Below are 63,954 nucleotides of genomic sequence, written 5' to 3' on the forward strand. Positions count from 1 at the left end.
TTCCACTTCGAGAGCCAAGAACCATTCCCCACAGAGGGCGGCGGAGATGTGGGCCAGTCCACACCAAGTCCCTTCCATCGTTTCTACTGCCTAATGTCAACGTGCTTTCTCATAATTTGCCTCTTTTTCTGAAAGATAGAATATTTTTAATTCTCTTTTTTGAAGTTTTAGTTCATTAGAAATTTTCAGAACAATATTCTCTCCTACTTTAAGTAATTTGGACTCTGAAGTTGAATAAATCATTTTTGACTTTGTCTTGTTTCATTCTGAGAGTTTGAATAGAAATTCACCTGATCTCAAAAGCTAGGGACCTATTTTGCAAATAACTTCTTCTGTGTAAGCTCCTATTGTTGCTGTCAGTGGCCGGTTAGCCTGCTTTTAATCGTGACTTTGAAATCAACTTTAAAGCCGAAAGCTTTACAAGCATTTGATTCTCCCAACAATTCCAAGGTGGTGGTTATGACTCCCGTGTGAGAAGAGCCCAAAGATAAGAGCTGAGGCCGAGACTGTGTCTTGCAAACCCTCCCTGGCTGCATGCGCATCGCACACCCAGGCGACCGAGCTGACATCATTAACCCTTTCCAGCACAGCCTGCTCATGTTGGTTCCAAAGCCCTGGGTTTTGACAGCAACGTGCCTTTTTTGTAGTGGCTTCAAACCTCTCGCTCTGCAGAGCAGTGGTTCTCTTCTGTGTGACCCACTTTTTAATATTCAAATCTTGCACAGCTCACTGGAAAACATGAAAGGACTCAACACCATAGTCAATGAGATTGCAACAATGCAACCAGACTCCAGAGCCCAGCAGGTCCCTGGGGGCCATGAGTGGCCTGAAGCTGTCACCATGGCCACGTGCGGCCCTGATTGTGGCCTCCTGTTTGCCTTGTGTCCTTGGGCACAACAGGATTTTGTTGGCTTCAAGAGACACCTTTGAAACTTCCCTAAGGACCTTCGGTTATGACTTCCATGGGGCAGAGGGTAATTTCCCCCCAAGCGCCGTGAGAGTGACCTGCAGCCCAGCCCATCAGGTTTCCAGACCAACAGGAACAGTCTTTCCAACTCCACGTTCACTGACGCCATGTTGGTAGCTTGCCATTGGCCATGGTGGGAGCATTTACACCATGGTAATAGGTGAGCACTAGGACATCAGGGCTTTCCCCCAGCCAGCTTGTGGCTGACATCTACCAGTGGCCCACCAGAAAAAAGGAGCCCAGAACAAGCACTGGGCCGTGTTCCTCTCCTTGGTCAAATGAGAGGTTAGATTAGATGAGCTCCGAAAACCTTTCTGGCTTCTGACCCAATTTCGTTATAGCGTGGCAAAAGGGTGCTCAGAGGCAGGCCCAGAAGCCCAGAGCTGCTGCCCTGCCCTCTCTCTTCTCCCTGCCACGTCACCACCCCCACGCGTGCAGGAGCTAAGAGCTGCTTAATGTCTGCAGGGCTGTTTGACAGGCGCGATGAGACAGAGGAACTCAGCCTGCCGTGGCTTTCCTGGCTGAGTACTTATCTTCTCTTCATTATTTATAAGCGGCATCCTACCTTCCAGAAAGGTTGGAGGGGTGCTGGCATCCTGATACCCCGACAAGCAGCACCTGCCACTGCAGAGGAGAATCTGGAATGTGGACCAGTGGGGGTGGAGTGCTGGAGACCAGGTGGCCCTCTCCAGAAGGCCTCGAGGGGTGACCTTCGTTCCCTTGTCCCATTAATCCTGCTTCTCCCGGACCTGCCATTCTCAAAGATGTAGAACAATTGCAGACCCCCACCCGCTAGACTAGCCCAGGAAACCAGGACGCTGCCATATTGAGCGGCACTGAAAAGTCTGCCCGTCAGGGGACCGGAATACGCTTGTCAGCGTTACCTGCGTAGTCTCTCCCTCCAGAGTCTAGATGGATCTGCAAGGGAAGCCGAGTCATAAACAGGCAGTGTCTTGGCAGGCTCCGGGCCAGACAGCAGGGCTGCATGAAGCAGATGCTCAACAGCCCCGGCTAAGAGGTCTGGGTCATCCATCCCGCAATGGACGGGCGTCCTGGTGGAACACTGTGGGGCAGAGCTGACACCTCTGCCCCGGGCACTGCCTGGAGGGACAGTGGCCTCTGGGACCCTCCCTTCCCCAAGTGTCCACAGCCTCCCTCCACTGTGGAAGCCGATCTTTCTTCTGCTATGCCAACACGCTTCGTGGGGCCCCGTCGGTCCGTGCGGGTGTGGAAACCACACCTGACTTTCTGCCGACATATCTCTGCTTCGGTCCAATATGCCAGATGGCCATGCCAGTCCAGGTCAAGGCTGCCCGGCTTCCAATCCTGGCTCTTCCACTTGCCAGCTGTGGCTGTGGGCTGGGTCACAGACCACCACCGCCCACCTCTGTTTGCTCAGCTGCGGCGTGCAGAGGCGTGGAGGATTGCTGGAGATGCTACCTAGAGGGCTCTTCGGGCAGCGCCTGCCTGGCGCAGTGATCGCCCAACGGAAAGGTTAATGATTACCATGTGTGGGGTTCGGGGCTTGACTCTGAGGTCAAATTTATTTTTCCTCTCTCTTCCAAGCTTTTGGGGAATTCCTCATTGGACCAGCAAATTCTCAGCTCTCTGTTCTTGGAAGTACACTGGAGTGCAAAAGCTGCCCCCCCCCCCCCCCATTCCAAGTGACCGAGGGAAACGCATTGTGTTGTGTTGCTTAACTGAAAGCTTTCATTGTAAAAGTGCTTTATCACTTTGAGCCGAAATCTGCTCCCGGACCTTTCACCCACAGCCAGTCTAATTCCGAATTCCTTTTCCCCGTGACAGGCTCACATGTTTCCCCACATGTTTCCCCAAAGAGCTGCCCTTCTCAGGGCAAACATCTCCCGTTCTCCTTACCTCATACAGCTCCTCATTCCTGGACTCCGGCTGCACCCTTGCTAATCCATCACCTGATAAATGTGTGGAGTTTATCATCAGACAAAAATCAGAGCACCACCTACTCCCAGTCCCTAAAGGTGCATGCCATTAAGAGCTGGCATGTATCCTGCAGAGATATCTCTGAGGAGAGAAGCTTTTTTTTTGTTTTGTTTTAACAAATGAGATGTAAGCTGAAGTGTGGTATGTTCCTTTCGAGCCTTCCACTCAAAGCAGAAGAAGTGGTTCTGTCTCCCTTTTCTCTTTCTTGTTGATTGGAATGCAGACACGATGGCTGGAACTTGAGCAGCCATTTTAGACCATGAGGCACTGTGCTAGGAATGACAGCACAGCACATAGGAGAAGCTCAAGGTGCCAATGACTGTGCAGAAGCCATACCAGCCAGGAGCAGCTTCCTTTGGAGTTTTCTTGTTTTAATATATGGAAATGAGCCCGGCCAGTGTGGCTCAGTGGTTGAGCATCGATCCGTGCACCACCAAGAGGTCACCAGTTCAATTCCTGGTCAAGGCACCTGTCCAGGTTGCAAGGTCGATCCCCAGTGGGGGCATGCAGGAGGCAGCCGATCCATGTTGATGTTTCTCTCTCATCGATGTTTTTCCCTCTCCCTTTCTCTCTCTCAAAATTAAAAATCAATTTAAAAAAACATTTAATATGTGGGAGAGAAATTATCTGTCTAGTGAAAAAACTGTTTTCCTCTCTCATTCCTTCCCTCCTTCCTTCTCTCCTTCCTTAATCTTTCTATTTCCCCTCCCCTCCCTCGATTCCTCCCTCCTACCTTCCTCTCGTCTTCCTTTCTTCCTTTTTGCACCCAAACTTAATTCTATCTGATACTCAGCCTGGCGCTGTTCCATTTCACCAATAGAGCAGATCAAACAGAAGAATAAATTGAGTGGAGCCGTCCCACCACCTGCTCTGCAGGAAAACACCATCCGTCAGAAGAGTCAGCTCTTTCCAGACAAGCCAGTGCTGAGGAGGAGCAGAGACCAGCCCCGGGGGAGACGCTCCCCAGGCGGGTCTGGAGGACAGTCCGGGGCCATGGGCTTCGTGCCTGCCTCTCTGGCACCCGCTCACTCGGGGGAGGGGGCGGCGAGGGAGATGGAGTGAAGGGAATTAGCCTGCCATGCATAGAGCTGTGTGTCTATGATTTAAAAAGAGCAAGTGCTTGGGAAAGAGGGGAACGAGAGAGGGAAAACCCGCTGAGACCCCTTGTCTCAGGCCCCTTGTTAGACAGCCCCCAGCCCCCATTCCATCTCAGTCTTTGGATAATTCACTAAACCTCAGTGCCAGAATCTTCCATCTGCGCGCGCGCGCACACACACACACACACACACACACACATCCACCTTCCCTCCTCTCCTTCCTACCCCGGGGCTGGCCTGTGCGGCCCATCAGAGGGCTCCCCTGGCTCACACATTGGGCTAATGGGGAGTCCTGTGAGAGACTAGAGGGAAGGAGGAGAGGGCTATGGGGCATCTAGCCCTGCCCCTCTCTCTCTGGCTGTGTCCCCTGATGGAAAATCACTATTCCCCTTAGGGCAACCTGCTCAAAATAACCCTCTCCTCCTGGTTCCAGAAATTTCTTCCATGCCCCAGCTGGTTTGGCTCAGTGAATAAAGCGTCGGCCTGCGGACTGAAGCGTCCCGGGTTCGATTCCAGTCAAGGGCACATGCCCAGGTTTCGGGCTAGATCCCCAGTAAGGGGCGTGCAGGAGGCAGCCTATCAACGATTCTCTCTCATCATTGATGTTTCTATCTCTTTCTCCCTCTCCCTTCCTCTCTGAAATCAATTTTTTAAAATGTATTTTTTAAAAGACATTTCTTCCTTCCCTCATCCCTTCCAGCCTGTGGTAGGGACAGCTCCCTGCCACCCATCCAGGGTTCTAAACTCTTCGTTCGGGCTCTGCGCACCTGCCACGTCCTCTGAAATGGTCTCTTGGGAACAAAGCACCCTGAACTGTCCTAATTCGAGAGTGCCATCTTTGCATGGGGGCCTCTGGCGCAGCCGCACAGAGCTCAGGTCCTCGTATGTAAATATGGTGGTAACACCTATTTCCACGGTTTTAATGAGAATTAAGTTGATGATAAATATGAAAAAGCTTCAACTGGTCTGTCCACTGCAGACACAGACTAACCAAAACAGCTGGGAGAAAAGGCATTTTGCTGACTGTAAATTCAGCTGAGTCAGCAGTGGGCGGGGCTGCCAAGTGCAACTAGCATCTGGCAGTAGGGCCTGGGGTCCTAAAGAAGGGGGAAGAGAGGCCTGCTGGTCCCCTCTGGTCAGGCCACAGGGAGGCCTGTGTTCACTTCAGGCATCTCCCCTGCAGACCAGCCTGAGATCCGAGCGAGGGGCTGGCAAGCGAGGGGCTGGCGAGGGGCCCGAGGCAGGCAGGGGAGGTGGAAGAACCGCGGCCCTGGAAAAGGGAAGCTGTGCAGGGCCCTGCCAGCCACCTTCACTGTTCCATGACCTGGTGAGCCCTTGAGTTGAGAGCTCCGTGGCTCCTTTGCACAGAACCTGGACCCCTGGGTGGGTGGAGGCTGCAAGGAGCTGGATTTGGGTTCTAAAGGAGGATGAAATTTCTAGGGACTTGAACCCCACAAGGGAGGGGGGTTCCTGCGCACATATTCATCGCAGTATTGTTGGGGGAAATCGGAGACTAAGGGACCATCAATAGAACTGTCATAGCACAGAACAGCGGGCTGCATTTAGAAAGAGCACGCTGTCCCTGGGTCCTGCAGGTGGACAAGCTCTGTCATAGGTGGTTGAGTGACAAGAGCAACACACAGGCATGCATGTGTAGTTGAGGATGAAAAGAAGTATTAGCAGAGTTGGCTTGGCATAAAATAGGGATCCATTATGTATATTAATGTAAGTGAATAAATATATGAGGAGGAATAGAAAGCTCTTAGAGCAGAATGCCACCTCCTGTAAGGAACACTGGGATTTGAAAAATTACCATATGGCCATCCTAATAGCCATCATTAATTAAAAGCACAAATATTCGTGGATACTAAAATTAGTGAAAGAGGAATAAGAAACAGGATTTTACATAGTCTCAAAGTTTCTCTCAAAAAAACAGACAAAAGAAAAAGAAAAAAAAAGGACAAATATAACCGGTTTGGCTCAGTGGATAGATTCCGGTCAAGGGCATGTACCTTGGTTGCGGGCACATCCCCAGTAGAGGGTGTTCAGGAGGCAGCTGATCGATGTTTCTCTCCCATCGATGTTTCTAACTCTCTATCCCTCTCCCTTCCTCTCTGTAAAAAATTCAATAAAATATATTTTTTTAAAAAAACAAATATATTAAATACAAAAGGGGAAAGTAACTTTACAGTGAAGAAACCGAGCAGCAACATCTTAATCAAGTGATCAAAGTCAATGCCACCGGGTTGGACAAATCTCCATCATGCACTCCCACCCCGCCCTCACCCCAGAGGATGCACTGAGAACTAAGCATCATTTCTGTGATTTTCCAGCCAAAATGCACAACTTGGAAGCATCAGACAAATCCAGATGGAAAGGCGTTGGACAAAAGATGAGTCTGTGATGTTCAAACAGGTCAGGGCTGGGACTGCCGAGGGAAGACCGCAGAACTGACCCAGACCGAAGACTGTTCCACGCATTATGAGTCGGGCCCTAGAACAATGGGTCCCGTCTACTGGGCAACTTAAATGGGATCCCTGGGTGAAGGGTACACAGGAATTCTTTGTGATGTTCGCATGTTTCTGTACATTTGAAATGGTTTAAAATTAACAGTAACAATAAACGTGAAGGAGAAAAATCACAAATAAGCAAAACCAAAAGCTATGGAGCTGACTCCCGTGCCTTCTGATAAGAGGCAATAGGAAGGGCATGGGACCCTCTGAAATGTTCCTGCTGAAAACTGACCCTAAGCCTGGCCAGCATGGCTCAATGGTTGAGCATTGACCCATGAACCAGGAGATCACGGTTCAATTCCTGGTCGGGGCAAATGCCCGGTTGTGGGCTTGTTCTCCAATAGGGGCATGCAGGAGGCAGCCAATGAATGATTCTCTCTCATCATTGATGTTTCTATCTCTCTCTATCCCTCTCCCTTCCTCTCTGAAATCAATAAAAACATTAAAACACACACACACACACGGAGACACATCATCCAAGTCAGCATGTGAAACACTCTACAGGACCACTATCAGTTTCTTCAACAAATAAATGTCAAGAGAGAAAGTAGAAGGTAAAGGAGACCTAAGAGACAGGTTGACCTTTTAAAAAAATGTTTTTATTGACTTTTAGAGAGAGATGAAGGGAGAGGGGGAGAAAGAAACACTGATGTGATCAATTGGTTGTCTCACACACTCACCCTGACCAGGGATGGAACCCAAAACCCGGGTATGTGCCCTGACTGGGGATTGAACCGAAACCTTTCAGTGCAGGAGATAATGCTCAACTAACTGAGCCACACCAGCCACGACCTTTTTTGGATCCTGATTCAAGCAAACCAACTTAAGGAACAGTTCACAGAAAAATCAGAGAAATCTGAATACTGACGGGACATTAGATGACATAAAGGAATTACTGTTAAGTTGTCTGCATGGAATCATGGTATTGCTATGATATATTTTTCTAAGTCCTCACCTCTAAGAGCATTTATAAATGAAACAAGATGATCTCTGGAATTTGCTTAAATATACCAGGGTCAAACAACCTAAAAGTCCGTCAAAAAATGAATGGGTAAACAAAATTCAGTTTATACATACAATGGAATATTATTCAGACATAGAAAAGAAATTCTAACACATGCTATGCCATGGATGAATCTGGAGAAACATCATGATAAGTGAAAGAAGCCAGACTCAAAAGGTCAAATATTATCTCACTTACATGAGGCGCCTAAATAGTCAAATTCATGGAGGCAAAAAGTAGAAAAGAGGTTACCAGGGGCTGGGGAGGGAGGAAGGGGAGTTTGTGTTTAATGGGTACGGAGTTTCAGTTTGGGATGATGAAAATGTTTTGGAGATGATGGTGACGATGACTGCAGAACAATGTTAATGGGCTTAATGCCACTGAACTGAACACTTAAAAATAGCTACAATGATAACTTGTATGTTATGCATATTCTACCACAATGTTCTTTAAAGTTCAGCGCAGGTGAAGCACATGCCTATAGTTGTTGAAACTGAATGATGAGAACACGGAAATTCCTTTTATTAGTCTCTCTACTTTTATATATGTTTGATTTTTTTCAACACTGAAGTGCTTTCTTTTTTTAATAATTTTTAATTTATTTCAGAGAGGGAGGAACAGAGAGGGAGAAAGAGAGAGAAACATGGATCGGCTGCCTCCTAAACATATCAGACTGGAGATTAAACCCAAAACCTAGGTATGTGCCCTGACCAGCAATCAAACCCACCACTTTCCAGTGCACAGGATGCCATTCCAAACAACTGAGCCACACCAGCCAGGGTTAGCGTGCTTCTCAAAAACTTACAACTCAAATAACAGTCCAAACACCCAAGGCTGATGAGGATTAAATATGAAAACAAAAGCAGCATGGAAAATGCTCATGAAATTATGTTGGGTAAGAGCTGGCTCCCCAATTATGTCTACACTCTATTCATATGATATGCAAATATATGCATTAGGGGGGAAAGTCTGGAAGGAAATATACCAAAATTACAATAACTATAGTGTTTGGACTGTGAGAGACTGGGTAAAGTTTGTTGTTGTTTTTTAAACTTTCTCTAATAGAGTTACTTAGTTTTTAGAAATAAAATACATATACTCCAGGGTAGTCATAGGAGTGGATGTTAAGAAGCAAGATATGTGAAGGATGCTGAGTGATAAGAAAATATCCTTCTAGATAGTTCTAGGGACTTCCTGGGAGAGGATTTACCAGAGAGCTGCAAGCCCAGGCCAGGGAGTCCGCACCCTCTGCCCACCTATCTGACCCTTGGGTTTAACGGTGGGCACCCACCCTGCGGGCTCCTCCGTGGTATGGTATGTGTGAAGGATGGGCCACAGCCCCTGGCCCAGTGCAGGACGATGGCAGATGCCAGACCCCAAGGCGCCCACCCTGCACAAAGGGGCCCATGAGTCCAGGCCGGGGGCATTTCCTGGGCCAACGCCTGTGGTTGTCCGGCCCCAATCTGGGCTAGGAGTTGTGCAACCCGCCATGCCTTTCCTGTTCCCCTTTTCCCGAGCGTGGCAGCCTCTGCAGCATCGGCGGGGGCTCTGTGGGCTCACCACAGGGAAGAGCCAGCTCCTTGCACAGCCAACCCCCTCCCCCCCACCCAGAGCTGTTTCCACGTCTCTGATTGTTTTTCCCTCCCCAGGTTGCTAAACAGCGTATGAAGAAACCCCTTTCTTTTGCTTTTCTATTTTAGGGAAGGAGACTAGTGCTGTTTTCGAAGATGCTATGACGGGCCAGCCAAGGCAGTGGGACAAGCCCCGGTGCACCCCAAGAATAAGGTGGAAGCAGCTCCCCCTCCTCCATCTCCATGAGCAATGGTGCCCGAATGTGTCTGGAGGTTGCACGCTAATAATCACCACGAATGTTTACCACCAGAGCAGGGAGCGAGCCCATCCATCCCATGCTCCCCACAGCCCTACCCCCTCTCTATTCTCCTCCCCGTCCCGTGACCCTGGGGTTTAGATGAGGAAACTGCAGAGGCACCAGGAGCTGACCCGGCTGACCTGGGTCAGGCAGGGGACTGGGCGTGGGGGTGGGGAATGGGGCGGTGAGCAGAACCAGGATTGGACCGCTCGTTGTCCCAGGTGCCCAAGGGGCCTCAAAGGCCACTCTGAGCCCTGCTGGGACCGGGGTCCTTGGGAAAAGTGAAGACTCACTCCCACAGCCACACCTTTTGGAAGGAAACTGGGGGCGGGGGGGGGCCAGGGAAAATACCTATGTGGAGAAAAATGTCACTTCTTTGGGGGGTTGAGAGTTGAGGGGGTGATAGAGAAGGGGTCCCAGTTAATGTTTTGTTTCTCAAGCCAGATGACGACAGGTCCATGGGGTTCATTGTATCATCCTACACACAACTTTGTGTCTGAAATACTTCATAATCTTAATTAAAGCAAAAACAACAACCCAACTGCACAGACCTCTTCCCCAACAGTGGGTAAACACTCTGAAAAATACTGGCCAATGTTCTGGCGGTTGGTCTTTGCATCAAAGACACTGGGCTCCATTGTGTATCCCAAGACACGACCTCAGGATTCCAGCTCCCAGCAGACAACACAAAAGCAAAGCCAGGCCCTCCCTGACAAAGGCCCCGCCACAACCCGCTGGCTCCGAGGGCCACCTGACCTCCGTTATAAGAACCGTGAGACTATCTACAGCAACCCGGGCTCAGAGCAGTCGGCTGTGTTTTTCAAGCCCAAGGGAAGAAAAATTCAGGCTGCTCCGACATCTGAAACAAACATTGGCTTCTCTGATTCTGAGACCTGCGGGGATCTTTATTATGTAAACATCTGAGAGATCTGTTCTCTGCAAATGGACAAAAATACATAATTCACTTGCAACGTAAATAGCTCGGCATTCAACTGCTCCAGACCCTGGTTATATATTATTATTTGAAAAATCTCCTGAAGGTTTCATGGCCAGTGACCAGCGCTCTGTCTCCATGAGTGTACGTCTGGCCACAGCAGGCTCCGTGTGGAGTAAGGGCAGGGAGAGCCTGGACTCAGGGCAGGGACACGGTCCCTGCGAAACCGCATCCCAACACCACCCCTGCTTCCTCTCTGCCAGTGGCGTGGGACAGGGGCTGGACTTCGAGGGTTTGTTTTCTGGGATTGCTTCAAGGTGAAAACACTTTTACGTGGTAGCAGGCTATTGTTGACACCGGTACAGCTCACCTCTCTGAACCTGAGCTTTTCACCTGTGTCTTAGGGGGAGGGTGGACTAGATCTGTGGTTAAAAGGTTCCCCAGGAGTCCAAGGTCCCCAAGTTGATCCCTTGAAGTGTTTTTTTAATATATTTTTAAATTCATTTCAGAGAGGGAGAGAGAGAGATAGAAACATCAATAATGAGAGAGAATTATCGATCAGCTGCCTCCTGCACACCCCCTACTGGGGACTGAGCCCACAACCTGAGCATGTGCCCTGATCAGGAATCAAACTCTGACTTCCTGGTTCATAGTTCGACACTCAACCACTGAGCCACACCAGCTGGGCAACCCCATGAAGTGTTTTGAAGTCAGGGGTCTTCAGCCACCAGCAACAGGAACACACGTATCCTAAGCAAAGGGAAAAGGAATTTATGGACCCACATAACGGGGCAGTCCTAGGGTAGATCCAGCATGTGGGGGTCTGGAGCCTCAAATAAAACTGCCAGGATTCAGTGCGTGTGTGCATGTATGTGTGCATGTCCATGCATGTGTGTACATAGGTATGTGTACATATACGTATGTGCATGTATTCACATGTGCACATGGTCCTGTATGCATGTGCACATGCATCGTGTTGTGTGTGCGTGCATGCATGTGTGTTTGAGCATGTGTGCATATTGTGTGTGTGTGTGCAGGTGTATCTCTGAGACCAGGCTTCACAGAAAACTCAGGGTGACACCTGGAGCAGACCCTGGAGCCGGGGTTTTCTGTGTCTGCTTCAGAGTCTGGTTAAAAACTAAAACACCACCGAAAGAGATCCTCCAGATTCCCCGCCCAACCCAGGGCAGCCGCTGCCCTGAAGTCACATGATCCCACATCAGCCGTCTCCTCTTCCACAGAGGAAGGTGTCCGTGAGGACTGCACATCACTGCCTGGTCTAACATTTCTCCATCATGGTTTCATGTGGCCCACGTCCTCAGCACCTCCCTTCTCCCTCCACCGAATGGCTCCAAGATCTTCCTGGTTGATACAGGTAGATCTACTGTGTCCTGGTTAACTGCTGGATGTGATTCCATGGTGTGGCCACACCACAGTCCATTTCTCCATTTCTCTCTCTCTCTTTTTTTATTTTTACTAGAGGCCCGATGCATGAAAATTCGTGCAAGAGTAGGCCTTCCGCCCTAACCGGTTTTGCTCAGTGGATAGAATGTCGGCCTGCGGACTGAAAGGTCCCAGGTTCGATTCCAGTCAAGGGCATGTACCTTGATTGCGGGCACATCCCCAGTAGGGAGCATGCAGGAGGCAGCTGATAGATGTTTCTCTCTCATCGATGTTTCTAACTCTCTATCCCTCTCCCTTCCTCTCTGTAAAAAATCTATAAAATATATATATTTTTAAAAAGAGTAGGCCTTCCTTCTCCCATCTGCCGGCACCGGCTTCCCTCTGGCACCCGGGACCCGAGCTGCTTCCCTCCTCGGCTGCAGGCAGGCACCTGGGCCCAGGCTTCCCTCCTCCAGCTGCCATGAGGCACCCAGGACCCGGACTGGCTTCCCAGGGGCCGCCAGCAGGCACCCTCCAGCCCTGGCTTTGTCAGTAACGACACCCAGAAGACATCCAGTCTAATTAGCATATTACCTTTTTATTATTATAGATTGATTTCTGAGAGGAAGGGAGAGGGCTAGAGAGATAGAAACATCAATGATGAAAGAGAATCATTGATTGGCTGCCTCCTGCACACCCCACACTGGGGATCGAGCCCACAACCTGGGCATATACCCTGACCGGGAATTGAACCGTGACCTCCCAGTTCATAGGTTGATGCTCAACCACTGAGCCATACTGGCCAGGCACTCCATTTCTCTCTTGATAAACAGTCGGGTTCTTTCTATTTCTTTCTATTTTGTTTTGATTTTTAAAATATATTTTTATTGATTTTAGAGAGAGGAAGGGAGAGATAGAGAGATAGAAACATCAATCAGCTGCCTCCTGCACGCCCCTCACTGGGGACCAAGCTCCCGAAACCCAGGCATGTGCCCTGAGCAGGAATTGAACTATGACCTCCTGGTTCATGGGCCGATGCTCAACCACTTAGCCACACCAGCAGGGCTCTATTTTATTTTATTTTTTAATATTTCCCAAAAAACGATTTCAAATATAATAATATTACATGCAATAAACATTAATATTTCAAGAAAAAAATATTTTAAATATAATAATATTACCAGAACTGTATACTAATATATAATATCACAAAAGTTGTAGGAAATATTAAAAATCTGCAAATAACAGGATTACTTCTATTATATGCTAAAATATTTTTTTTCTCTGGCTCTATTCTTGTTCATCAGTTTATGTTGTTCATTATATTTCACAAATGAGTGAGATCATGTGATAGTTATCTTTCTCCGTCTGGCTTATTTCATTCAGCATAATCAGCAGGGCTCTCTTTTAAACAATGCCACAGTGCATATCCTCAGACACTGTAGGGATCTACACACCCAGCTTTGCCCAGTATAGCGGACCACTCCGCAGTGTGGTCCCACCAATCTAGTCTCTTCCCTGCAGTGTTTGAGGACACTTTCTCCTGGACGGAAGTGCTATAATGACTGATGTCAGAGGAGAGGAGGGAGCACTGGCTGATCAGAGCAGGAGATGAAGGTGTGGATTCCACGCTGCCACATGCTCTGATGAGTCTGGGAAGAAGAGACACCCATACACAGCTCTGTCTCACCTAATCTCAGAACCTGGACGGCTCCAGTGTGGGCTTCCAAGAACTTTTTAGCCTGAGATTCTTGGTACCCAAAAGGTCCATGAAAGAGATCCACTGAGCCCATGGGCTCCATCGCATGCCAAAGTCTGTGTGCCGGATTCTCACAGAGGGCGGGGACTCCAACTCTTTGAACCTCTGTTTTTCAGTTGGGCTCTTCCAGTTAAGATTTTTAAAAATCCAGTTTAATCTGACTTGAGCAAATAAAGGAGGAAAAAAAAGGAATTTATTGGCTCACCTGGGCAAAAGGTCAGGAATAACTGGCCTCAGGTAAGGCTGAATCCAGGGGCTCACACCACACGAGAAAGCCCAAATCTCACTCCATCTCTGGCTCCACTTTCCTGTTAGCTTCGTCGTCAGGTGGACTCACTCCACCCAGGTCCCCGAGGGTTCAGACTCACACCCTCATGTGCAGCATAAAGGGGGACTTCCCCAGTCTCTTCAGCAGGAGTCCCGGGATCCCGGAGACCAAGCAGGCCATGTGCCCATCGTCTGGCAGAGGACTGGGATACTCCAGGAGGGCTCAGGGTCATGGCGGGGTGGCAGGGGCAATAAATGTCCCCTACACTCTGAAGAGGGCTACTACCGTAAGCGAGTTCAAGCTCAGATGCTCTGGCCTTTTGTTGTGACTAGTCATGACGGAGACCTGGCAAGCCTGGTGCCATATGTAGGGATGGCCTGGGGGCAGCAGTGCCATCTGTTTTGGGTTAAACTATGTCCTCCAAAAAGGTATGTTGAAGTTACTGAAGTCTGACCCCCGGTACCTGGGGTGACCTTATTTGGAAATAGGGTCTTAGCTGATGTAATAAGTTAAGATGCTGGAGTAGGGTGGGAACTAAATCCAGTGTAAGGTCTCCTTAAAAGAAAGGAGGGGATTACGCAGACACAGGGAAGGCCAGGTGGAGGCCCTGGAACAGGCAAGGACGGATCCTCCCATAGAGCCTCCGAAGGGACCATGGCCCTCCCACACCTTGACTTCAGGCTTCTGGCCTCCAGAACTGAAAGAGAATACATCAATGTTGTTCTAAGCCCCCAGTTTGGGGTAGTTCGTTGTGATAGCGACAGGACTCATCCACTGTCCAGCTCTGATACTCGGCTATGACCTATCAGTGAATCCAGGCACTGATGTGGCTCCTAGGTCTCTCCAGCCCGTCGCCCCTGCAGCCCAGAACAGTGGCTCTCCCAGACTCATGCGGATCCCAACCTGGTGTTTTCCAACGTGGCCTCCGAGAGGTTTGAGGAAGTGGTGGCCCTAATGGCTGGGAAAGTCCTTGGGGCAGCCCTGCGATTCTGCTTTGCAGGTGACCCCAGCAGGCTACTTGATCTAAGGGGAAAACCATGAGTCTCCCTCCCACCCAGCACAGCCATAGCATGTGTGGGAACACCTGGGAAGCACCAGGAGCCAATGCAGCTACTGGCCAAGAAGCCCCAAATGTGAAATAGCTGCCTAAATCCCCTGCTGGTCACACCTTCTGGACACCTGGGTCAACTCCAGCTGGTGCTCTCTGCTATCTGGACACTGAATTGTCTCTGTATCCAACAAAGAAGCTAAATCAAAGCCATCCCTGAGCTCAAGTCCGACCTGATGGCTGTGCCAGAGCCTCAGGCCACCATGGTGCAGAGCGGAACGCCCAGGCTCCACAGCTGGACAGACTGGGGTGTAGATCCTGACTCCTGGATACAGCCTTTGAAAGTTGTTGAACCTCTCTGTGTCCCCATCTGTAATAGAAAACTACTATACTTGCTACCTCCTGGGATTATAGTAAGCAGTAATTGAGATAATACACAACATAAATGTTAGCATGATTAAATGCTGAGGAGGCACTGATTCAGTAAATATTTATTAAATACCTAATATGTGCCCGGCAATATTCTAGAAGTGATGATTATAGTGAGGAACAAAACAGACACAGGGGCTTGGAGCTTATGAAGATGGAGAAGGTGAAGATGGTGAGGATGGTGATGATGATGGTGGTGATGAAGATGAGGATGATGTGGTGATGAAGATGAAGCTAAGATTCCTCTCTAGACCATTAGATCCTCATGAGCAGGAGCTGTGTCTCCCATTTCCTGCCCCCCTAGTGTCTAGCACAGGGCCTTGCACATAGTAAGTACTCAAGAAATGTGTGTTGTCTTAGCCAGTTTGTCTCAGTGGCTAGAACACTGGCCCGTGGACTGAAGGGTCCCGGGTTTGATTCCAGTCAAGGGCACTACCTCAGTTGCAGGCTCGATCCCCAACCCCAGTGGGGTAGCATGCGGGAGGCAACCAATCGATAATCGATGTGTCTCTCTCACATTGATGTTTTTCTCTCTCTCCCCCTTCCTTCCACTCTGGCTAAAAATGAATGGAAAAAATATCCTTGGAGGGCATGCAACAGTGTGTAGGGGAGGCTGGGGGAAGGTAAGTAAGGGGGGGGGGAGAAAGAGATATATGTACTAATATATGTAATATCTTAAAAAATAAATTAAATAAATAAATACTGACTTGGGGAAAAAATAAATAAAATAATAATCAATTGGGCTATAAAAAAATATCCTTGGGTGAGGCTTAGCACACACACAAAAAGAAATATGTGTTGTTGATGGATTTATTCTTCAAGTTGCTTTAAGCAGAGGAGAGGAACCCCTTCAAGGGTAGCTCAAGTTGGCCCTATGCAAATCATTTTGAAGTTATATGTTGTTTTATCTTTAAAATTGACATGAGCTTTTCATTCTATTCAATGACATATCCATGTTTGTTTTACTTATAAACAACAAGAATTTTTTTTTCAAAACTTTCAGTGAAAATGATGCCCTAAGAAAACATGCCCTGTTTATTCCTGTGGCTTTTGAGACACTTAACAACACACACACACACACACACACACACACACACACACACACACACCAGTCACCCCACCCCAGGCCACCCCCACAGACGTCAAGAGGTCCACAGAGCCCAGGGCCAGTGCATGACCCAGGCTGTCCCAGGCTGTCCCAGGCTGTTAGACTCTAGAGAATATGAACCTCCCTCCTGGTGGTGCCGGGGCTGGGGGAGCAGGGAGGGCCAACGCCTTGAAGGCAGCTCGAGCACCGCTCTGTGCTCCGGAGAGCAAGTAGGCTGAGCCTGCACTCAGCGACTTTAAGTTGAGAGCCAGAGTCAAAAAAAAAAGACCCTGAAGAGGTCTCTGGAAACTTTGTTTTCCTCTTAAAACGCAGTGTCATCAACGTGAGAACCACACCTTCGACCTGGACAGACCCTGGGTTACGAAGTGGCAGCAGCAGTTCTGAGAGTCCGTGAGCGTAAACTCTGGGAGTGCAGGAGTCCAGCGGGCACGTAGGGAGCTGCAGCTGTGTCTGGCCAGAGTTTTAGGATTTGCTCAGGCATCTTGCCAGTTCCCCGGTGACAGACAGCAAAAACAGGCAGGAAGAGGGAAGGCACTCAGCCCGGGTCCCTCTGACTTGCTTCAGAGCCTGCTCCCTGAGTGTCAATTTCCCCATTTCTAAAGTGAGTCTTTGACATGCTCTCTTAGGTGGTTTTAGCTCTGTTACATAACATTCATCCTCAGAAGCTCAGAAGCATGGAAGTGGAAGGCAGTTTGTGGATAATCTGGTAATGACACGTGTTCATAAGTAATCTGGAATTTACTGAGCGGATGAAGATCCCTGAGGATGGGGTCCTGTCCTTCCCACAGCAGAAGCTTAGCATCGATGAGGAAATGAACTAAGGGGACAGTCATTTCTTCCCCTGCATAGGCCAGGGGTAAATCAGGGGCCCAATCATGTCGCTCTGAGCTTTTCCAGCCAGAGGAGGCACATTGACCTTTGATGTGTGCCGTGCCAAGAGGCTGCAAAAGCATTTCCCTGGGGGGGGGGGGGGGGGTCAATTGTATTTGTAATATGTGGGAATAATTATTTCTATATTAACACAAATACAGCTCTGGCCAGTGTGGCTCAGTTGGTTGAACCTCGCCCCATGCATTGAAAGGTTGCCAGTTTGATTCCTCGTCAGATTGTGCATGAGGCAGCCAATCTCACATCAATGTTTCTCTCTCTCTCTCCTTCTTCCCTCCTCTCTCTCTCTCTCTCAAATCAATAAAAACATATTTTTTAAAAATACAGCAGTGTCATAGAGCAAAATACAAAATTCCCATGTATTTTCACAATCAAACACAAGACTTTTAAAGGAACATCACACACATGGCAAAACAATTCAGGCCATTGCCCCATAATCCAGATTGCACAACATCTCCTTCTAACTTTTCAGTAGGCGAGTCTGCGAGAAAAAAAAAAATTAATGCAGAGCCAGCCTCCGTGGGCCCAAGGACAAGCACGGAGCCTGGATGCCACCTCGTGTTCACTTGGGATATGACAGCCGGCTCCAAGCAGTCTAAGTGAAGATGTCTGATTCAAATGCGGGCAGGTGGGGCCGTTCCTGGGAGGTGCTTCCCAGATCTGTCAATAGCATTGTAATAACTATGTATGCTGTCAAGTGGGTACTAGACATGGGGGCGGGGGAATCACTTCATTCATTATATAAATGTCTAACCACTATGCAAAGCACCTGAAACTAATATAATCCTGAATATCACTGACATTTAATAACTGGAAAAGTTTTTAAATTTTTTAAATAAATTACAAAAAATACCACAGTTAGAGCTATTTTCTGCCTCAGTAATCGGCAGAATCAATCAGCTAAATTGCAGCAATAGGAATGCAGGGCTTGAGTGCTAAAACTGGGAATGTCCCAGGAAAACCAACACAAGTTGGTCACCCTCATCCTCAGACCTGCCTCAGACTAGCAATAACTGGGGCTGGGTCTCAATGAGTGCGGTTTTGAGAGTATCAGCCAGAGCGTCCATTAGATTCTTAAAGGCGTCTGTAATCCCCAAGGATGATAATCCTGCTTTCCACTCTTCTCCTCGATGCAGGCCCTGGTGGTGCACTGGACCGAATCTGCCACTCACACCACACAACTACGGTTATGAAGGGAAAGGGATGCCTAACACCCATCCCAGGATGAGGTGCTTCCTGCAGGGCAGGGCAGGCAGAAAGGGCTCGGGAACTGGTCAGTTTGAGAGCAGTGTACATCTGAGTTTAGCTGGTTTTGTTGCTGACGTTTGGTTTGGTTTGGTTTGGTTTGGTTTGGTTTGGTTTGGTTTGTGGGGGAGGTGGCTGTTAGGGCAAAAGATGAAGTCCTTTGAAAAGCCCTTTAAGATTTGGGCATGTTTGTTTATTCACGAAACACTTACTGAGCACCTACTATGTGCCAGGAGTTGCACAAGGTACCCAAGCAAAAACAGTAACACAACAGGCATTGACTGGGCTCTGGCATCGGCCAATAGGGATTCGAATACCAGCTCTGCCTTTACTGGCTGTGTGGTCTGTGGACAAGACACTTAACCTCTCTGTGCCCCTTCCCTTAATCTGTAAAATGGGAGAATGACCTCACAGCTCAAATGAGGAAATAATGCACGTAGGGCAGTAAGCCGGGGCTGGGACCCAGGCAGCCTGAGTTGGTGATGGTCCACTTAACCCCTCGCCAGCCTACTTCAAAAATAAAGTCCTGTGCACTTTGACTTAGAGTGTAGTGGTGTCAGAAGCTACCTGCAGCTGGCTCTCAGGAACAGTTTTTCCAGCGTTGTAAGCCTACATCACACCCTCGTACATGATGTTTTGCTTTTGGTATCTGTGCCAAGTCAGAGCCATGCAAAGATCCCTGGTGGCGAAATGAAGTTTCCAGCCTACAGAGCATGTCTCCGTGGGCCTGATGATTCTGCAGGACAGAGAAAAGGCAGCTGGAGCGGAAATCGCAGTGAATGCCCGGTGAATGATGGGTTTGGCCAGAGCTGCCCTGGGAGTCCCTTGCCTATTGGTGAAACATTCCTATGAGTAGCGACACGTAAAGAGGAGGGTGTGTGGACAAGTGTGCCATCCACGCCTCACCCTCTGGGCTGGAGGAAGCTCCAGGGGAAAGCCCCTGCTCACACGGCCCTGGTACCAGTTTCCGGATGTCCCTCTCTACAAACAGGATGGATTAGGTCTCAGCACACCCTCTGCTGTTCAACACTGAGAATGCAGCCCACTGAAATACCAGGTCCAATCGCAGGATTTGAGATACCTGCAAGCTAAAGAGAACTCTTTAATAACCTTTTGCACTCGGATGTCGAGTGTGATTCGACACGGTTAGCATCCGTAGCAGGAATCGAGAAAAAGCAAGCGAGTGCAAAGGGTTAGAGGGCATCTGAGCCCCTGCTCTGGGGCGAGAACTGTGGCTCAAGGCTGATGAGGGCACACGCACAAATTAACCATATCTCAAATGGGCAAAGGACCTGAACAGACATGTTTCCAACGAATATATACTAAAGGCCAACAGGTGTCTGAAAAGATGTTCAATATCACTAATCATTAGGGAAATAAAAGTTAACCCTACAATGAGGTATCACCTCACACCTGCTAGAATGGGTATTATCAAAAAGGTAAGAGGAGAAAAGGGAACCCTTGCACACTGTTGGTGGGAATGTAAATCGGTAGAGCCACATGGCCAGCAGTATAAAGGATCCTCAAAAAATTAAAAATAGAAGTACCATATTGTGGACCGAGTCAGTACTGAACATGTCTGAGAGTTGCAGGAACAGTACTGGTAACGCCTCATATCTAGAGTAAAACTCCAGTTTTGAAGTGAAATTAGACACAATAGACTGTCTACCTGAATTTCTGCAAAGTCCTCTGTGTGTGAGGAAATTCAAAAGATAGCCCTATCTACACCTCCTAACCTAATAACAGCTTTTTCCCCTTCAGTGCCAATATCAAAGCTAAATTAAAAATAGATGTTCAATTTATTCAATTGTTCTTTTCAAAAAAATTCACCATCCTCCCTTTCAGAGAGCATTCTGCGACACCGCGTGGGACCCGGGAAACCTCGGGCTTCTTAAAGCCCCGTCTGACGGCCTCTGAGCTGCACAGGAGCTTATGCAGAGGAGCTCATCTCGGGCCTGGCTGTGTGCTGCTCTCCACCAGTGTCTGGGCTTCTCACAGAAGTATGCTGAGGCTGCTCCTGTAGCGTGGAAGCAACTGAAAACTCAATACGGCTGCAGCTACGGAGAGAACTGCCACTGCTGGGGTGAACACACATGCTGGGTGACACTCACAGGAAGCAAACAGGACACCAATAGAAAGCAGACAGGAAACAGAAACAGACAGGACACAGGAAGCAGACAAGAAGAGCTCCTTTCTCCTCTAGCCTTCTAGGCTCCCAGAGGGCCCCTAGTCACAGAGGACAAGCCAGCTGGCCAAGCTACAATTCAGTTTGCAGCTTCCCAGCGCCCACATCTATCAGCAGGTACGGAAGGGTGGGTTTGAAGCTGAGAGACAATAACTTACCTGGCACAGTCCGTCTCTTGGGCTACTCAGAGACCATGCACATTGCTCTACACATTTATGAACCTCCATACACCAAAGCAAGTCTACAGTCCCACCAAATAAGATGCAAATATCCTTCATAGGAAGGAAGATGTTCTTGCCCTCATCCCAAAAGGAGGACTCAGTAAGTCCCACAGTCATAGGAGATTTATCCCTGAGCTGTGTGAATTGCTGCTCAAATTCAGTCACAGTTCCATCTGAATATCCTGTTATCTAAAGGCTAAATTGTAAAATTAACCTCCAACAAAGCTGTATAAAATAATAAGGGGAAGGGAGGCCAAAAATCAAAACTAGTTAATACATATATGGAGACACACACACAACAAGGAAGCAAAGATACATAGATGTTACAGTCCTCATTTCTGAGACAGGTCACGAAGCCGTAGTTAATATCCTTAACTTCCTTCTTCCACATTCTGTATTCCCTTTGTTCTTACCCAAGCCTCAGCTGGGTTGAGGTTCTTCACCTCCTAGGGGTGACGGAATCATCATTCACGCAGAGTCTGAATCTTTGGTGGGCCTGCCTTTCTGTGGTTATTGTAAACTATTGTTTTACAGTAACTCTTACTATTGCACTCAGAAGTTCTAAGAGGCACCCAAGAGAATCCCTGGGTTGTAGACATAGCCTTCCTTGTCCCACTATGTAGCACAAACCCGATTTCCCCCTGCTAATCAGGATCACTCATGCCACAGAAGAGTAACCCCCTCTCTTCCTGTTGGCAGCCCAGTTCACTACAGCCACTATTGTGTCTCCTGGTGGAATGAATTATTAATTCCCTCAGGAATAAGACCTCCAAACCAGCAGAGAATGTTCAGACATGGGCAACAAGAATCCTGCCAGCCGGGGAGAGGTCAATGGGGGAAAGGAGACATATGTAATACCATATGTAATACTTTAAATAATAAATAATAATAAAAAGAATCCTGCCAGTGTGTTATTCATTAGGTGTGATAGTGAAATGATTCACTCCCTGACCCCTGACTGTGTGTTCAGCCTAAGGAAAAGAGAGAACCAAATATTGGTCTCTTATTAAAAGCACTAGAGACCTGGTGCATGAAAATTTGTGCACTCAGGGGTTCCCTCAGCCAGACCTGTGCCCTCTTGCAGTCTGGGACCCCTCGAGGGATGTCCAACTGATGCACTGACCACCAGGGGGCAGCTCCTGCATTGAGTGTCTGCCCCCTGGTGGTCAGTGCATGTCATAGCGACTGGTCGTTCCCAGCCATTAGTGTCAATTTGCATATTACCCTTTTATTATATAGGATAGCTTTAGTACGGAGGTTCTTCAAAAAATTAAGAATAGATGCCCTAACCGGTTTGGCTCAGTGGATAGAGCATCGGCCTGCGGACTGAAAGGTCCCAGGTTCGATTCCGGTCAAGGGCATGTACCTTGGTTGCGGCCACATCCCCAGTAGGGGATGTGCAGGAGGCAGCTGAATGATGTTTCTAACTCTCCCTCTGCCTTCCTCTCTGTAAAAAATCAATAAAAATATATTTTTTTAAAAATTAAGAATAGAGCTACCATACGACGCAGCAATTCCTCTTATGGATATATACCTGAAAAGTCTGCACTTATTTGTAAAGATATATATACCCCTATGTTCATTACAGCATTATTCACAATAGCCAAGGCATGGAAACAACCTCTGTCCTTTGACAAATGATTGGATAAAGCAGATGTGGTACATATATACAATAGAATACTACTCAGTCTTACAAAACAATGAAATATAAACATTTGTGACAACATGGATGGATCTTGAGAGTGAAATAGGTCAAATAGAAAAGGACAAGAACCGTATGATTTCACTCACATGTGGCATATAAAACAGGAAGCAACAAATGAACAAACAAAGCAAACAAACTCATAGACAAAGACCACAGTATAAGGTTGTTACCAGACGGAAAGGGGTAGGGAAGAGTAGAAGGTAAAGGGGGTCAAATATGTGGTGACTGGAGGAGACTAGACTTTGGGTGGTGAGCACACAGTGCAATACACAGATGACATACCCTAGAACTGTACACCTGAAACCTATATAAGTTCATTAACCAATGTCACCCAATACAGTTAACATTTTTTTGTTCTTCTTGTTTATTTTTGCTTTTATCTTTTTTTTAATCGTTATTGTTGGAAGTATTACATGTCCCCTTTTTCCCCCCATTGACATCTTCTAGCCCCCACCCCGCCTCCTGCCCCAAGCCTTCACCCCCCTATTGTCAGTGTCCACGGGTTATGCATATATGCACACAAGTTCTTTGGTTGATTTCTCACCCACCCACCCTCCCCTGCCTTTCCTCTGAGAATCCAAAGTCTGTTCCATGCTTCTATGTCTCTGGATCTATTTTGTTTATTAGATTCCACAAATGAGTGAGATCATGTGATACTTGTCTTTCTCTGACTGGCTTATTTCGCTTAGCATAATACTCTCCAAGTCCTTCCATGTTTTTATATGAAAGAAAAAGGAGTTACCACTCTCCTTGACAAGAATTGAAGAGGCCCTTAGGCCTCATATCATGCAGACTATTAAGGCAATCCACCTACTTTGTGGCTTTTTCCACTTCTAGTTATATCCCTGAAAGAACTGAAAGTTGGGACTCAGATTTTTGTATTCCCATGTTCGTGGCAGCATTATTCACAATACCCAATGGTGAAAATAATGCAAATGTCCATCAGTGGATGAACGGATACACAAAATGGAGTATATACATACAATGGAATATTACTCAGCCTTAAAAAGGAAGGAAGAAAATTGTAACACATGCTACTACATGAAATAACCTTGAGGTAATTATGCTGAGTGAAATAATCTCCACTTATTTGAGGCACGTCGAGTAATCAAATTCATACACACAGAGAGTAGAACAGTAGTTACCAGAGGCTGGGGGCAGAGGGAATGGGAAGTTGTTGTTTAATAGGTACGGAGTTTCAGTTTAGGATGATGAGAAGGTTATGGAGATAAACAGTGATGATGGCTGCACATCAATGTGAATGTACTGAATCCCACCGAGCTTTACACTTAAATTCGTTAAAATTGTCACTTTTATGTCATGCATATTTTACCACGATTAAAAAAAGTCTGCTGTAAAAAAAAAAAAAAGAAAAAAAAGCATATACTACATCCTGTAAAATAGAATCCCATCTCTTGAGAGCGTTATCACCCAACTACCCACCACTGAGTGTTCAGAAGGGTCCTTCAATTAGGCCAGATGCTTCTACTATAGGTGAAGGGGTATATGTTCAAACCAGTGAGGCCCATGCGTGTAAGCCCCCTGCCACATGAAAAGCCCGTAATGTTGGGGCTCAACATTGATCTCAGCTGTTGGCAGATTGGGCGCTTGACATTAGTGGCCGCCACGTCAGCCTTTGGGAAAGAAGTCCATATTGTGGGGCCATGCGTAACCTCCATCCCTGCCACCATGTGGCTTAGTCCATGGACTACTGAACAAACACCGAGGTGCCTTGGGGAGGGCCTGGCCAACCACCACAATTTCTGTTGACTGCTTTTGCTCCTAAGCATTGCTCAGACTTTCCTGTTTCTTTATATGTTTCATTATCTAAAGATGTAAATAAGTTGGATGGGTGATAATCCATTGCAGTGAGTATCCTCGTTGAAGCTCATTCTCTTTCCTGAACTTCTAGAAGAAGGTGTGGCTCTTCAATGTGGGTCTACCTCAGAGGTCGGCCCAGGAGGGTCAGGGTCAAGACTAAGAGTGCTCCAGGCCCTTTGGACCTTACCGAAGGCGCCCAGTATCTGCCTGCTGTTGGGTTGGGCAACCCCTCCACCTTCATCAGATGTTCCTGCTGTGCTTTCTTCCCAGTGAAAACTTTGGCTACCATGGGGGTCTTAGTTCCCAGCTCCATCAGCTGAGCCCTGCTTCCCTCTGCTTCCCTTGGCACTGACACCACCTCTGTGCACGGCTCATGGCTGTGATTGATTTGTCCCCACCCATTTATACTTTGGGAGTCATGGAGGGGTGGGTCATAGGAACATCTCCTCGCCTGTCAATAGGGGTTTTGGTTTTGCAATCTAGTTAACATTTTTATGTGGGGATTCACAGAAATTCAGAAAGTATACCACCACAGCCTTCATATGCCCAGAATCTATTCCCCCTGGCTTTTAACCACCCACCGCCAAATGGTCATCATCACCTTTATTGTGGTATTCAACCAGCGTTTGGGTGGATTTGCCTCCATGGTTTCCAATTCCCTTGCTCACGCTTCCTTCTTCTATCGCACTCCTCCCTTCTGAGTTCAGTTTTCTTCTTCCTGATCTATATCCCTCAGCACTTCTCTCAGGAAAGACCTGTTAGTAATCCATGTTCTTAATCTTCGCCTGTAAGTATCTTTATTTCTCCCCCCTGCTCTTGGTTAATAGTTTAGCTAATTATATCATTCTAGATGAAACTATTGTGCCATGGCCTTCTGGCTTCTAGAGTTTCACAAGTCTGTTATGTTATTTATTATCTGTCCCTTCCTAGACAATTCCTAAATTCAATAGGGTAAAGTTGCTAGCTGGTAGCGAGGTGAGAACTGAGAGGAGAAAATGAGATTTAGTAAAAAGGGAGAGTGCGCTTTAAATGGCATTAGCCATGAGCAGCAGCCAGGCAGGGGTTTCGCAATAGCCCCACATAGAGACATAGTGGCGCTGGTCAGGGACCCCCACTCTGAGGAATCCCCACTCAAGGCCCACCCCTGGGAGCACAAGGACCCCTCTGGCCTCCAGGAAGCTAAGCCTGGGGCTACTCAAACAGCCTTCTTGCTATTTCTCAAAGGCCTGTCCAAACTTCATGCCACAAAGAGCAATAGTCTCCCCGAACACCCTGAGAGGGGGCAACTTAGGGGCTAAATGAGGGTGCCCCCACCCCCTTTCAAAAAAGAGACCTCAGCCCAGCCTCATTCCCAGGCCTGAGTCCCCATACTCAGGCATCCACACTCTCCACCCTCATCCCTACATCCTTCCACTCTCACAAGTGCTCCAGATCAGGCCCCACTGATGTCTCTTAATTCCTGAACAACCTGTCCTGCCTTAGGGGCTTTGTGTCTTTCGAGTTTGGAACTATCTCCACCTGTCACCCATCTTCACTCAAGTTTTGACATGAGTGGCTCCTTCTCATTCAAGTCTCAGCTCACATGTGTTACCTCCTTGGTGAGGTCTCTCCCAACCAAACTCAAATTGTTCCCACACCTACCCAAATATCCCTCCTTCAGCCCCAAGGAGCACTGTTAAATCTTCCCACTATTTTATCCATTAATGTTTTACTTGTCCTCCATGAGGGTGAAGGCCCCAAGGGTCATGTTCACCATTACATCCCTATGACATAAAGATGATCAAATAAATAGTCAAGTAGATCCCCAGCTTAAGGATGGTAGGTTGAATTTGGCATTAACTCCACTCCCTCCCAAATTTGCACTAAAATGTCATGAAAGCTTTTTTTTTTTTTTAAGGCCTAAACTCACAAAGAGAATGGGAGATAAGTCAGTTTGGAATCTGAAACTGATATACAAGTGGAATCCCCTTAGCAAGTTCAAGAGAGCAGGTTCCTATGAGGTAAGGGAGAGCCTGGTTATTCCATGGAAAGTCTCGGGCTCAGGGAGACTGGAGCTCTTCATGGACACAAACGGTTTGGGGCTCAGAAGGACCTTCAAACACCATTTCTACCGCCTACTCGTTTCCACTCAAGCAAAGCCCTGTCTCTAGCCCATTCAGTTCCAAAATGTAATCCACAGCCCCTTCTCTAGGGGTTGTTCTAAGATGGTGGTGTTGGGAGTGCCTGGCCCAGGGTAGGTACACCACCAATGTCATTTAAGAGCAGGTGATGGGCCAGGGGTGACCTTAGGCCAGGTCGGGCATCTCAGTCCCCAGAGGAGCTCACCTTGCAAAGGAACTGAAAATGGCATCACTCAGTAGGAGATCTAAGATTTGTAGCCAAAGCCATCTCACAGCCAGACCCGCATGCTCCCAGACATTTCTTTTTCCCCACCAGGCAGGAGAGCCTCCCGGGGAATCAGCTGGCCTGTGAGAACCAGGGATCAAGGGCATTTCTAAGCAGCCAAAAGACGCTACAATCACAGGCTGTATTTAACCTGCTCCTTTTTATTTTATTGATTATGGTATCACATAATTGTCCTCTTACCCCATTCCCACCCCAAGCCCCTCCCCACGTATGTCCCCACCCCCCAGTTGTCCGTGACCACTGGTTAGGCTTATATGCATGCATACAAGTGCTTTGGTTGATCTGCTCTTAACTTTAAACTGGTTAACTACCTAAGTCCCTCCTCCTGAGACATTCCCTTAAGCAAGTTCTAGGGACAGAGTTCCCGTCCAACTTAAAGCTGGGCTTCTCCAGGGCCACCTCCCAGCCTTGCCTCATTCCTACACTGATACTGCTGGGAGACCCTTTGCACCAGATTCTCTGCAGCTCTCCCCATGTAGCTTGTGTTCCAGGATTTCTTCTGCTTCTCCATACAGGGTCTCCAGGGACTAGCAAAGAGAACTGGGGTTAGAATGGGGCAGAACAGGACAATGGGATGAGAACCCTATAGGAATCTTGCCAAGGGCCAGGATAATCACTGCTTTACCTGGCATTGGCTTTGTTATAGCTTTTTAGATCAAAGGCTGAGCAGCCAGGGAACTGAGCAAGCCACAAGTAGGCAAAGGGAAATGGGTCTATCATCAAGACCTCCTGCCTTTCCCAGGTTCATGGTCCACCCACCCAGCCAACATTGATAAATATAAGGGAAAGTGGCCATTGTGACTTCTGTCCATCTGGCTACTATTAAGGGGATTTTACTCATAAAAATCTCATCATAAACCGAATTAAAACATCCCACATCAGATGACTCTATATTTTTAGTTTTTACATTATGTCCCTGTATACAATCTATTTTTGCCGTTTCATTTACACCCAAAATATATTACTTCAGACACTTGGGAGATGCCTCTTGTGTTACAAATAACACTTTCATTTAGTTATCATCAAGAAATCAATCACGCCCTAACCGGTTTGGCTCAGTGGATAGAGCGGCGGCCTGTGGACTGAAGGGTCCCAGGTTCAATTCCAGTCAGGGGCATGTACCTTGCTTGTGGGCACATCCCCAGTAGAGGGTGTGCAGGAGGCAACTGATCGATATTTCTCTCTCATCGATGTTTCTAACTCTCTATCCCTCTCCTTTCTTCTCTGTAAAAAAACAATAAAATAAATATTTTTTAAAAAAGAAATCAATCACAAGGATTTCAAGTAAACTGTTTGTTTATTTGCATTGGGACTGCAACATAGCAGTTTCCAGTGAATATGCAGAACTGCAAGGAAATGACAGAACAAGGTGAGGGTCAGATACGTGAATAGCAGATTCTTATTTCTTCCACTCGTTCTTGTCGTAGTCCCACTTGGCAGAGAAGCCCTGGATCGGGCTGACCTTCATGTCGAGCATCCTCTTGGTCTGCTTGGCCACCCACTCTTTGTCGAAGGTGTGCGGGATGGGGCCATACACTACAGTCCAAAACAACTTCATGAGACAACACTATCTTGACTAGTTGTTTCTGAAGTAATGTGCTATACTGGTTAGGTCTGCTACAACATACAGGCAAGCAGGTCAGTGAAGTCGTCTGCCACTCAACACCAATGCCTATGCAAATGCACTGGTTTTGAATTCTGGGCACTGACAACTCTTGATAGTTCCAAATTATTCCTTTGTAAGTTAGCAATTAAACACTTAAGCTAAAATCAGAATGTCTTCTCTATAGGATATAGCTAATAGGGTTATAGAGTAGCACAGAGCATAAACAGAGCCAAGGTAACTTGGGAGAGGATCAAAGATATATCCACAATCAAATCACAAGTACAAGATTATTATCTACTCAGAATGGGAAAATACCTATTCTGTCTGGACATACAGAACACAGAAGAGGCAGCACTAAGATGAGTAGACAATCCCAACACTGAGCAGAAACTAGTAGGTCTTCTGACCCAGAATTCTAGTTCTTGAGATTCAGTCCCTAAACAGCTAAGCGTCCTTTAATGAGTAAGTTTTCTTCTGTTTTATCGAACCTTTACTACGTCACCTGATAACTGACTGGTGAGCAAATACCTACTGAAAATGTGGTATACTGTACAAAGTAGGTAAGCAGTTCACTACCACGCAGCTATGGCTCACCCTGAATGAGATTCTGGCTTAGATAACTTCAGTTCACACAAGCCATTTTCACAAACCTGATCAACAGTCCTGGGATGGAACCTAGACTGGAGGACCCTATCTTATGTGAAGACTCCCCCACCCCCGCCCACTCCTGGGAACTGAAAGACGAAGCTGTGCTGGCAACTCCAGCTCTTGTGTTGCTGGGGGCTTTTCACCTGAACCATTCCAGGCACACAGCCCCTTGTTTCCTCTACTCACCATAGCGCTTCTCCCAGATCAGAATGAGAGCAGTGAAGCCGATGAAGAACATGGCCGCACCCACAACTGTCTTCCATTCATTCGTGCTCCTGTTCATTTCAGCAAAGCTCTCATTGAACTTAATGCGATACACTGGGAACATAAAGAACAGCCAACAAGCTATGGAGACCAACCACTCCCTCATCCACAATGCTCCACCATTTGTCCCCGAAATACAGTGAAGGATGAACATGGAGCTGAGAAATACAACAGAGAAGCCTGAGGCCATAAAACACTCATGCATGTACACACAAGCTGTTACACATGCACATAAGGGGTCAAGGAAGTAAGAAAATGCACAAAGTTTGCTTTGGGCAAAATAAAGAATAAAAATTAGAGAAATGAAAAAAACTGAAATTTTTCCATTCATTGTAAGGGCTAATTTAATTATTTTCATTTCCCTTTCCTACCTGATGTTTTGCTGACGTTACGTCAATAATTTATAGTAAACCCAGTCCCACCCAGCAGAGGCAGAGATGCTGCATCCACATGCTACAGACTCAACTGACCCAAACTTAACTGTTCTGCATCCATGTTCATGCTTCTCCCCAGGGTAAGAGCCCCATAAGCACAAAGGAGCCTGGGCAGAGGTCCCCAGCCAGCAGACCACAGAAACTGGGCCCTGGAACAGCCCCACACAAACACAACACACCAAGCCTCGCTGTATGCTAGTCTCTGGGCAGCACCCCAGTGCTCATAGTAAAAATGATCTCTCTCACATTGTATCTTACTTCCCTTCAATACCCACATTCAACTTTTTCATCAATCGACAGACTATTCCAGGGGTTCTTCTCCTTCTCTTTCAAGGCCTTCTGGCTGGCAGAAAGGTTCTTGACGTGGGCCACATCAGGCAAGGGATAGTCACGTCGATCAACATAACTCGGGAGAGAAAAGTCTTCACTCTTCACAACACTCCCTAAAAAACAGTGGATAAATAGTTGAAAATTCACATAGAGTCACAGTTACAAACCAGGTGGTACTTTCTAAAAACCAAAATAAGCACATGTATGCACACCCTGAAAACCTGTCATTCTAGGGGGCTGCAGCCACTGTTTCAAATAGCTGAAGGACTATCTTATGGAACAGGAAGCAGAATTGTCCTGTGTGGCCCAGACGGCCAAATGAGGATGGTAGGTAGACAGTTAACAGTAGCAGGTTTCATCACAGCAAAACAGAAACCTACCGGGAGCAGCTGCTCAGAGAGGCAGCACTTCTTGCAACTAAGAATATTCACGCAGAGGTAAGACCTTTAAGTCTCTCAGGGTTCCCTGCCCTAGATGGAGACTGAACTAAAGGAAGGCCCTTCTGCAAGTGACTCAAACTAATGAAAAACAAAAACAATATAAAACTCATAAAAGAAGTACGTATTTACTCTAGCCGGTTTGGGCCAGCGGATAGAGTGTTGGCCTGCAGACCAAACGGTCCCAGGTTGATTCAGGTCAAGGACACGTATCTTGGTTGCAAGCTCCTCCCTGGCCCGGGCCCTGTTTGGGGTGCGTGCAGGAGGCAGCCAATCAATGTGTTTTTCTCACATCGATGTTTTTTGTCTTTCCCTCTCTTCCACTCTCTCTAAAAGATCAATGGAAGCCCAGCCAGCGTGGCTCAGTGGTTGAACGTGGACCTATGAACCAGGAAATCATGGTTCAATTCCCGGTCAGGGCACATCCCCAGGTTGTGGGCTCAATCCCCAGTGTGGGGTGTGCAGGAAGTAGCTGATCAATGATTCTCTCTCATCAATGATGTTTCTGTCTCTCTCTCCCTCTCCCTTCCTCTCTGAAATCAATTAATAAATATTTTTTTTAAAAAACGATCAATAGAAAAATATCCTCGGGTGAGTGTTAACAAAAACAACAAAAAAGAAGTATTCAAAGTTGAGAAATAACATATGAAAAGATGGTTACTGCATCAGTGTTTGTTATCAGGGGGGGAAAACAGCTGTGTCCAATAGAGGATGCAGTTAGATAGCTCCTTAGAAATGTATATCATGGAACCATTCATTCACCTGTTCAACAAATGTTTACTGAGCACCTACTATATGCTAAGTGTGGTTCTAGACATCTGAAATCATCAGTGAACAAAGCATAGATTACCACCTACTGGTGACTACATGTTCAAAATGGGAAACCAACAATAAACATAAGAGACATGTAAATTACAGAACATGTTAGAAAATGAGCAAAGGAAGGGAATCAAGAGAATATATGTATAGCAGGAAACAACTCACTACAGTAGAGAGAAGATCCATGTGTTCAAAAGGAAAAAAACAATTATGTGTAGGGAGCGGTTATAGGGTTAAGCCTCGGACTGACCTGTTGGCAAAGCCAAAAACAAGTCCTAGCTTAGAGGGCACAGCCCTCTTAGCATAATTAAGCTTGATCTTGTGATGCTCCCTAGACCTTTCCTGGGTTATCTGTTAACAGTATGCCATGTTACACTGGCAGCAGCTTCATACGTCTCGAGTTTACCATTCTTGATTACATCGTTTTCTCTTGTGCTTCACTTAATCTCATGTTGTTTTGTTCAGTGACATGCTGCACAGGCTTGTAGCCTAGGAGCAATAGGCTATGCCACACAGCCTAGGTGTGTAGTAAGCTCTACCATCTAAGTTTGTGAAATCGCCTAATGACACATTTGCCAGAATGTATCCCAGTTGTTAAGTGGGGCATGACTGTAAATGCTCATAACCTAGGAGCACTCTAAGCATAAAACTGCATTTTCTAGAACAAGAATGGTGAGTTTGTGATCTCAGGGTTGCTAGAGGCTCTTCAGCACTTGGGGCCGGGTCTCCAGTACATGGAGGGTGGCAAGAAGCAAAGGTTAACTTACCAAACATTCCTTCTCAAAAGAGAGAAAAGGGTTTGACTCAGTGAATAGAGCATCGGCCTGTGGACCGAAGGGTCCCAGGTTCAAGTCCGGTTAAGGGCACATATCACGGTTGCAGGCTCCTCCCCAGCCCAGGCCCTGGCAGAGCATGTACAGGAGACAACCAATCAATGTGTCTCTCTCACATCAATGTTTCTCTGTCTTTCCCTCCCTCTTCCACTCTCTCTAAAAAAATAAAATAAAATCAATGGAAAAATATTCTTGGGTGAGGTTAAAAAAAAAGAGAGAGAGAGAGCCCTAACAGGTTTGGCTCAGTGGATAGAGCGTTGGCCTGCGGACTGAAGGGTCCCAGGTTCGGTTCCAGTCAAGGGCATGTACCTTGGTTTCGGACACATCCCCAATAGGGGGTGTGCAGGAGGCAGCTGATAGATGTTTCTCTCTCATCGATGTTTCTAACTCTCTATCCCTCTCCCTTCCTCTCTGTAAAAAAAAAATCAATAAAATGTATTAAAAAAAAAGAGGGAGAGAGGGAGAGAGAGAGAGAGAGAGAGCCCTAGCCGGTTTGGCTCAGTGGAGAGAACATCGCCTGCATACTGAAGGGTCCTGGGTTTGATTCCAGTTAAGGGCACATGCCCAGGTTTTGGGTTCGATCCCCAGTAGGGGACGTGCAGGAGGCAGCCAATCAATGATTCTTGTTGTTGATGTTTCTATCTCTCTCCCTCACCCTTACTCTCTGAAATCAATAAAAATATTTTTTTTTAAATTTTAATAATAAAAGTAAAAATAGAGAAAAAAAGCAAAGAATTTGCATTCTAGAGAATGTTCTGTCATTTCTATCTGCAGCCTGGATGGCCTTTTGGCTGAGCCTCTGGGAAATCTGATGAATTTGAGTTCTCGCAATCAGATGTGTCACCGAACAAATATCCAAACTGATAATAGCAGCTACCAACGGCACTCCATATTGTGTTACTATTTTATGTGAATAACCAGTTCATATAGTCATTATCACTTATATAATTCAAAGTTAAAAAGTAGGCCCTAGCCGGTTTGGCTCAGTGAATAGAGCGTCAGCCTGCAGACTAAAGAGTCCCAAGGGTCAATTCCGGTCAAGGGCATACTAGTGTACCTCGGTTGCAGGCTGGGGATGTGTGCGAGAGGCAACCAATCGATGTCTCTCTCACATCGATGTTTCTCTCTGTCTCTGTCTCTCCCCTTCCCTTCTATTCTCCCTAAAAAATCAATGGAAAAAAATATCCTCAGGTGAGGATTAACCAAAAAAAAATAAAAGAGTAAATGATCTGACTTCTCTAATGGACTATAGTTTCCCCCGTCTGCCTGCTGTGTGCTAGAGATGCAGCAATGAGTAAGACAGGCATGGTCCCTGGACTCAAAAAACTTGCACTCCAGAGGCACTGACAGACAATACTCAAATATACATACAAACCCACAGTATATAAGTGCTCTAAGGAAAAACAAAGCAGGGTGATACGACGGAGAATCTTTAGAACAGGTGTTCAGGAAAGGCTATTCTAAAACATTTCCGTGGAGGGAAATGATTAGAGGCAGCCACCCACAACTCAGGAGCTGGGGCATTTCTTCATAAACGTATGAAGAAAAAATACTGTACACTGACAGCTGGGCCTCTGAGCAAACAAGGAGGGCTGGTTGGGCTCTTTACTTGAATATGATATAACGAGATGAGAAAGGCCAACTTCAGATCTTCCTTTAGGTATGAGAAGGCACTAGAAGTTTTCAAGAAGGGACTGATTTGATCTTACTTCCTCACCACAAACAATACCTAAGAGTAAGTCACAGCCAATGCCACTATAAGGAGATAGAAGTTGGCTTCTTATAAAAGACCAGAATGACCAAAGGTAGATGAAGTAATTTGGGGGGTGATGGAGATGTATGTCCTGATGGAGTCATTGTTACACACTGTGTGAGCTTATCAAAATCCATATTTTACTTTCCATAAATTATACCTCAAACGCAACAAACAAAAAACATCAGCAAACCAAAATGGAAATAAAATGTGATCTTTGTCATAGTGACTTCTTAGGCTTTTAATGAAGGTGTTTCTTTCTGTATGTATGAAACAATGATTTTTTTTTTCCTTATTACTTACTTGTTTAAATAACAGACATTTCAATAACACTCTTAATAAAATGATCTGTTTGAGAGTCTGTATCCATAGTGTTATCCTGGGCAATAAGGAATATAGAGAAATTTAAGACAACAGTATCACTAATTAAAGGACACAATTTCAAGAAAAATTCACATATAAAGCAGTTCAGTTAATAGAAGTTACTAGTTATTGATCCCCTAGATACATAAACCTTGCTTTCCAAGTTCATCATACACCACTCAAGCCTTATATAATTGACCCCTCAGTAATACACCTTGCCATGCTGACTTGAATTTTGTCCTTTTGCTTACTTTCCCTCTGCCTGGAATGCCATTCCCCTATTGAATGTGAGGTTAAATCTACTGGTCTTTCAGCAAAGCAAAGCCTCTCCTCCAGAAGCTTCCTCTGAACTCCAAGCCAGGCTAAATGCTTCTCCTCAGGGGCATCTGTTACTGAAACACTGTCTATATGCATCTGTCCCTCTCCAGACTGCAAACATTCTTGCGGAAAGATTCCACATCTCATCTTGGTTTTATTCTCTGTGCCTGACAGTGTCTGGTACAAAGAAGATGCTTGATAAGTGCAAAACTGAACTTGCTATGTGCCAAGCACTGAACTAAGCTCTTTACATATATTTCAGGTAAGAAAACAGATGCCTGAACTTAATAGCTAGTCTGAAACTAAAATGAGATTAAACCCAGCTCAGGTAGGAAGCCCAAGCTCTTTCCCTTCCAATGCCCCAATAATGTAAACAGTATTAAAGGTAATTGATTGGAAGTTTTTTGTTGTTTTTTTTGTTTTTTGATTGGAAGTTTTTTTGGAGGGGGAGATGGTCATTAAAACCAGGTATAGTTCAGAGGAACTCTTGAAAGGGATGGAACTTGAACTTGAAAAGGAAAAAGGAGAAAATATCAGTAGATGCAAAGACCCAGGACTAGTATTCAATGATTCATAAGTAATCTTTCATCTAGAACTATGTATCCCCTGTTAAAATATTTATCCCCCCCTCAAATCCCTCAACACCAGGATCTTAGCCATCTGTGTTTGAAACTCCAGCACAGGGCCTTACACATAGCGAGAGCAAAATGAAATTAGCTCAGCCTACTTTAAAAGTAAAGTTAACTTACCGTGTGCTCGTGCACACACCGAGGTGGAAATTGCTCGCTTGCCAATCAGGCTAAATACTCTGGTAGTCAACATTCTGAAAGAGAAAAGTGTACACCTTCTCTATGAATGAGGGCAAACACCCATTAGGAACGATTCTTCTTTTTGCATTTTCAAAGTCAATGCAATTCTTTTGTTTTCTTCTCCCCAACATAAATGGCCCCTTCATTACTGACTCTGAATTCACAAAAATAACCTAGGATAAGGTTTTTCTTGGTAGTCAGCACGTCTTTATGGAACTTCATTAAAAACCGAATGCCATAATATATACAAGATTCAGGCAATTAGTAGAAAATTGGCTTCCTTAAAAAACAAGGAGAAAGAATTATAGTAAGGACATTGAAAAAGCTAGAAATAATAAAGCACTGTGGTGCCCTGATGGGCTCCATTGTTTGGAGGGAAAAGGTAACGAATGGCTCACAGGAACTGTGGCATGCGCTGCATTCCACTTAGTATTTAGGAAGGGGAAACCGGGGAGAAAGGCTGCAAACACGGTCCTGGCTCAGTTCCAATCCCTGCAGATAACGGGTGACCTGGATGACCCACACCTCACCTGGACTCTTCCTGATTCAGGCCTATCTCCCCTACCCACCCTTCCTTTAAAATTGGACCTGTTGCCGATGAATAGGCTCCCCAACACATTCAGAAAATACCCCAACTGGGGCCGAATAAACAGAAGCATGACGTCAGAGCAGAACTTCCTCCAGTATCGCTTCAATTCTCCCCCACATTGCCAGGCCCGCGTGTGGGTGGACGCTGGACGCCTTCCAGACGGGGAAGCGGAGCGTCTCTACCCGAGCCCCGTTAAACCCGGGGAGATCGTGCAGACATCGTTTGAAAGGGTCAGAGCAGAGGCTGCAACGCAGGCCCCGGGCCGCTCCCGGAAGGCCAGCAGGCGACCTGCCCCTAGTGTCCGCTCCCTCGACTAGCGGGCGCTCCAAGGTCAGAGCCCGAAGCCAGTCCGCGGTCAGGGCAAGGCGGGAGGAGCCGGACGGAGGCTTCTGAGCCGCACATAGGCCGCGACCCGGCGGGCCCTTAAGTCTGGAACCCCGCAGTCCAGCCTCAATGTCAACGGGTCTGAGGGCCAAGCGCCGCTTCCTGCTGGCGCCGGGCCGCGGGCATTCAGGCCCGATGGCTTCCGGCCCCCAACCCTCCCCGGCTTCCCAGCGGCGCGGGCCGGCCACCGCTCGCCTCACCTGCCGCCGCCGCCGCCGATCAGCCGCAGCGCACCGTGCCCGCCACGACCGCCCTCTACACCCCTGTTGCTCGCGACCGGAAGAGAGCGAGGCCGTGCCGCAGAGCACCACGGGAGCGTGGAAGACTCCACCTCGCGCCCGGCAGCGCTAGAGGTCACTGAAGAGGAAGGAGGGAAAAGCCGCGAACGTCGTAAAACGCCGGGCTGGGCTGCTTTCCGGCGGGCGCCGAGGGACCGCTTTCCGGCGGCGCCGGGCGAGTTGCGGGAGTAGAGACTGAGGCACGCGAGTCGACTTCCTCGCGCCGGAGTCGATGTCCAAGGAATCCCAGCCCAAAGTGGGGGTGAGCCTGTGGGGGGCCTCCGCCAGTGGCCGGGCCGCGGCAAGCAGTTGCCGCCTCGTCCCACTTCTCCGCTGAGGCGTCGCGCGGCCGGGCAGCGGATCCAGGCCTCAGCCGGCGCCCAGGGCCTCCGGGGCCATCCCGGGCTCAGCATGCCCGGGGTGAAGCTGACCACCCAGGCCTACTGCAAGATGGTGCTTCATGGAGCCAAGTACCCGCACTGCGCCGTCAATGGACTGCTGGTGGCTGAGAAGCAGAAGCCGCGCAAGGAGCACCTGCCCCTGGGCGGCCCGGGCGCCCACCACACACTCTTCGTGGACTGTATTCCCTTGTTCCATGGCACCCTGGCCCTCGCCCCAATGCTGGAGGTGGCGCTCACCCTGGTAAGCGTGGGAACGGCTCCTGGCCGCCCCTCGGAGATTGCCACGCAGTCCCTGCAGGAGGCTGACAGGCGTCCGGCGGGATCTGGAACCCTCCCTCTGAGGTCGCCGTGACGGTGAAGGCGATGACCCGCGAGAGCGCGGAGATCTTTGCCCGGCACTTAGGAACTGCCCCGCACATGGCGGCTTGTAGTAGCAGTGGCCCAAGGAGCCACCCCAACCGTCGTGGGTGTTTTTAAAGGCGCTTTAGGCAACGAATAACACATTAATTTCCTCAAAACAGTAGCCTTTATAGAAGCAAGCTGTCGTTAACTGGGTAATGGTTCGAAGGCGTTGACATTTGGGATTTGGAGTCGCGGGGAGGTTTGATGCCCTGACGCCTACACGCTGGAGTTTGGTTCGAGCGCACCTTCACCGAGCCGGCTCCCTGTCTGACGTAGGGTACAAACGCTGTGGTTCTTTTGATGTTGGTACTCCGGAACCCCACAGTAGAGACACGTTAGAGAGGTGGCGATGGCATCACAGGCACTGCCCCTCCCCCCTTGAGTGTGTGTGAGCAATGTTAAGGTGAATTTATCACTTCCCGTTTGGGACTTATCTAGCATGCTGCCCTGGTTTTAAGAGCTCAAGACTTTGTAAAATTAAAAAGCAGGAGCAGTGGTACATTCTATCCACCACACTTTTATGTGTCTTCTTACAATGACTGCTTTATTGAAGCACAGTGGAGAAGACCTTGGGCTTCGGATAAACTGGGTGGTAATTGAATTATAGGCAATAGTTTTTGTGGTATCGTGATCAATAAGGGAAAAAACACCACCTATAAATTCCTGTGAGTTGTTAAAACCTTTGAGAGAAATAAACTAGCCTCAGACCTGCCTCAGTTCCTGAGCTGAAATACTGTGTATTTTTCTTTTAAGTATAATAAACTATGACTAAAAACATATTTAATTCTTGCAAAAAGTAGTTAAATTTGAGAAGGCATAGATAGAAATCCTATCTCTATACATCCCACCAAGTAAAATAAATCCATTTCACAATTTACCTGATTATGACACCCATGTAAATTGGTAAGCAGGAAGTACCTTTGAGCAAATGGTCCTGGCTCATGCTCACTGGGCATCCCTTTGAGTGCCTATTAAATTGAGTCATTGTGTGAATTTCTTCATATCATCTCTAAGCAGGAGATAGATAAGAAGTAGATGATATTTATAAAAGCAACCATTGTAGCTTCTGAAGAAATGTACTGTTAATACCAAAACATCACTAGGGTATACGTGTGTATATTTTAATACAAGTCTTTTCAACCAGCTGTCTTAATTATTCTGTTATCAAGGGAATTGCAGGCTGCTTGGATGTGTAGTGTATTCACTTGCAGAGAATTAGATTTACCAGTTGCATTAATGCAGGATTACTTATTTCTCCAACAGTACCAGGCCTGTGATGGAGGGATTCAGCTGTATATCAAACACAGTACCTGCTTAGCAATTGAACTTGTGCCAAGCAGACAAGTACAATGCTGAAAAATATGTGTCATATTTGGGGTTAAGAAGAAAGTGGTGAGGGGTCCAAGAGAAAAGTCAGCTAACCAAGGCTCACAGAGTTAGGAAAGGCAGGCTGCCCAAAGAAAGAGACATGCAAGTAGTGGCCCAGTGGGCCAGCCATAGTAACGCAGGAAGTAGAGGGAGAACATTCAAGGTAGAGGAACCAGCATGTGCAAAAGGGGCCAAGGGTAAAGAGGTGAACAGTGGACAGATAACATTGTAGAGGACCTTGCAGATCACACAAAAGAGTTTGGGCACCGTCAGGAGGACGGAATCCACTGGAGGTGAGTTGCATGGTCAGCCTTTTAGAGTGATGGTTCTAGCCTAAAGCAAAGAGAATGTTGGGGCCCTAGCTGGTTTGGCTCAGTGGATAGAGCATCTGCCTGTGGACTGAGGGTCCCAGGTTCTATTCCAGTCAAGGGCACATGACCAGGTTGCGGGCAGGAACATGTGTAGAATGAGGAGAGCTCTGAACAGAAGCCTGAGGAACTATAGCTTTTTCAGGGTGGATGGAAGAACAGGAGTCACAGGGTGATTGAGTAGCCAGAGGGGTAGGAGGAAAAGGAGTATTGCTTTAAATTCATATGCAGTCCTGTCAGAAATACATATATAAAGACAGACTTGAACTTCACTGGGAATTAGTATTAAAAAATATTACAGAGTTAAAGTGTTATGTTCCTACTAGAGGCCTGGCACACGAAATTCGTGCGCAGGTATGGTCCCTAGGCCTGGCCTGCAATCAGGGCCATATTCCCCAGCTGCCCACAGCCGGCCCCACCACCCACCACCCACCCCCGGTTCCCCATTTGCCCATCATAGGACAACATCAGATTCTTTTGAAAGGCTCTTTATTATAATTTTCCATTAAAAAAAAAAAAATCCTTGCATTTCTGGGTGCTTTTTATGCCTGTTATCTTATTTATCTTTATCACCCTTTGACGTAGGTAGTGACAGAATTATATCTAAGAGCAAAAACCCATAAAATGTTAGTAGGAAAATTAGCATAGGCCTTCTATTTCTCTAAGCCCTTTTTGTCCTTTTCCCTCTTTGATTTCCTAGTACAGTGGGGCAGCCTTTGATTACATTCTGCTCAGATGACTTTCTTATTTGCCAATTGGCCTGAATTCTTTCTGTTGCTTCCATGTGTGCTTTCTCTGGACTCATTTGCAGGAGCTGCTGTCCTCTGGCCCTTTCCTAATCCCCCTATTTCCTTCTGCCCCTTGTTTATTTCCAGAACATTCATGTGCTAGCTTGGGAGAGGGGGATGTTTACTCTGGGTCTTCCTTTCAGTTCTTCCCCCTGACTTCTCCCTCTGTCCCATCCCATTTACCTCCAGACCTCTTCTTTTATGGAGCCAGCTACTTTCTATTCCATAGAAAACTCAGCATCCCACTTAAGAAAGAGTTTTTCTTCTCAAGGAAACAAACAATCCCTCTAAGTTTAGCCTCCAAGGCCTGCTTGTTGCCACAACCAACCTCAACTTGTAAGTGGCAAGCCCTCCTCAGAGTGGCCCTTTATCAGTGCCCTGTCTTACCTACATTATGTCTGTTTTATAGTCATGAGAGGTGGGTGACAGTGCTTTGAAAATTGTAATGTGCCTCACATATGCAAATATTAGCAAGTTTGCTGAGCAAAGCTACTTTGTGCTGTGTCTAATTGGGAATGAATGGTTGAACCCAGTGCCTTTAGTAGTTCTAGTGTCTGAACTGGAATGAACCAAAAATTGCATTGACTAGAGAGGGTATCGGGCTTATGCCAAGGCTAAAGTGTCCTTCTTTCCCTCTGAAAAATAAAAGAAGCTGCATGAATAATTACAGAATTGGGACTCTTATATTCAGAGTCAGTTTTACTAAGTTGACATCAAGTTTCAGGGTGTTATATGAACTTTGATTTTCATTTTGATTATTCACAAAATGCATGACAGAAGTAGGGAATTATAGCAGCAAGGCAAGGAAAAAGGAAACAACAAGTTCACTGAGATCAGAGGTCAAACCACTTCTCAGCTCTTTTACCTTACCCTGCCCCACTTGGGAGGAAGCAGATTGCCTCTCCTGAGCAAGTTACCACTTAAATCCACTAGGATTTTTATTAATGAGCCATTATGTTGGGCTTACTGCAAGATTCTGGAGGCCCTGCCTGCCCCATCCCCACCCCAACCCCTGTCCACACTGTTCATCTTCCACACACTGACTTTTACTTCACGCTCACCTAATATCTGGTACCATTATCAAGACTATCAAAGAAAACTCTTCCCTTCTTATTAAAACCTGTTACCAGGATAGAGTGGCTCAAGTGGTTGAGCATCATCCTGGGCACCAAAAGGTTACCGGGTTTGATTCCTGGTCAGGGCACATATCTGGGTTGCAGGTTCAGTCTCTAATCGGGGCACTTATGGAAGGCAATCAGTTAATATTTCTCTCTCTCGTCCCCGCCCCCCCCCCCCCCTCCTTTCCTCTCCCTAAGCATGTCCACAGGTGAGGATTTTAAAAAAGGGGGAAAAAAACTTGTTTACCCTGCCTCTGTGGGCTCTGGTGGCTGACGGAAGGCCTTAGGCCTGCATCTTTCACTTTCGTGTTCTCCATTCCTCAATTGGTGGCCAGTTGCGTCTATATCTGGACAGCTGCATACAGTTAACTTGGTTATTCTCGTTTAAATCATTTAAAAGTTTCTGAAACCAAGCAGAGCTTTGTGACCAGGTTCACTTTTAGGGTAGCCTATTTAGAGAGTTCTACTAGAAGTTCAAGGTCATGACATTATTTTTATGCTGGAATTTGGCTAGGCCCTTGAGGTTCTTTATACAGGAATTTGCCCTTGTTAGCTAAAGTGTAAGTCAAGGTGTGCAGTGTGTTTGCTGAGGAGTCCTGTACCCTTGCCTTCAACCCAAGAAAGGGATCTAATAGCAGCTTAGACTGCTCACTAAAAACTGCTGCTGGGGATGGTCAGGACATCACCAGTAGGAAATAATTATCTTATCCTTATATTAAAAGTAGCTGGTGCGACTCAGTGGGTTGAGCATCATCCCATGCACCAAGATGTCACTGGTTCGATTCTTGGTCAGGGGCCATGTAGGACACAGCCAATCGATGGTTCTCTCCCATCAATGTATCTATCTCTCTTTTCTTCTCTCTTCCTATCTCTAAAATCACTTTTAAAATATGTATTTTTTACAAGTAGCTGTGATCAGCCCAAAAATATCCCCCCCAAAGTGTCCACATCCTAATCCCTAGAACCCATGAATATGTTACTTGGCAGATGAAGATTACAGGTTTTGAGATGGGGAGATTATCCTGGATTATCTGATGGATCTAGTGTAAGGGTTCTTAAAAGAGGGAAGCAAAAATTCACTCAAAGATGTGATGACAGAAGCAGAGGTCACAGTGATGCAGCCACTAGCTAAGGAATGTGGATGACCTTGAGATGCTAGAAAAGGGCAGCATTCTCCTGAAGAGCCATTGTAGACTTCTGACCTATAAAATAATAAGTCTGTGCCGTGTTAATCCTCTAAGCTTGTATAACTTGTTACAAGGGCAATAGGAAACTAAGACAGTAGCCAAACTTGGGACACATTGCTAGTTCTTACTCGGGATATAAGGACAAACCCATACCAGAGGGCAGGGAGAGGGACACCAAAGTGGGCAGAGATAAAGGTCACTTTGAGTGAGGACACACTCAAGAGGGTGGTCTTTGATTAGAAACAAAGGCTGGGAAGGCTACATTAAAGGGGTGACTAATCTGATGGGTCTGAGTGCAGGGAAGGGGGTCAGGTGCCACATTTTAAAGCTAGACTATACCCTTTGGTGCTACATAGAGGTGTGTGTGTGTGTGTGTGTGTGTGTGTGTGTGTGTGTGTGTGTTAATGAAAGGCATTGCTGCTATAAACAGCAATGGAAAGTTTCTAGAAGCCATTTATTTAAGGGGTGAAAGAACAAAATACTGTATAGATAATTTTGGAGTCATTTGCAGCAAAGTTACAGTGAAAGAGCCATTATAAATATTTTGGAGACACAGCCCTAATCTTTTGGGTGGATGGCCAAAATATCTAATTGGTTCAATAAGCCTTGGTTTTGACCCAATATGGTAATTCATGAGCTCTTAGGAGGCCAGAATTATTCTAATCCTCCTGTTAGCCAGGGAACCTTGAACTGTAACTGTGTTGTAATGTCTGCTTTTAGTCATAAAGGAGACTGAGGTCCAAACCAGAATTCAAGAAAAAGAGCCATAGGACTATATTAAACAAAAAAATGAAAAAGAAAAACATTTTAACCAGTTAATTCACTGTGAAAAAAACAAGGATCAATTTTTGTTCTTCTGCAGACTGAGAATAGAATTTATTGCAGTGTATTATTAAAATTCCCTTATGGCAAAACAGGATGACCTTTTGTTTTTAATAATAGCATTAGACCTGCAGGAAGCTAAATCTGATGAGAGAAGAGTGGCATTAAAAACGGACAAAATAACTTTCAAAGTCAGCCACCATGTTCCCATTTAAAAGCCTGCCACATGGAATTGAGTGTGTATGTGCACCCACATGGGGGAATTCCTGCCTGCATCTGCCCACCTGTGCGTGTGTACCTGTTTACCCCACATTCCAGTATGAAGGGTTTTTCATGGTATGTTGCTAGGAATACTGAAGTAGAGTACAAAAAGGCTTGGTTTCAAAAGAGACTTAGATGCCCTACTGGGTTACGCAAACTTAGAAATTCTGAGCGTTAGATTGCTTATCTGTGAATGATTGATTTAAATGACCTTAAGTATTTTTCATGCCCCAGAATGCCTCAGTTCCTTATATTGTAAGAGAAGGTGGGTAAAGATGGTCTCCTCGGGATGAGGACAAATATGTGACACCTTAATCAATAAAGAAATTAAAAAAAAAAAAAAAAAAAAGATGGTCTCCTCTACCCCACCTCCCCACAGCACCTCACCTGTTTAATATGTCTCAACATTGGGGCCTTCTGAAGGGACTTGGTGGGAAGGTCTTTCCTCATGTCTAGCCCCACCCCTTCTGGCCATTAATGGGAAGACATACCACTTCAATGAGAGTGAGGGGCCCATGCTCTTCTGTGCTCTCTCTGGCCTGTGGAAAGCAGGTTGGAATGACCTTTTTTTCTGTGAACACCCATTTCATTTATTGTAGCCCTTCTAGGGAGAAGGATACAGGTTTATATGGTGTCTTGTCTCAGCATTTGGAAGGGAGAGGTCACCTGTGTTTATTAAGACTTGATACTTAAGGGAAAATTATTTATCTTTTCTTCCCAATTTTTGTTCCTCTTTCAGATTGATTCATGGTGCAAAGATAATAGCTATGTGATTGCTGGTTATTATCAAGCTAATGAACGAGTAAAGGATGCCAGGTATGTTCATGCAAAAATTCTTTGTGATCTGAAAGAATGATCATGTGACAGACAAAGACATCTCTGATATGCTTTTTGATCTTCCTCTATAGGCTTGAGATGCGAAATCTGTGAAAACAAAACCCTTCCCTGCCCTCTGTGCTTATTTATAGTATTTGAGGGGAACTGTGGGGTGGATAATTCTAAACAACAGAAAGTCTAAACATTTATATTAACTTTGGGTTTCTGTTTTGTATCTTCTTTATTTTGCTTGAAGAAAATTCATGCAATGAAAGCAATGGTCATGGACCTCCAATCACTGTCCCCACTCAGCTCTGCCTTGCTTTCCATTCCCAAACTAGGAGTGATGGAGGATAGAGCATTAGGAAAGAATACCACTCTCTTTTGGGATAAATAAAAACTTTTCGATTTGGTGCTCTAAGGTGATGAAAATATGGTGTGTGCTGCTTTCTTCGTATTGGCTCCTAGGAGCAAAACAGAGAACTCTGCTTTATTTTTTGCCTTGGGATCAATCCCAACAGAGAAACAGATGACACACTAAAATTAGGATAATTTGAGGGCTTAATAAGCAGATTATTTCCAAAGGTATGGGAGGTATGTAAGAGACCTCATAAGAGAATAGTGTAGTAACTGAAAGCTGATGACAAAAGCCAATACCACTCCTGGGCCTGATAGGACAGGGAGGAAAGTTGAGTAAATAAGTCCATTTCAGGAAGGAATTAAGATGTACAAATTTCCAGTTATAAAAACAGTCACAGGGATGTAAAGTACAGCATAGAGAATGTAAGTCCACACTATTAGAATAAGTACTAGAGGCACAGCACAAAAATGGTGCACAAGTGGGGTCCCTCGGCCTGGTGATCAGGGCCAGCCAGCCAGGGGGAGGGACCGTGGGAGGTTAGCCAGCTGCAGGAGCTTGGCTATGGGAGCACACTGACCACCAGGGGGCAGCTCCTGGGTTGAGCGTCTGCCCCCTGGTGGTCAGTACGCGTCATAGGGACTGGTTGTTCGGTCGCTTAGGCTTTTAAATATATAGATGTGTAGTGTCAGCTGAGTACTTGACTTATGGGTTAATCACTTCATAAGTTATATAAATGCCCAATCACAATGTTGTACACCTGAATCTAATACAATATTATATGTCAATTAGAGGCCCAGTGCACAGATTTGTGCACCAGTGGGGTCCCTCGGCCTGGCCTGCTTCCTCTTGCAATCCGGGACCCCTCAGGGGATGTTGGAGAGCCAGTTTCAGCCCGATCCCCACAGGCCTGATCCAGACAGGAGGGAGCCCGATCCGTGCAGGCCCGATCCCCACAGGCCTGATCCAGACAGGTGGGAACCCGATCCTGTGCATTGAGTGTCTGTCCCCTGGTGGTCAGTGCGCATCATAGTGACCAGTCAACTGGTCATTTGGTCGTTCTGTCTCTTAGGCTTTTATATATAAAGACTAGAAGCCTGTTGCACCAAGTTTCGTGCAATAGACTTTCACCTGGCTGCCGGTACCAGTTTTCCGCCAGCAGCAGTTTTCCTCTGGCCACCCGCCGATCAGAGCGCCTCCCGCCAGCGCGATCGGCTACCCTGAGAGGAATTCCGATCGGGGAGGCGCTCCGATCAGCGGGTGGCCAGAGGAAAACTGGTGCTGGCGGAAAACTGGTGCCGGCAGCCACGCAATCGGCCACCCCGAGAGTTCTGCCACCAGCGTCTTCCGCTGGCCCCATGGGTCCTTCTGCAGCGTCGGCCGGCCGTTTAGGCCGCGGGAGGAGCGGGGGCGGGGACTCGTGAGTCCCCGCTCCTACCGCCAGCCAATCGGCCACCCTGAGTCCCGCCCCCTGCGCTTCCAGCCGGCCCAATCATGGGCGTAGCGGAGTGATGCAATTTGCATATTACCTTTTTATTATGTAGGATGGTAATAGAAAAAAACTTAAGAAAAAGAAGTCTGTTCGGCCAGTGTTGCCAAGTGGTTAGAGCATCAGCCTGCACACCAAAATGTCTCAGGTTCATTCCTAATCAAGGACACATACCTGGGTTGCAGGTTCCACCCCCAGCCCTGGTTGGGAGGCAAATCAATGTGTCTTACACCAATCTCTCTCTCTCTCTCTCTCTCTCTCTCTCTCTCTTTCTCTCTGTCTCTCCCCCTCCGCACCCCTCTCCCCCCCACACACACACACACACATCTGTGATGAGCAGAGACTTACTCGATCCCTTCCACCGCTCTCTAAAAATCAATGGGAAAAAATATTCTTACTGAAGATTAACAAAACAACAAAGAGGTCACCGATTCAATTCCCAGTCAGGGCACATGCCCGGGTCATGGGCTTGATCCTCCATAGGGGGTTGCAGGAGGCAGCCGATCATTGTTTTCCTCACATCAATGTTTCTAATATATCCTCCTCTCCTACTCTCTCTAAAATTAATAAATCACTTTTTTTAAAAAAAAAAAAAAAAGGAAGGAAGGTAAAAGAAGTCATCCTCAAGAAGAGCAATGCCCTTTGTTTGAAGGACATGGCCAGCAGCCAGCCTGAGGTGTCCTCACCAGAAGAAGCCCAAAGGAGTTATGCCCTGACACACACACACACCGCCCCCCTGAGTTCCTCCAGCCAGGAGCCTGGCCACATGGGAAGCCAGGAGCACAGTATATAATGGGAGGCACTGACACACTGTCCTCACAGTGACTGATTCCAATGTCCAGGCAGTTAGGAGATGCAGTGAAGGACCTTAGACCTAAACTCCTGGAATTATGTCCACTTGACCAGGATAGACGAGAGGTTGGACTCAATAGCATTTTTGGAAATAATATAACAAGCTGGTGACCAATATTGCTATCACTGATGAGATACAAATGCACTTCAGAGACTTAAACCCTCTTATCCTTGGAGGACCGAGTCCAGTAGGGATTCTGAGGGAGTCAGAGTAACAAGGGAAACTCTAGGCTCAAAACAACTATTGAAGCCTCCCCTGGGATGACAGCACATAGGCACTCTCTGAGCCCAAGAGCACCACTCATTTCTCCTCAGTTGCATCTCTTACTAACGTCCCTCCTTCTAGAACCTCTTCTCCATTTTATTCTATCCACCTTCCATGTATTGATGACTCAGTGCATTCCCATCCCTGATCTAAAGCCTATTCATGGGGACATGTCGGGCTTGGTCTTTGACTTGGCACGGAGTGCCTTCCCTGAGCAGCCAAGCTCTGTGATGAGCAAAGCTAAAGACTCTTTGCCCTTGCCTGCAGGTTGCTGGGTTGAATATGAAAGATATTGCCAACACAGGACTAACACAAAACAATAGGCCGGTTGCCATGAGGGTGGTGCAGAGGGCTGTAATAGCCGGAGCAGGGAGAAATTGCATCTGTTGGTATGACCAGAGAAGCCCACAGGAAAGGGAGTCATTTGAACTGGGCACTCAAGAGTGGACAGCATCTTGTCAAGTTAGGGACCAGGAGGGGACAGCATTCCAAGAGGGGACAACATGATGAAGACATCAGCTGGAAAAGGGGGCAGAGACATGGGGTGTGCACACACAGAGGAAATGGTAGCAAGGGAGTCTGGAAAGGTAGGGTGAGGCCATACTCAGAGCTTTAAGATATTTTGAACTTTATCGTATAAGCAGTAGAGAGCTGTCCTTGAAAGGAGGGTTTTCCTGAACCAAGCAGTTCTTTCCCAGAGCTATTTTATTTTTCATATATAATATATTTTATTTATTTCAGAGAGGGAGGGAGAGAGAGAAACACCAATGATGAGAGAGAACCATTAATTGGCTGTCTCCTGTACGTCCCCCACTGGGGATCGAGCCCACAACCTGGAATTGAACCTGGTACCCTTCAGTCCACAGGCAGGCACTCTATCCACAGAGCCAAACCGGCTAGGGCAACCCACAGCTATTCTTGAAGAAAGGAGAGGAGACTAGTCAAGAGGTAAGGGCACTTGGCTTGTCAGGTGACTGTAGATGCCTCCCCTTCCTTTATTCCCCATGCCTGCCCCCAAATCCATGCCTTATGTGATCATCCCTAGTGTGCCTGCACTGGGTCTCTCATCCACATGCCTCCTTTGGCTCATGGCCTCTCCATCTTCCTACCTCTATTCAGACCTCAGACCTTATTTTTTAGCCCAACCCAGTAATATCTTACTCAGGCACCATTTTCATGCTGTTTTGTACCTGGTTCCTTCACCTGCTCTGCTCAGGAGGTTTTGCATTCCCCCATTGATGTTGATGTTTAAGTACCTACCAACCAGCCATTTCTCAGATGCACAGAGAAAATTAAACATTAGCGGGGGAGGGAGTGCAGAAGTGTCCCCAGTAACTCTTTAGTTCTTTCTGGTGAGTCTTCTCTGCTTCAGGATTTCATCCATCCCTCCCACATGCTGGTATTGTGTTAGGAGTTAACCTGGAGTCCCTAACTCTGTACCCAGCCTGGGGCTTTACTGGCATTGTCCTATGTAATCCTCACAAGGATGCTCAGGTGAAGAAACTCCAGCCAGAGACAGTCCCTGCACAAAGGCCACATGCTTGGAAGCTTAGGAGCTGAGATATACCAACTTCCTTCTTCAGCACTGTTTGCATCTACCTGAAAATCTTTCCTTCTCTCTTCAGCCAGACCTAGCTAAAAATGTGCTCTTCTTTTAGAAATGTCAGCTGATTAACTGTCTCTCAGAATAAGCTTTGGAGCCAGGGGACTTGGGTTCAAATTCTAAGTGACTTACTGATTCACCTCCTTGACCTTGGTGGTCCTATCTGTAAATGGAGCTAAAAGCTTGTACCTCAGTGAGTGCTTGTAAGGATAGTGAAGAAACAAAGCAGCATTTTAGTTTTGTGCTTGGTTCAAAGTCGGAGCTGGCACTATTATTAGCCCTATGATTGTTTTTATCAAAAAAGGATCATTCAATGTTTTATTATTTAAAAAAGGAAATGTAAGGTGTTTGTAACTGTTTAGTCATTTCCTAAACTTGAGGTTTTTTTCATTGTCTCATTATATCATGTCACTAGAGGCCTGTTCATGCACGGTAGGGCTGGCAATCAGGGCTGATCTGCGGGGCAATTTGCAGGGTGATCCAGGGGGGGCCCGCTAGCACCCGCCTTGGCTGGCCTGGGGCCTGCAGGCTGGGGCAGCTCCTGCATTGAGCATCTGCCCCCTGATGGTCAGTGCCTGTCATAGTACCAGTCGTTCTGCCATTTAGTCAATTTGCATATTAGGCTTTTATTATATAAGATAATTACTGGTGTTTTGTTTCAAAATCAGCATTTCATGTGTAAATTTCAGTACCGGGCACTGTGCCCTGGCCTAAGGTAGATAGATACTCAGTAAAAAGCTTTTCGATACAAAATGTAAAAATGTAAGATTTCAGTTAGGAGTAAATGCCTAGCTCTGTGTAGTTGGAAAGGGGCTTAGCAAAGTGGTCCCAGTCTCCAGGGTTCCTGCAGTTTGATGTGGCAGCTCATTCTTCACAGGAACAGGAGTTGATATGATCTGGTTAAACTTCTTTCAAATGAATAAATTTTAATTTTGAGTTCGTGGGCATCTAAAATGGTAGTTCTTATTTTTAATGACTATTTCTTGACTCCCGTTCCCAATAAAAACCACCAACTACCACAATAATCACAAATGTTAGGATAATAGTTTTGTAAGTTTCTTCATGGCACATGCTTACAAGTCCCTAGAGGATCATGCACTTAACAAACGCCAACTTCTTTTCCCTTGGCACGTGAGGTGTGAGTCAGGACTGGTGACGATGCAGAGCAGTCAGGGCATCTCTTTTCCACGTTTGGTGGACGGATAAGCAGCCCTGTTCCTGCTCCTGCCGTTTCCCATCTGAGCTGTGGGAACTTGGCACTTGTGGACAGTGAAGCACTGCCTTTACTTTCGGAGCTTTCTGTGCTGCCCTGAGAGACAAGAATCTCTAAGCTCCTTTCTCAGATTGTTTTTTTATTTTTATTTTTTTTGAGGATTTTTTTTTTTCATTTTTCTTAACATAATAATGCAGATTTATAATCAGCATATCACTATAAATTCCCATTTTTGAAAGTGAAAATAGAATAAGATATTATAAAACACGATTCTGCTTTTTTCAGTTTAATCACAAGGAAAGGATTGTAATTGTATAGTGTGTTTTGTTTTGTTTTTTGTTTTTAATCCTCACCAGAGGATATTTTTTTCCATTGATTTGTAGAGAGTGGAAGGGAGGAAGGAGGAGAGGGAGAGGGTGAGAGAAAGAGACAGAGACAGAGAGAGAAAAAAAAAACATCAATGTGAGCAAGACACATCGATTGGTTGTCTCCCGCACACACCCGACCAGGGCTGAGGATCAAACCTGCAACCCAGATACCTGTCCTTAACCAGGAATCGAACCCAAGACCCTTCGGGTGTGGTGTTCCTCCAACACTGAGCAACAACGGCCAGGGCATATAATGTGTTTTTTTTTAATAAATTAAAAATAATCAATGTATTTTTATGGTCATTAAAATTCAGGATGTCCCAAAAATATATATATATACACTTTTAATAATTATTAATTCCAATGGGTTAAGTCATAAAAGAAAAAGACATCAATTGAACTATTAGCTGTTAAGTGTGTATACATTTTTGGGGAACACCCTGGATATAGCTCAGTATCTGTTTCAAAAAGCTGAGATTCTTATTGTGTGGAGAAAATAAGATGCAAAAACAACTGCACACCAAGGATTACGTGTCAAAGCCTTTAGAAGTAAACAGTGTTTAGAGAAGGGACAAATAGATCTCATATGGGGCAACTTGGCAAGACCTCCCAGCAAGGGTGGCATTTTCTAGGCATTAAAGATGGGAAAGAATTCAACAAGCAAAGATTGGTATGAGAGGGCATTCCAAACGGACCAGTGTGGTGAGGGAGGTGATACATAGACAGTTTTACTTAATATGTAAATAAATAAGTCATTTACTGAAATTAAAGACACACAGAGCTTTGTTCCTTGGGTAGGAAAGGTAGCTAGGTCCGTGATGAGAAAGGCCTGGACTTGCCAGGCTGAAAAAGGTAGGCTTTTATCTTACAAGCAGAGGTGGGGAGCAAGGAAGTTTCGTTTTAGGAAAATTGACCTAAAGAGAGTTTTCAGAATGTATCAGATAAGAAGAGCCTAGAATTATAGACCAGTTAGGAAGCAATTTAAAAAACCCATGGCTAGCCCTGGCCGGTTTGGCTCGGTGGATAGAGTGTCGGCCTGCGGACTGAAGGGTCCCGGGTTCGATTCCAGTCAAGGGCACATGCCTGGGGTTTGGGCTCGATTCCCAGTAGGGGGCATGCAGGAGGCAGCCAATCAATAATTCTCTCTCATTGATGTTTCTATCTCTCCCTCTCCCTTCCTCTCTGAAATCAATAAAAATATTAAAAAAAAAATGGCTAGATACCCTGAACAAAATGGATGATGGAAAATTAAGGGGACAGAGGCAAGGAAAAAAATCTATAGTGCCTGTTAAGTGAGTGAAGAAAAGTGAATCAATGAAAGTAGAAAAAGTCCAGCCCAGCTAGGAGGCTTTGGAAGGGTGGCAGTTGTTTGGTAGGTTTCAAGGGTACTGGCCCGCAGAGGTAAGGGAGTAGAACCAGATTGCACAGTTGTATGAGAAAATGGAGCAAGAGGGACAAGATTATCAACTTACTAAAGAAGCTTAAGAAATGTGGAATCATTGATCAGATGCCTCCCGAGCCCCACATGGGGGATCGAGCCTGCAACCCAGGCTTGTGCCCTGACTGGGAATCAAACCGTGGCCTCCTGGCTCATAGGTCAGTGGTCGGCAAACCGTGACTCGCGAGCCAGATGCGGCTCTTTGGCCCCTTGAGTGTGGCTCTTCGATGACCAGATGCTGGGAAAAGAGAAGCTACCCAGAGAGAGGAAAATGGATTTTTAAGAGAAATGGGGTGCTTCTGCCTTGGGGTCAACATGGACAAGGGACTTTGGGACAGTCCTGCAGGAGACAGCTGGCGGCAATTTGGGCTCCCTACATGGATTTATTAAATAGCCATTGGGGGACCCTGATGAAGCAAGAATTGGGACTGTTTCATTCTCACGTGATAAATTTTAACACTGGAATGCAAATGAAGGGAACCAAATTTTTGCCACGGTGAAGCTGCTTTTGGGATATTAATTTTAAGCTGCTTATTAAGAAACAAAAGACTCAGAACTTTTGAACTTTCCCCCCCTTTCCTGCCCAAGAGATTCAGAAAGACCTGCTTCAGGAAGATCTTAGGATCTCACCTTCGCCTAATCCGAATTAAGTGTGGAAGTAGAACAGGGCTTCAGGCGGGTGCCTGTTAGCCAGGTGCCCCAGGCCCCACTGCTTCTGAGTCGCCCAGCGGGTATTTTCCTGACACGTGTGTGCAGCTCTTCCTCAACTCGCAGAAACCCCCCATCCTCACTTCTGAAACCTAATACGCCATTCTTTGTCCAAATGTCTGACATACACAACGAAGGGTGCCTGTTTGGGGGGAGTTTTCATGCCTATGTGAATTTCCCATGTGCAGGTATTAAACTTTGATGTTCTCCTGTGGGGGGAAAAAAAAGAAAGAAATGTGGTCAAGCCCTGGGTGGTGTGCTCAGTGGTTAGGGTGTTGGCCTATGCACTGAAGGGTTGCAGGTTCCATTCCTGGTCAAGGGCATGTACCTGGGTTGCAGGTTTGATCCTCAGGCGTCATATCCATGTTTCTCACTCTCTCTCTCTAAAAATCCTTCCCTCCCCCCTTCCACTCTCTAAAAATCAATGGGGAAAAAATATCCTCTGGTGAGAATTAACAAAAAATTTTAAAAATAGAAATGTGGTTGAAAGGGAGGAGAGAGTTTAGACAGTAGCTAGAGGGAACCAGTTAAATATTTTTTATCCTAAATAGAAAAAGACTTATTCAGATTTGACAGCAGAGCTGTCAGTTAACAGAGAACATACATGTAAATTTTTTAAGTAAGTTTTTATTGATTTTATAGAGAGGGGTAGGGAGAGGGATAGAGAGAGAAACATCCATGAGAGAAATATCTATCAGCTGCCTCCTACACGCCCTCTACCAGAGATGGTGTCCACTACAGACCGGGAATTGAACCGGTGACCTCTTGGCTTATGGGTTGATGCTCAACCACTGAGCCACCCTGGCTGGGCAACAGAGAGAATATAAATAAGGCCTGGAGGAGGAGGTCAGAATGGATAGGCCCATGGGTGGGAAGAGGCCTCTTCCTAAAATGGGATAGAAAAATAACTTTGTGTATGGGGGTAACCAAGGATGATGTGGGAGCCACTCTGTAATTCGTTTTATTGACTTAAGGTAGAAAGTTGTCATTTATCAAGGTTGGGATGGGACAGGGCCATACCAGCAATTCAAAGGTGACAAGCAGTTGGAATGGCTTGGGAATTTTAGAGATTTTCTTTAAAAGAAAAGGCAAGCAACTCAATTGCCAGCAGGTAAGAGGTGGACATAGTCACTTTTGGAGCTTGCAGATGGAAAAGGTGGGCCCAGGAAGCTTCCAGCCTGGAGCTTGCTTGACACTAGCCTGGAGCGTTCAGCAGCAGTTCATCTAAGTGTCTTGGGTAGCGCTCTCCACTGGGTTCCAGGGAGCCTTTCTGTTTAGAAGATGCCTCCTCAGGATCCCCTTCACAAGGGCTTCCTGGTGGGATAGGACAGAACCTGCTTTGCTCTGGGCTCCCATTGCCTTTACAGCATTCCCTGTGCTTGGCACAAGTCATTGCAGCTGGACCGCTGGTCTTTTATCATCGCTTGTTAACTATGCTGTAGGTAGACAGTGTTGAGTGGCATTAACCAGAATGTGGTAAACTTACTGGTTCTTCCTTTGCAGTCCAAACCAGGTTGCGGAGAAGGTGGCCTCCAGAATTGCCGAGGGCTTCAGCGATACAGCTCTCATCATGGTAAGTCACTTCATTGCCTGTTGTGTTTTCTATTTACAGGGTGGCTACTGAGCATTTCCTTGCTAACCTAGAGCTTTGTTGGATAAGCAGTCTTTCTTTCTGCAGATACTTCAGACCATTGCCACCTTTTTTGCAGTCGCAGCAAACAAGTCTCCAGAAGAGGGGACTCATTTCTCAAAGTGGGACCCCCATGCCTGCAGTATCAGCACCAGCTGGGAACTTGTTAGAAATGCAGATTCTTGGGGCCCAGCAGTCTGTGTTTTAATATGCTTCCAGTTGATTCTGATGCACCCTCAAGTGTGAGAACCATTCAATTAGAATAGCCAGCATAGCCTATAGGGAAAGAAGGAAGGAAGGAGTCAGATAGGTAGCTAACAGAGCCTTTTTAAATAATCTCAATTTAGATCATTCTAACAGGGAGGGAAGAATAAATGTTTAAAAGCTCTACTTTTGTGAGAAAACAATGAAATGGTATTTTTCATGAATAGCACACAGTTTACCTTAGGCCACACTGTGGTACGATTCCACACATTACATTTGCAGTGTTTGCACACTGCAAGGCAGGGTTTCTGCTTGTGGGCCACGAGGAGGGCTAAGGACTTCCAGAAAGGTGCTGGCCCTTGACTTTTTGTTAGCTCTGTTCACAACTGTCCTTTGTCTTGTGTGCAGGTAGACAACACTAAGTTTACGATGGACTGCGTGGTACCTACGATCCATGTGTACGAACACCATGAAAACAAATGGCGGTGCAGAGACCCACACTAGTGAGTGCTGTGTCCTCAGGATGACCTATGTGCAGAGTATGCTGGGGCCTGTTCTAGCTACCCAGATCCACCGAAAAGCGGGTCCCAACCTCCTGTGTTTTTTCAGTTAGCTTATTCTCCAGAGGAGCGCCCAGCCCTCATACGGAAATTGTGTGTGTTTCTCGGCTCCTGGGGGACTGAGGCCAATAGGGCTTCAGAGCAGTAGAGAGAATCTGAGTGTTACTCAGGGTCTTCCCACCCCAAACCTCAGGGCACCTCTCCATAAACCAAACCCTCTTTCCAGGCGTGTGGTTTGGTTTACTGGTAATCACTCAGAAAGCATCAGTCATCCACCACCAGCTTTGTCAGCATATCATTTGGAGGGTGTCTCATTTTAACCACGTTTTATATTGTTGATATGTACAGTTACATGTTTCCTAGTACTCATTATTGTCTTCTTTATACCACTCTGTGTATGGCTGGTTTTTTGTTTACTCTCTTGAAAAGCCAGATTTTTTTTTTTTTTTTTCATTGAGAGATTGATTTCTCCTGTTTCACCTCGTAGTGATTACTGTGAAGACTGGCCAGAGGCCCAGAGGATCTCAGCGTCACTCCTGGATAGCCGGTCCTATGAAACACTCGTCGATTTTGACAACCACCTGGATGACATTCGGAATGACTGGACAAATCCAGAGATCAATAAAGCTGTTCTGCACCTGTGTTAGGGAGGGATTTCAGTGACTAGTCTCTAGGCATTTCCACTAGGCTGAAGAAAAAAAGCTATTTTTAAATGTAAATAAAATATCTCATTGCCTGTGTGGAAAGCTGACAGTTTTCAGAAGTGGCGTGTGCCTTGAAAGAGGGCAGAATGTGTCATCAGTCATCTTTTTAATGTAGAGTCTCTAGAAGAGGTACGGACTGTCCAATCTGACCATTCCTGTGGAGTTCTTCCCAGTTGTACGTTGCCATAATCCTCCCAATCAAAGCTGTTTCTGCTTGTCCAAGATTGTTCCTATTAAACAGTTTTAACTAACCTTTTATAATTTGGAGAGGATATTTTTTAAGACTTATGGACTATCTTTTTTAAAAAAAAAAAGCCCATATCTTATACCTGTATGGAAGTGTTTGTGAGTTTTCATCCAGTTTGAGTCAGTGTCATCCAGTCCTGGGACTGGGCGGGTGCCCAGCCGGTGCCTGAGAACCTGTGTGTTGGTGTTCCGTGTCGGGAGGACAGCACTGCCCCACATGATGTGGAGCTAATGTAGCTGCAGCTCTACACAGTGGGAATAAAGCCACTGTTGCCTGAGAAACCTTCATCACTGAGGGTAAAAACAAACATGTTGGTAATGGGAGCGCAGTGTAATGCTTCTCAGTCAACCAGAAAGCTTGTAACCTGCAGAATCAAAAAAGGGAAAATGGAACAGTACTAAGATTATTTTTAAAAAGAAAAGAACCAGTCCTAACTCTAACTTGTATGATTTTCTAAATGATTCTAATTTATGTCTTAAAAATAATTATTTCTTTTGTATTCAAAGTAACAGGAGCAAAACAAAGCTTAGACTCCCCAAGTTTTACAGAGCCTGTCTGTAATGTGTATACATAGAAGTTATTGTGGTTAAACTTCCAATCATAGGAAGTTGATGGGGAAATTTGATGGTACTGTTGAATTTTTTTATATGAACTGCTAGAGGCTCAGTGCACAGATTTGTGCACCAGAGGGGTCCCTCAGCCTGGTCTGTGCCCTCTCGCAATCCGGGACCCCTCAGGGGATGTCATACTGCTGGTTTTGACCCGATCCTCGCCCATCCAGGCCTGGCCTATGGGAATCGGGCCGAAACCAGCAGTCCGACATCCCCCGAGGGATGTAGTAGGTTGCAAAGCAGCAGGCGGCCTGGGCCAAGCACCCTGCCACTCCCACTGTGCCTGCTGCCGCCACCGCCCCCCATCAGTCAGCTGTGTGGCGCTCCCACTGTGGGAGTGCACTGACCACCAGGGGACAGCTCCTCCATTGAGCGTCTGCCTCCTGGTGGTCAGTGCTCGTCATAGCAACCAGTCATTCAGTCACTTAGGCTTTTATATATATAGATTGTGCAGAGTTCAAAGAATCCTATCTTTCCTACTGTCTTTTTCTTTGACTACATGAAGGAAATTTGTAACAATTGGCATGATCTATTGAAAGGGTTTGGGACACAGCATTCATTATTTTCTCTTGACAAACAGGAAAAAATTTTCAGACATTGCTTATAGCAGATGTGCTTTGATCCACCAAATTCCCTCTTCCCCTTCCTTCAAACACCTCTTACCCTTAACTTTTGAAGCTGACATTATTTTGTGTGGGGAACACAAATGAAAGGGTGATGGATCAGTCCTCACCTTAGAACCCAGCACCATGGGCAGTCTTGTTCCAAATGGGTTTGTGTTTTTTTCAAAAAGGAAGAAGAGACCTCCAGCATTTACCACAGAAAAGGCTGTCTTTTCCTGGGATTCAAATGTGTGTGCTATCTGCAGTTCAAGGTCAGAGCTACTTGGAATCAAGGTGCGGCTAAGACTAGTTTGGGAGGCATTTTATTTTTTTTTTTTTTTTTTTAAATATATTTTATTGATTTTTTACAGAGAGGAAGAGAGAGGGATAGAGAGTTAGAAACATCGATGAGAGAGAAACATCGATCAGCTGCCTCTTGCACACCCCCTGCTGGGGATGTGCCCGCAACCAAGGTACATGCCCTTGACCTGGACTCGAACCTGGGACCCTTGAGTCCGAAGGCCAACGCTCTACCCACTGAGCCAAACCGGTTTCGGCTTGGGAGGCATTTTAAAGGCAGTCTTAAACCATGGTTGTTTTCCCTCATTTTTACCTCTATGTGGAATTCTTGCACTTGAGTCTCCCACCAGCTTCCCAGGAGCATGTGTCATCCTCTAGTTTGGATTTTCACCTGGAACCAGATCCTTTCTATGGCTGAGTCAGATGTACATTTTCGGAAGAAAGCATATAAGTATTCGGAAGGAAAGAACCTATTTGTGAAGAAGCAAAAACGTTTCCAAGATACAATACCTGTTTCTATATCTGAGTATGACATGTATTCATACTGTGCCTTCGTATAGAAAAAATTTAAAGGAGCAATACAAAGTATATTTGCTCATTGGAGACATCTTTGTCCATCAAAATGTTCTTAAATAATTCTTTCTTAAATCTGTAGGGCTTAGAGAGGAGTGAGGGTATGTGTGTGGAGATATCCCTTAGAGCCATCCATATGTTTAAAATCATTCTAGTGAAAAATTGTATCTCTTGTATAACATCCATTCATTAAGAGGTGAGTAGGACAAATTAATTATTAATTTATATTAAATTGTCATTTTCCGTTTCTAATCATGGTTGCATTTAAGAACAGGATATTAAACATGGAAAAGTAAGCAGTAACTTCATAAATAACAAAACGCAATGCGCTTGCTAAGGAAGAATTGGTTTTGCTAGTTCTAATGAAATTAGGTTACTTAGAAATCTTGAGCAATTTGAATTATCAGGTTAATTTCCCTGGGATCTGGTATTTTTAAGTCTCATCGGTGTAAAAAGTTCTGAATAATTAGGTTTGATTTAATAGCTTATTTTTCTGATTGATGTACTTGGAAAATCTATTGTTCCTACATATAGTAATTCTCACCTTTCCTCGCCTACCTTTTTTGTTTTGCCTTCAAAAGAAAAATATTTGCTTCTAAAACTGCCCTTTTTTAGTATTATATCTGTCTTAACACAGTAGCTACTTTATGACATCATGGTAAGTGGAAAATAGCCATGGGCATTAATCTCCATACCCTGTGGACATTTTTAGCAATTTTAGTGAAGAGAGCTGAATTTAAAAATAGACTTCCGCTCACTAATTGACATTTGTTAAAGCTTTCCATCAACTCGCTGTCTCTTAAGCATCGGATTTTTTTCCAGTTCAATAGAAAGCCTGGCACAAATGTTAGTTTGTGTTCCCCTGCCAGCTCGCCGGTAAGTGATATGTTACTTTAACTTCATTTCCATACACCTCAGCATCCAGAGGATAAATATGTTTGTTCTCATAATGTTGACTGTCGCCCCTTAAAATGCTTAAGATATTCTTAAACGGGATGCAAAATCTGATCAAGTTTAGTATTTCCTTAGAAATAAATGGTCATTCTAAGGAGCCTTGTCTTCCTTCAGGGTTAATTCTTGGGGTGGACATTTCCTTACAGTGACCTGGAGACTTTTCTTTAGAATGTGAGACCTAGTCCAGAACTGCAAGAATTGTGTTCTCTGGTCTTTGCTTTTAGAATATCGCAAGTGCCAGCCAAGCATTCACTGGAATTTGACTGGAGGAAACCTTTGGCTTGAACTCGTATCATCTTGTAAAGCAGAATAGCATCCTATATTTAGTGCTGTCTGAAACATTCCAGATACCATCAGCAAATCTGTAAATGATTGAATTTCAGAATATTGTCGAAGTTCTATGGGCAAGGCTTCATGGGTGTCTGCCCCAAGGTAGGAGACTCGCTGAGTTTGCCAAGGGCCTTTGATGCTCCCCAAGCACTGAGGATTAAGTGAAAACCTAAGATGGGCTGGATTTAGTGCCCTCCAGGTCCCCTACTTCATTACTAAAGAAGAGTTGATAATTTATCAGGATTGGATGTTCTCAAAAAAGAATCTTCCTGTTGCCCGCAGCAGTGCTTCATTTCTTGCTTGATAATTCCAGATGCTGCAGTGGTGTCTAGTAGCGACTAATAGGAGGAGGTGTGGTAGTGATTAGTCGGAGTGCCAGGTGTGAAGCCCAGCTTTGCAGTATTCTAGTTTTGTGGTTGTGGGAATTACCTCCCATGTCTTGTCTGAAAAATGAGAGTGATAACACCTACCTGCAGTAATATCATGAAGGCCACAGGGTCTTCACTTAATAGAATGTATTGGGCCTGCACTGACAAAAGTTCTTAACTGCCGGTGTTTTAACAATTCTAGAGCATACTACTGGCCAGACTGACAAGTGCTAGTAAACATTCAGTGAACGTCTATTGAATGAGTAAGTGAATAAATGAAAACAGCAGCTTACATTTCTTGCTTTTGTTTGTATTGCCTTCCCAACCTGTGATGTTGAGGAATGAGTGGTAAGAAATAAAGAGGAGTCACTATAATCAAGCTGCCAAATTACTAAAATCAAGTAGCTGAGGCAGAGGAACCATCTCTTGCCTTAACTAGCCTGCTATTTAAACTTTTGAACCTCAGATAAATAGGTCCTATAGATAACCCTGATTACCCCTGAGGAACTTAGGAAAGAATGGTCACAGGTCCAGAACACGAGTCATCTAGAGGATCACCATCTTGGACCAATCCAGGGGCTTGCGGGACTGGCCCTGCTGGTGTGGCTCAGTGGTTGATCATGAACCAAGAGGTCACAGTTCGATTCCCAGTTAGGGCACATGCCCAAGTTGTGGGCTTGATCCCCAGTTAGGAGGCAGCTGATCAATGATTCTCATCATTGATGTTTCTCCCTCCCTCTCTAAAATCAATAAAAATATATTTTTTTTAAAAAAGAATGTGGGACTGATTCTTCTTAAGAGCATACTTTTTACTATAAGAACTCTCAGTTTTTCTTCAGAACATGCTGGATATTACCTACTTGTGTTTATGATTTACAAACCCTAAGAACCTTGAATAAAACCATTTATTTCTAGCCAAAGTCTCCTGACTTTTGTGCTCAGTTGGGGAGGCTGATACCAATATTGCTGTAGTTAACATTCTTGTATGTGCTTTTTCATGCACATAGGTACACAATTCTTTTAGGGTTTTATGTATATGTGGACCTGTTGAGGAGTGTTTGTTCAACTTTTTAGAATATATTGTCAGTTGAAAACCCTACCCCACAGTGTGTGAGAGCTCCAATTTCTCCATATCTTCACCCAACACTTTTATCAGTCTTTTTAATTTTAGACATTTTGATAATGATTAATGGTATCTTATGGGTTATTGGCCTAAATATGAAAAGTAAAATGATAGAGCTTCCAGAAAATAACAGGAGAATGTATTCATGACATTGGGCTTGGAAAATTTTTATTTATTTATTTTTTTTCCAGAGAGGAAGGGAAAGGGAGGGAGGGAGAGAGAGAAAAACATCAATGATGATAGAGAATCATCCCCACACTGGGGATTGACTGGACTCGAACCTGGGACCTTTCAGTCCACAGGCTGATGCTCTCTCTATCCACAGAGCCAAACCATCCAGGGCTTGGCAAAGATTTTTAAGCAAGACACAAACAATAAATTAAACTACATTAAAATCACAATACCTAAAAAAAATCTATCCAAAATATCTATCGAAATATATTTAAAATTACAGGTCAATTTAAAAATAAATTGATCAGGCACCTCCCAAAAGGAGACACCCAAATGGCCAATAAGCATATGAAAATGTGCTCAACTAATGTCATCAAAAAGAAGCAAATTGGAAACCTGAGAGTTCATTTTTTGTTTGTTTTAATGTTTTTACTGAATTCAGAGAGAGAGAAACATCAGTGGTGAGAGAGAATCATTGATCAGCTGCCCCTGCATGCCCTCTACTGGGGATCGAGCCCAGAAACCTGGGTAAATGCCCTTACTAAATGGAATCATGACCTCCTGGTTCATGGGTCAATGCTCAACCACCGAGCCACACTGGTTGGGTGTGAGTCTGTTTTTTAATGGGAAGAAAATGTCAAGAGGCAGAATTCCCTGCATGTGCACTTTCCAAACATCCTGAATACCCCGGGACAATGTCACACACTTGACTCACACATTGTCAGAATACATCCATAGAAAGCAGCCTCCGTAACTCTAAGAATACTGGGTAGGGGAAAGAAACATCAATGATGAGAGAATCATTGATCAGCTGCCTCCAGCACGCCCCCTACTGGAGATCAAGCCTGCAACCCAGTCATGTGCCCTTGACTGGAATCGAACCCGGGACTCTTCAGTCCACTGGCCAATGCTCTATGCCCTGAGGCAAACCGGCTATGGTTGGGCAGGGCATTCTTGAAACAGCTTTCATATCTAGCTAGGCAAATAATAACAATTTTGGCTTTGAGGATCTTAGCTGTGGGTTTCTCCTTGCCTACTTAGGACGATCCCCCCTGCAGACTTTCAGGAATATTACTATTGATGTGGCCTGCAGCCTCTACCATCAGGCCTCCACCTGGTCCTGCCCTGCAGCTCAGAGCTAGACCTTCTGGAGTGGAATTGTTCTGCTAATCACCTATAATTCCTGGAATTTACTCACTGCCTGCCTTCTGAGGAGCTCAAAAACCATTTGTAGATCCTGCTGATAAAATGGCTGCCCCGAGGTCAGGTAAGCTCTCTGCCAAATTACTTCTGGGCTAAGAAGCAGTCCTCAAACTCTACAGAGACCCAGGGTGCCTTTATAGCAGGCTCTTCACAGCTGGAGCCCTGGGGAGGAAGGTGCTGTTCAAGCATTATGGGATTATCCTGGAGGGATGGTATGAGAGTGGTTATCAGTGTGAGCTGATGCACCCCCAGAGGCAGCCACACACCAAGCTGCCATTCACATCTGGGCAGAGGGAAACTGAGGCCAGCAGCAGAAAGGAGGAGAGTGTGTTTTGGTTGGGGGACTAGTGGAGCAAATAGATGGGGAGAAGCCCAGGGCCCAAAGGATATTAAGATTCAGCTGGGTATTTTTCTGTTTTCAGCAAGGGGTCCCTTGGCTCCCTTCCCAAATGTGTTTTCCAAGATACCCACCATTGAGACAAGCCCCATGAGGGCACGGCCTAGGTCATTCTTCTGTGGACCCCATTCCTTCCTAAGCCTGCAGGAAGATTGGGAGGTGGGTGCTGGGCACTGGTCCCCCACCCTCATCCCTGCAACCTCTAACCCAGCTGACTCACTGCTCTTCCATTACTTAGCCCTGTGTTTGGGCAGTAGAGGCACAGAGATGGACACACCAGGCTGGGTGTCCCATGTCTGGCATGCAGGAAGTATGTGTGCTACCTGCACGGGCTCCATGGAGCAGGGGGAAGGGGCATTTAGGAAGGGACAGAAATTTTTACAGTGAGTCAGGAAAAGGAAGTGGTCCCTCCATGCTGACAAGAGGCTCCCTGTAATAAGAGAACACTGGGGATTTAAGAGCATACCCTCCCTCCCTCCCTCCCTCCCCCACCCACTTCCCAACTTGCCCAGTATCTCCTGTGAAACTGCCTTTGCTAGGTCCCGCTTACTGAACCACCTGGGGGGCACCTGTCACAAACAGACTCCCAGCCCCACTCCAGATCCTCCAGAGGAAAGCACAAGGAAAGGACTTGGAAATGTCCCTCTAGCAGAGCCTGGCTGTCTGCCTCGTTGTCTTTGGGTTGATTTGGATAAGAGATTGAGGGTCACTAGCTAAGCCTGGAGCTGAATAAATCTTGTCATTTATTGTCCCCTCTCCACATGGAGCTGTCAGCTGGGGCAAGACCTCCCCAGCACCCCAGACAGTTCAGCTGTGAGTAGCCAGTTTGCTGAGTCACTGGGGAAGGAGCACCTCAGGCTGACAACTGGTTGGATCCCACTGCATCGCAGCTCGCCTCTCTACCCCTCAAAGAGATGAGACTTGACGTCAACCACCCCCACCCCTCGCAGGGCCAGGAGAACCATGGTTTTGTGGTGGCATACTTAGCCTTCCTTAGCCAGAACCTGCCATTGCGCCAGGGCAGGGGAAGCCTAAAGAAAAGGTGAGGCCACAGGGCCTTTTCCTGGGACAGACCTGGCCACCTACCAACCCAGAGGGCAGGATACAAAGCCCCCAAACTTCAGGCCCTCCTCCCTTCGGTGTGCCCAGGAAATACACACAATCACCAGTCAGCAAGCTGAGCTGGGGTTGACCGGGCCTGCAGTGATATCCAATACTCAGCCCCAAGCTGCTGGGCAGGGCTCCTGGGACGGACTTAGACTCCCAGCTGAGGATGAAGAGGCTGAGGTTAGAGTCAGATGGTCCTGTCAGGCCGTACCTGTCCAGGTGACAGGCTGCCTTCACCTGCACCCTTTCCACCCTAAGCAGAGGATGAGAGGAGCAGCTGAGCTGAGCTGAGCTGGCACTGGGACTGTCCTGGGCGTTTTGATGTGTGAGGTGACAATTCTAGAAGTCAGGACAAGCCTGGGAAAACTGCC

At 46.2% G+C, this 63,954-nt stretch overlaps 2 protein-coding genes and 1 non-coding gene across 6 annotated transcripts; 2 read left to right on the top strand and 1 right to left on the bottom strand.

Moving 5' to 3' along the window:
• The first annotated feature begins 23,297 nt into the window (after positions 1 to 23,297).
• On the top strand, positions 23,298 to 23,425 carry LOC114231005 (U6atac minor spliceosomal RNA). The gene has a single exon (XR_003616988.2). It is a non-coding gene; the product is annotated as a U6atac minor spliceosomal RNA (small nuclear RNA).
• Positions 23,426 to 28,087: 4,662 nt separating this feature from the next.
• On the bottom strand, positions 28,088 to 36,718 carry LOC103284432 (cytochrome c oxidase subunit 4 isoform 1, mitochondrial). 3 transcript variants are annotated; one of them, XM_054710384.1, is made up of 5 exons: positions 36,602 to 36,718; positions 35,364 to 35,439; positions 30,037 to 30,204; positions 29,250 to 29,381; positions 28,088 to 28,345 (listed from the first exon to the last, which is right to left on the bottom strand). In XM_054710384.1, the coding sequence occupies exons 2-5, from the start codon at positions 35,434 to 35,436 to the stop codon at positions 28,209 to 28,211; spliced, it is 510 nt and encodes a 169-aa protein (XP_054566359.1). In that variant the 5' UTR covers positions 35,437 to 35,439; positions 36,602 to 36,718; the 3' UTR covers positions 28,088 to 28,208. The 3 variants fall into 3 exon arrangements, with proteins under 3 accessions (XP_054566359.1, XP_008137952.2, XP_054566360.1); XM_008139730.3 differs by having other exon boundaries at positions 35,364 to 35,437; positions 36,597 to 36,717; XM_054710385.1 differs by lacking the exon at positions 36,602 to 36,718 and adding an exon at positions 36,012 to 36,034 and having other exon boundaries at positions 35,364 to 35,437.
• A 70-nt stretch (positions 36,719 to 36,788) lies between these two features.
• On the top strand, positions 36,789 to 55,848 carry EMC8 (ER membrane protein complex subunit 8). 2 transcript variants are annotated; one of them, XM_008139729.3, is made up of 5 exons: positions 36,795 to 37,316; positions 44,129 to 44,205; positions 54,003 to 54,072; positions 54,742 to 54,836; positions 55,381 to 55,848. In XM_008139729.3, exons 1-5 carry the CDS (start codon positions 37,086 to 37,088, stop codon positions 55,538 to 55,540), a joined length of 633 nt encoding a protein of 210 aa, XP_008137951.1. In that variant the 5' UTR covers positions 36,795 to 37,085; the 3' UTR covers positions 55,541 to 55,848. The 2 variants fall into 2 exon arrangements, with proteins under 2 accessions (XP_027998720.1, XP_008137951.1); XM_028142919.2 differs by lacking the exon at positions 54,742 to 54,836 and having other exon boundaries at positions 36,789 to 37,316; positions 55,381 to 55,466.
• Positions 55,849 to 63,954: the final 8,106 nt, after the last annotated feature.

This window comes from Eptesicus fuscus, chromosome 21 (assembly GCF_027574615.1).
Source record: "Eptesicus fuscus isolate TK198812 chromosome 21, DD_ASM_mEF_20220401, whole genome shotgun sequence".
NCBI lineage: Eukaryota > Metazoa > Chordata > Mammalia > Chiroptera > Vespertilionidae > Eptesicus > Eptesicus fuscus.

Excerpts from the sequence above, each read along its gene's own strand:
- EMC8 (XM_008139729.3), top strand. The coding sequence starts at position 37,086 with ATGCCCGGGGTGAAGCTGACCACCCAGGCCTACTGCAAGATGGTGCTT. Across the intron at positions 54,073-54,741 it reads GCGATACAGCTCTCATCATG|GTAGACAACACTAAGTTTAC; the intron begins GTAAGTCACTTC and ends TCTTGTGTGCAG. Across the intron at positions 54,837-55,380 it reads CGGTGCAGAGACCCACACTA|TGATTACTGTGAAGACTGGC; the intron begins GTGAGTGCTGTG and ends TTCACCTCGTAG.
- LOC103284432 (XM_054710384.1), bottom strand. The coding sequence starts at position 35,436 with ATGTTGACTACCAGAGTATTTAGCCTGATTGGCAAGCGAGCAATTTCC. Across the intron at positions 30,205-35,363 it reads GGTGTGTGCACGAGCACACG|GGAGTGTTGTGAAGAGTGAA; the intron begins GTAAGTTAACTT and ends ACTGTTTTTTAG. Across the intron at positions 28,346-29,249 it reads GATCTGGGAGAAGCGCTATG|TGTATGGCCCCATCCCGCAC; the intron begins GTGAGTAGAGGA and ends TTTGGACTGTAG.